The following is a 54,347-nucleotide window of genomic DNA, read 5'->3' as shown; positions in this document are numbered from 1 at the left end:
TGACCAGCGGGTCCCCTGTTGTCAATCACCAAGAGGTCCTCCAAGAGGTCCTCCAAGAGGTCCTCCAGGAGCCGGCAGGAGGCGCCTATGTGCCCTTCCGCCTGTTCCCGGGTGTGTCTGTCTGGTGATGACGTAAGTAAGTGACGTACTTGGTAACGGTTGTCCTGTGCTGGGGAGCTCGGACCCCTTCGTTCCTCCCCTGCCCCACCAGCCACAGCCTGGCTCAGTGCCACCTGGGCAAGGCCTTCCCGTGTTATCCGCGCCATCTCCGACCCTTGCTCAGCCGGTGTAGTCCGGTGAGTCCTGGACGCCTCTGTGTCCTTGGGCCCTAGTGTCAGTGCGGTGGTCTGGGCGGCGCCCCCCATGGTCCCTCCCCTGCGTCGGGCTGGGCGACGCTGCTCCAGAGCCTCAGTAGGCCCTGAAGACGCAGCTTGCGATGCCGAGCAGGCCGGGGAAGGCCACAGTGGGAGTAGGCCGCAGTGGGAGTCGGCTGCAGGGAGTGGTGGCCATGGCGCGCTCTTGGGAGGAAGCGGGTGGAGGTGGTGGCTGGGTGGCCCAGCGGTGCGAGGCAGCCGAAGCGGCCCTAGTGGACCGACAAGTGATCCAAAGTGGGGGCGAAAGGAGACGGGCAAAGGCCAAAGGTCCAGGCCTGCGACGAAGGCCGCAGCCGCGCCGCACACATTTTTCACTGTGTAAACATCGGCAGTGGTGGACTAACTCCCTGTGGGGGAAAAGATGCTGGAGTGTCTGTAAGCCTACCTTCTCCAGGAAACGACCAGGGATTGCAGGAGAGGGGGAGCACCATTCTGAAGGCGGCCTCTGGAGAGAAAGATTTCTCTCTGGTGGGTGAGGAGGATGTACAGCAAGAGAGTGGGAGGCCGCACGCGCAGTGAGCCGGCCCTGCCCTCTCTGCCTGTGCGCCTTCTTTGCTGGGCTGTCTTTCTCTGCACTTCAGCTTCATTTCCTGGTGCTGCCTAGTGGTGCCTGGTGCTGCCTGGTGCTGCCTAGTGCTGCTTGGTGCTGCCCGTTGCTGCCTGGCGCTTTCTCACATGGTTTGTCCCCTGGGTGGCTGCAGTGAGACCCCAGGAAATTCAATTTTTGCTCGAGTACACTCATATGAGCCCTTAAGTTGAGGCGGTGCCGATTTCAGCCAGTATTGCCCCCACTGTCTGAAAATGCAAACTCAAATTCGATGCGAAAAAACTGCTTCCTAGTGTGTCCAGTGGAAGACTAGTGTAAATTAGGACAATGAAAAGGTCTGGAGGTTATATTGTCATGTATCGGGAGAAAGTTTTTCACTTCTTGAATGAACGATGATTTATCTTTTTGTTTCCCTTTTATTTTTCCCTGTCGTTTTCCTGTCCCTTTTTCCTTTCAATATCCTTGGCATGACAGTGGGTTTGGAAGTTGGCTGTACGTTTTTTCCTCTGAAGAAATGCTAAGTGTTACTAGTGCATACTGGAGACCTTACATGCTTATGGGGGTGTTTGTCCTCTAGTGGTGGGGGTTGGGGGACGAGAGCAAAATAAAAACGTTCTTCTCTCAGAGGACTTTGGTCTTACTGGTTGCTGAGCAGTGAGAGAACCATAGTCGATGCACTGTGGAAGGTGTAAGGAGAGCTGACTAGGGTCTTCTGTGGGGCAGTATACGGCTCAGAAAGCTGGCCGCTGGGGATTTTAGCTTACATGCACAGCATTATGAAAAAGTAGGTATTTTAATGTGTTGAGGTGTTCTTTTTTTTTTTTTTTTTCTTATACTGGTGTGTGGAACTGTTTCTGCCTCTTTGCTGCAATAAAGAAAATGGAAAGTATTAGATCATCCAGATTTTTCCATTCTTGTAAGAAGTATGTAAATAAGTGCTAATCATGTCTAATGGGAAATGGTTTAGAACACAATTTGGAAAGTAGAAACTGGCAGTTCCTTCAAATGAAAGTAAAAAATAATCTTCTAATGAAATCATATATTGCTAAGTGTGATTTATCCTGCCATGGAAACCATACCTGATGTATCAATTGTCATTATTTAAATACATAGAAACATGCGGTGCTAATACGCTTCAAATGCCTGTTAAAGAAACATGGGAATTAACTTTTAGAGTTGTCAGATTACTGACCAAACAAAGTCAGAAATAATTGATCTGTTGAGCTCAGACTAACATATTGTGTAGATGCTGGCAGGTCCTTGGGGTCCCATTTTGGCTGGAGGAGGGGGTGAGCAGGGTCCACCATCCTCTGCTCTTCACCCCCAGCTTCCAGTGCTCATGGAGTTACACCTTGGCTTTTAGAGAGATTCCCAGGCATGAGCATAGCAGTGCCACAAGTCCGTGTTGGTAGAGCCAGCAGTTCCTCAGCAGCTGCACTCAGGGGCTGTGGGCATGAGACAGGGGGCACCGTGGCCAGGACACCACTGCTGCTCAGATGAGTTGGACACTTTAATTACTGCTAATCAGTGGGACAGCCTGGCTCTGGGAGATGAAATCGTGCTTGGATATCTTTTTAATTAATAGATAAGCCAAATAGCTATATGGCATGAAAAAAAATTATATGATAATACGCTTTGAGGTTTTCCACTCAGAAAATAATGAGAATTTTTGACCATAGGAAGCTGTGAGGGTACGTGTGAACTCTTGCTCTGTCACATACAGCTAATGACATGTGGCTTTCATACTTTTTTTCTTTTAGTGTCTCAGGTTATAGAATCCGAGATACCATAGTCACAAGTGACATTTTAGCTTGTAAAATTGTGTGATGATACCTTATCCGTTGGAAATATAGGAATAAGAATCTGGCCATGATTCATCAGACATGAATTTTGAGCGATTGCTCTCTTGAAGAGTTGGTGTTCTGATTGATGCCTCTGGTTGGTCCCTCCTGTCACTGCATCACTGGTGGACACTTGTAGGTGGCTCACACATCTCATATTGCTGTACTCGTTGGTATGTACCATTGATAAGTAGGAACTGGTTTGGTATATCACAGCAAATGACAAATGGTGTAGACCTGTCTTTGTACCCCTTCCGTGAGCTATAGTTGTGGGTTGTGTGCTTTGTAGCCTGGTCCATGGGAAGCAGCAGGGGGCACTGACGGTTGCCGAGTCACAGTGGGCGTGTGGTGTGGAAGTTTTCTTGAGGGATTTTGTTTTGGTTCTCCTTTTCATGAAGACTGGAATCAAGCATACATGTAAATTTTTGGTAATCCATCTGTAAGTTAAAAACTCGGAAAGTTGCAGATATTTACAGGATGGCTCCAGTTGAGACAATCTGAGATGCTTAGACTAGAAAGTTCATGAGGGTGCAGTTGTGAGCAGCATTGCTGAGGTATGTGTGACATTGGACTAGAAGCTCTTGTTCACTGCAGAAGTTTCAAGGCAGAGAAATATACCAGGGGAGTCAATGTGGGCTGCCACTACTAATCGTTATCAAGAAATGGTGCCTCTTCTCTCATGGTTGGTTGCTCTGATTTTTCCTATCTTGCTGAGTAGAACAATGCGCTTAATAGCAAGGGTGTTATGGTGGCTGACTAGAGAGAAGATTTAGGATGTCTGCCCTGTCCTTAGGTTAATTATGAAGACACAGGTATTTACAGAGTAGCTCCTAAACTTGTGTAGCCTACACTGTCCTCACAAAAACCCTGCCTGGTGAAAGAACTTACCAAATGGCAATAACCCTTTCATTATTCTTCAGTTATTGAAATCTTGAAGCACCTCCTGTGACTGTCCAGTTACTGGAGTTCCTGAACATGTAGAGCATGTGTTTCCAACAATCTTATGGTATAAAAGCCAAGTTTTCCACACCTTTTCGGGACTGCAACTGATCACAGCAGCAATGTTTCAGCAGTTCTCCATGTTTACTACATCAGGATGAGGTTTTGAAAGGAGTGAGTGAAAACAGAGAGGCGGCCATTTGTACAGGCTTTGTTGGCTGCCTTGTGAAATAAAATGCTTAGGCCATTGTTTTTGTGGATTATAGAAGTAGCTGATTTGTATTGGGAGAGCTGAAGTCCTACAGAGAAGATAGAATGATATCCTGCACATTACATCAACATGAGGTGTTTCAGGACATCGGTTAGTTGTGGCTGATGAAGAGTAAATTAGCCTCAAGCATAAGAAAGAATCAGGTGAGATTATCTTTAGCAGGAAATCATGTGATGAGTTTATATGTGTCCATGTTTATATGAGTAGTTCTTTTATTTTTTTTTACTGTTTTTATTTTGTGTGTTTAGAAGGGTAGTCGGTGATGAACTGGAAAACCAGAGGTATACATATTTTGGTAGTAGTCGCTTTTGGCCAAAGGATGTGTTATTTTATAACTTACACACAGTTTATTTTTTGCATAAACTAATTATTTATTTAAAGCTATAAAAGTGAGGCAGATAGTTGATAAAATAATTTGGAAAGGATAATTAGAATGATTCACAAGATTTAACATAGGAGGATGATACTTTACAAAACGCCATGAGGGGAATAAAAGTCAAACTCTAAGTAAAAATGCCACATTACAGAGTATTTTATAAAATACAAAGTCGAAGATATAAAAGAACTATATATATTCTAACTCTAAAAATGAGTAATCGCGACTAAATATTAGTTTTAAATTTACAGTTCCTGGGCATGAGAGCCACGAAACTGTACATATCTCCGGAAGTATGCACAGCCGTTTGCTCAGCCATACAATTTACACACATTTTAGAAAGACAGTCCCTGTCCTTGTTTAAAACTTAGTGTTTTGAGGGCTGAGTATGGTGGCTTATGCTTGTAATGATACCTGCATAACGGGATGACTTTGAAGCCTGGGAGGGCAAAAGGTTAGGCTAGCAAGATGACATGTAAACTGGGTCTGATGGCACAGGATTGTGATCCTAGTTACGTGAGGTAAGAGCATCTTGAACTGAGGATACGTTAGATTACCCTGAAAAGTAATACAAGCCGAAGAAGCTGGATGTTTTCCTGAATTTCTTGTCTAGGGTTGGTAAGAGCCTAGATAAAGTCATAGTTGAGCCCCAAAATTGTTCGTATATGACTGACTGATTGACTTGCGTCCTTTCTTTTTTTCTTCCTTTCTTTTTTATGTATGTATGTATGCATATATATACATATATATATATATATATACTTTCTACATTAATGTATATCTTTATATATATATTCACAGCTTGTGTTCTGGGAATGGGACTTGTCAATTTGTCAATTTTGTCAATTTCCTTTTATCTTCAAGGTGGTGTACAGAGGATTTAGAGTTACAAATGAAAGGCAACCACTCCCTTTCTTGTCGTACCCATTACCCCATACCTCATTAGTCTCCCACTTTCCATCCTTCCCAACTCAGTTAAGTTTTACAGTGCGTTTCCAACATAGTGTCTTGTGAGTATCACTGGGCATTGGTTTAGCTTTTTTCCTTTGTCTCCTTTGTTTTTCCTTTGTTTCCTTTGTTGATCCCTTTCCATTCAGATAATTCAGGTAAACATATTGTATTTGACTTTTTGGGAATTTGAGAAGTAGCTATCAATGTGCTAGAGAGGAGGGGACAAAGAACTGGAAGGCAAAGTAGGTAAGAATTAAGGTTCCCAGTGCTCTTCATTATTGGTGTTACTTTTGTTAACTTTTGTTACTTTTGTTACTTTTGTATTAGAAGTTTGAGATGCTGAGTATAATAAATAAGTTGTAAAGAAGCTGGGTATTTCCTTTTTTTCTTCTCTCTCTCTCTCTCTCTCTCTCTCTCTCTCTCTCTCTCTCTCTCTCTCTCTCTCTCTCTCTCTCTCTCTCTCTCTCTCTCTCTCTCTCTCTCTCTCTCTTGTATTGTGGTCGGGGGTTTGGGAGAGCAGTCCTGGGGCTTGAAGTAGGACTTGGGTTGAGTCCTTGAGCTGTTTTTCCCAAGGCTAGCACTCTACCACTTAGAGCCACAGCACCACTTCTAGCTTTCTGAGTGATTAATTTGTGATAAGAATGTCAGGAACTTTCCTGGTCATGCTGGCTCTCAGCTTCCTGAGTAGCTAGAACTATAGATGTGCTATTTGTCAGGAATCGATTGGTGAGGGGTTTCTGTCTTAGTGTTTCTTTCCACTTATCCTCACCTCTCCTGTAAGGAGGTTTGCACAGTGTTCTCAGGTGTTTTAGGAAATGCGCTGGATGCCTGGGAACTCAGTTGATCCAGCTGCTTGGGAAGTTGAAGCCAAAGGATCACAAGAGCCTAACAGTGGGGAAGGGTCTATGTTAACTGACTAGCTAGCCAGCTATCTAATTACATAACTAAATAACACATCAATAAATAAATGTATTATCAAAGTGGAAATGATGTCATCTGTTGTGAGTACAGTTTCAAAGTTTGAACTTTGCCGACAGTTGTAGACCTCTTTCAACAACGGTTCGAATGAGTAGTGTTTCTCTGATATTGCATGGTCAAAAATGTCTTTTCAGCAAGATAACTGCATCTCTGTGTGCCCCTCATAGGTTCATATCCACTGGCTTGCATAAAACTGGTTTATAGGGCTGGCTCTGGTGGCAACTCCCACTTTCAGCTTTTTTGGTGATGATTCATTGGAGTTAAGAGTCCCAAAGGCTCTCCTGCTCAGTGTGGTTTAAAATGTGCTGGTCACATCTCAGCCTCCTCAATAGCTAGGATTACAGGCCCTTGAACTGCTTTAGTTATTTTTGAAACAGAGCCTTCCCTTTTTGACTGGGCTAGGCTCTGACTCTAGTTCTCCTCCTGGTGACTTGCTTTACAGGCATGTCTCAGTGTGTCCCCTGGTCTCTGTGGAGACCAGGAGTTGCCAGACTGGCTTTGAACCATAATCTCGCCTCTCTCTCACTCTCCAAAGTACCATACCTTAACTAGCAGCTCTCCTAGGCCAACACATGTATAGATGTTTTAAAAACAAACCAGGTATAGACTCAGATATAACAAGGTAAGCATTATTCTGAATTAATACCTAAATAAAAATTTGAATTGTGCTAGATTATGATTTGACATGATTTTTATACTGCAGTAGTACAAAATCTCAGTATAGTACTTTTGCAAAATAATTGAGCAGCATTGAGTAGAAGCCAGGTGCCGGAGACTCACGCCTGTAATCCTAGTTACTCAGGAGGCTGAGATCTAAGGATCATGGTTCAAAGCCAGCCTGGGCAAGAAACTCCATGAAACTCTTATCTCCAATAAACCATCAGAAAACCAGAAGTGGCTCTGTAGGTCAAGTGGTAGAGTGCTAGCCTTGAGCTGAAAAACGGAGGGACAGTGCTCAAGCCCAGAGTTCAAGTTCCCCGACTGAAAGAAAAAAAAGTATCTTTTAAAATTGCTTTTTTTGTATGCATGTATCCATATAGTAAGAGTAACCAAAGCTTGCTTTAGAAATACTGTACTGCGTGAGGAATATACTTTTTTGTTTTGTTCTGTTTTTCTTATTTTTTTTCAAACTTTCTATCCCTACCCTTGTTTTTTGCCTATGGAATATGCTTTTGAAGTTTGGTCACACTGGCTGTGGGACATGAGCCTTCTTACTATTGGTTCTCTCGCTAGTGTCTCCAGAGGAACTGAGATTATATGATGGTTGCCACAGACTCAATTGTACTTGTCTAGTTGATATTCATACAATTTTCTTTTGTGAAATATGATCTCATTTTTGTCATTTTGTAAAATAGTTCTCTAATGATGAGTAGACCAGGGGAGAGCCCTAGATGAAATTCAGTGATCATAAGTGTGCTAAGCATTTCCACTTGTTTTGGTTTTTCGTTTATTTTTGTTGTTGTTTACATTTTCATTAGTTTGGGTGGAGTAGATGGAGTGCTGGCACTGGTGCTGTTTCTATTCTGTTTGGGACGCTTGAATTCTGGGATTTGGGAGCTGGAACTCAGGACCTGAGCACTGTCCTTCCTTTACATTTTTCTCTCCAGACTAGCACTCTACTACTTGAACCACAGCTCCACTTCCTGCTTTGGTTATTTACTTGGAGCCAAGAATGTACTGTAGATTTTCATACATGGACAGCCAGGCTTTGAACTGTGATCCTTAGTATCTAGACATAGGAAATTTTAAGTCAAGGTATCTGAGTATCAAGATATAGGAGATTTTAAAACAGGGTACACAAAGAAAAGCTCTGAGTTGTCTTTTTACATCCCTGACTGAGTAAATGTGTCACTTTGAAAGGTAGTGCCTTGTTGAAGGTGCTCTTAAGCCTTTGGCTTTCCTTTGCAGCCTTATTTTAAGCTGTGGAAATGTGGAGAACATGAGACAAGATAAGGTAGGCTGGGAAAGTAGTATGTGTAGTAAAAAAGGTAGTACATGGGCTATTTAACAGTTTTTCTCAAAGTCTAATTAACATTCATGTTTTTCCCCATGTATTTCCTAGATTCTGTTCCTTAATTAAAACTTCCAAATGAGCTCTTCACAGGCGGTTTATGGTCTTAATTTTGCAAGTCTTAGTCAAGCTCAAGGTGCAGTGAAGGCTGAGAGGTAGACTGATATGGAGAGACAGAGAGAAACAGACTGAGGGTCAAATAGATAGTATGTTCAGGGCAACCATCTGGTGACCCGTGTGATCACTTGGTCTTCTTCTACATTTGCATATAGACTTGGACTCCTTGTATCATCTGTCTTGAGACGCTTGTGCTGGCTGTATTGTTGTGGGTATTTCAGTCCAATGTTACCAGCATATTCTTTCTCCCTTCTTGTAGATACATCTGCCATATGTTTCACTGATAAGAGTGGTGTCATTGAATAATTAGAGGAAGTTAGCAGTAGTGGGCCCCTGCTAAAACATTACCAGAAGAGGTTTAAGGTGCTCTGAAATACAAAATGAAAACACTTCCAGTTCCTCCACCACGGTTCTTGAGCTGGGAATTTTATCCAGGGCCCTCATACATGGAGAACATATGTTCTGCTGATAGGTTGCATCCCTATTTCTTTTGTTCTGACGATAATGGGGGAAGGGGAAAGTAGGGCATCAAATGCACTGTTGCTTCCTGTGAAAAGAGGAGATGGGGTTGCTCATATTAGTAACTGCTCATATGAGAGGTATGTTCACCTCTCCTGTGCCCCAGTATGTGTTAGGAAAGGAAAGCATTCAGTGACTCTTCACAGACCCAGACTTCAGGCTTTAAAAATAGTTGCTGTCTTTGCCAGATCGTCTACAGCATGTAGCATTGGCCGATTTCTTTCCTATGTGCTGGAGCTCTTTCATCTTTTTCATTGGTTGGTCACAAATGATTAAAGTACAAGTGAATCTCAGAAGGCTGAGTACCAAAGAACCTTTCCAAAGTGGAAAGGAAGCAAACACACCTCTTGTTGGAGTAGTGATGTACTTAGCACCCTCTTACCAGGCAAAATTAGTATTTATAGCAGGTAAGCCGGTGATAGGCTTAGCCTAATAGTGCAGGGTCTTTGGAATATTAACATCTGTGTAAAATTTTCTGAGCAGCAAACCTCTATGGATGATCAAAGGAATTCTGCCTACAGATTGTTGGGATACCCTCTGCTCAACACAATTGTAGGATTTCTACATAAAAATCAACTTTTGTTTATAGGGTTTCCAGTCAGATGTGGTTGTGTCTTGAAGGAATAAATCCACTTGAAGGACTGTATTGATTTCAGACATCAGGAAATTATGAACTGTAATGTTAAAAAAGAAGTAAAAGGAAGAGAAATTGTTCATGAGGAATTGGCAAGGGATGATACCGAGTCTGGCAGGGAGTGAAGAAAACTGTAATGTGTTATACATTAGGACTCTCCCTTAGTTTGTGGGTTTGGACATGTTCTTCCTGTTGGAAAAAAACAAAAGCAACAATATGGGAGGAAATCAGAAAGGTGAAAGGTCAGGGATAAGGTAGCCCTGAGATACATGGGAGGAAAACTAGGATGTCACTTAAGGAAAGGGAAGGAATTGTGTGCCAAATCCTGAGCAGCCTAAAGGATAAGTAGTTAAAAAAGAAAAGCTGGTATGTCAAAGGAACTTGTGTGCCAAATCCTGAACAGCCACAGGATAAGTAGTTAAAAAGAAAATCTTGTTATATCAATGGAATTTTTTTTTTTTTGTCTGTCATGGGGCTTGAACTCTGTGCCTGGGTGCTGTAACTGAGCTCTTCAGCTGAAGGTTAGAACACTACCACTTGAGCCACAGCTTCACTTCTGTTTTTTTGTGTTTTTTTTTGGAGATAAGTGTCTCGGGGACTAGTTTGAACCACAGTCCTCCAATCTCATCCTCCTGAGTAGCTAGAGATTACAGACGTGACCATCAGCTATGGATATCAATGGCACTTTTGTTTCCATGTGTGCCTTTGTGTTGGTCTTTAGAGAGAGTCTACTTCCATATGTAGCAAGCTTTTGCTTTGGCCTTAAACTTTCTATTGACCTGCATGGCAGAGCACACGCTTCATCCAAAGCACTAGCATTTCTATTACATTAATTGGATTGGCTTTTGTAGATAAACCAAAAATGCCCTTAATTCAGTTTCATCTAGTTGGTTAGAGAAGATTAATTTGGATTTAATTGTGTGGGTGCCAGTCCTGGAGATTGAGCTCAGGGCCTGGTGTCCATGAGACTGAAAAAGGATTACTTTTAGGCTCCCTACTAGCTAGGATAACAGGACCCTGGCACTTTATCAGGCTCTTCATTGAGAAAGCATCCTTGCAAACAGTTTCTACGCCGACTGGCTTCAAAGTATAATGCCAGTTAGTAATCTCAACTTTTCAATGAATTATGTTTGAGCCAGGAGCTCGTACCTTACTTGCATTTACATTTTTAAGAGAAGAAATAGAAATATGTAGTGAGACCTAGTTTTGAAAATCAGGAATAACAATAATGGATTTGCAGCCAGTATTGGTTCTCTGTTTCATTCGGGTTGATGACTGTGGTCTTGTTATTTGAAGCAACGTGATTGTCTTAAACTATGTTTCTTACCAGTGAATAGAGAAAAACTGAGATGTTGAAAAGCCATTGTTTATATATAAATTACAGTTGAGTGTGTTATTTACTTGTATGTGTTTATCAGGACCACATAACCTTTTTTGAAAAAAATAAACTCTTTTCATATACTAGGTCTGATCTCTGTCCCTGAGCCTGTTGTACTCAAAGATAAGACCTTATCTCTTGAGCCACAGCAACAGCTTTTTCTGAATAGCTTATTGGAGGTAAGATGTCAAAGATTTTCTCCTTTATATTGTCTGTGAAGCAGGATGTTCAGATCTGAGCCTCCTGAGTAGCTAGGATAACTTGTGTGCCACTGTTGGGCAGGTAGCATGTCTTCTGAATAGAAATGCATATTAATAGCCGGGCACTAGTGGCTCACACCTGTAATCCTATCTACTCAGGAGGCTGAGATCTGAGGATCACAGTTCAAAGCCAGCTTGGGCAGGAAAGGCTGTGAGACTCTTATCTCCAATAAGCCACTCAAAAACAGGAAGTGGTGCAGTGGCTCAAGCAGTGGAGTTCTCCCCTTGAGCTGAAGAGCCCAGGAACAGCACTCAACCATGGACAAAAAAAAAGAAAGAAAGAAAGAAAGAAAGAAATGCACATCAATGTAGGTATCTATGTATCTACCTATCTATGTATTGATGTGTCTATGTACATATCTATCTATACCTGAGACTTAATTTTTCTACTGGAAACTAAATATAAAGTGAATAACTTTACTCTTTTTCTATACCTCTGTTAGCATTTTAGCTACAATGAGAGAAAGAGAGGGATTAGGGTTTCACACAGGTTATGAAAGTGGGTTTTTATTCTGCTCATATGAACTTGTCTTCTTTAATGGCGGAGAAGAGTTCCCTTTTAGACCAGAGAGCAAATGAAAGAGACTGACATACAGTTACATGTTCCTCCCTATTTCTGTAATCACAAGGTCATTATAAAGGGAGGCGGCCAGTGACTACCCAAAAATGCAACAAGTGTTTACACTTCTTAGATATTTTGAATTGTTACCATTTTGTGAATTGGTGATAGCAAGATTAAGGTACCTTAAACTTAAGGTATAAGGAACTCTCACAGAAATCCCTTTATTAAATGGGCTCAGGTTGAGCCAAATCATGATACTTTTAACGTTTCATTGTTGGTTGTACTTTATGCCTTGTCATAGGTGCTGTGACGACTCAACATTAAAGGTCATGGATGGAGATGGATTTGAGATGCAGCCACAAGAACCAAACTCATTCTGTCCTGCAATAGGTATAAGTGTGTCTTACATGATCCTACTTTTAATGTATCAAACTTGGAGTTTTTTATTGAGAGAAGAAATGTCCCAATTTAAGATTCATTGATGGCCTTGTAATTCTGCCAGATTCTCATAGCTAATTCATTGGTCTTTTACTCTGGTCACCTGGCTTCTCTAATTTTCCCAGTTATACACTTCCATCCTAGTAGCTATCACAATCAAAGTGTTCGTAGTTGGATGTGTTATTTGTGTCTATTAGTGTATTATCACAGTTCCTACCAGCAAGACTGGTAGTACTTGACCTCGGGATTCTGAGATACATAACTGGATTCCCTTTGGAATTTCTTCCATAAGGGCAAACTCAGGGTTTCTGTGTGGCTTCCTTTAGATTCTCCTGACTATAAAGATTTTTTCAGTCCTTCTTTGCTTTCCACTTATCCACCATATTGATTTTCCCTTTCAGATTTTTGCTCCTGGTACTTTGCACAGGATTCCCTCAGGCAACAGTGAAAGGAGTTTTCTCATGTATTGTATTTTCCATACCATGTCCTCCATCACTTCTGGACTCCAGCCAGAAAACTATTCCCCCTAAGAATGTGTACGGTTATCTTTAGAAATCCAAGCCATTGCTCCAACCTTAGAATTTATCCTATTATGTGTATTTCCAGTTGTTTTGGTATACACACACTGACACAGGTGGGCACACACATTTACAAACATGCACTCACATGCACACACAGAATAACCTCTTATATACAGACACATGGCATTTTTACAATATTAGGAAGTAGGAGTTTGTTGTTATCTCTCTCACAAATGTGAAATATAAAAGGCCATTCTCAGTGTTCCCAGTCCATGAATGTCACTGAAGTTGTACTGAAGTTTAGCCCTTTTTAGTTGTAAAAGAACATTTAAATCTGATACTAATGATCCTGTGGGCATAGGTTAGGAAGTGCAGCAACCTTCTGGAATACAGTTTCTCTTGTAAATTGACAAAAGTTATAAACACAAATTGCCTGTTACTAAGTTCAAGATAGCCTGACACCTGATAAACATGGAGAAACACCTGAGTTCACAGGTGTCTCCTGACTGCAAAGCAAGCTACTCAGGATGTTGAGATCTCAGGATTCTGATTCCAAGCCATTCTGGGCAGGAAAGATAGAGAGTTAGGCTGGAGCCAAAATCCTCTCCAAGACATTTTCAGGTCTTTTAGTCTATCCCCAGGAGAGACACAACAACACAGGAAAAAGAAAAAGAAAGTAAGCACAAAAGACAGTTTTAGGAAGTATTAGCATTGGTAGAGGTACAGGAAGACTTTCTGGGGAAAGCCATCTTAGCTAGCTCTAGTGCTACACACATGTAATTGGGGTCCTCAGAAGACTGAAGTGGGAGTATCTTACGTTTGAAAGCACCCCGGCTATATAGTGAGACCTTGTCTTAAGCATGATTAAGGAATCTAGGCCCTGTTGGCTCCTGCCTAATCTAAGCTACTCAGGAGGCTGAGATCTAAGGATTGTGTTTCAAAGGCAGCCGGGGCAAGAATGCTGGTGAGACTCTTTTCTCCACTGACTTGCTGAAAAGAGCCTAGAGTGGAGCTGTGGGTCAAATGGCAGTAGCCCTGAGCAAAAACTCTCAGGGATAGTATCCAGGTTCTGAGCCCCATTCTCAGGACAGGTACCCTAAAAAACAAGAAATTAAAATACACAAAATTCAACTCATCCTTTCATGAAGGTCTTACTCTTTGACCTACATAATTTTTGGAACTCTTGTTATAAGAAAAAGTCAGCTTGCCACACAAGATTAACTTTGTTTTGTGTTCTCATCTCTATTCAACTTGTCTGAAGTATGTTTATCCTGAAATTCTGTTGCATTTCTGATGTATGTCTATCTTGAATTTCTGCTGTCTTAACTCTTAATTTGACCTACCTTTTCTTTTTAGTCTCTAGCTCCTTACTGTTGCCTTCAGCCCAGTGCGGGAGTTGGAGGAGGAAGGCACCAGGGGACTGGACAGGTGTTTGTGTGTGTGCGTGTGTGCGTGTGTGCGTGTGTGCGTGTGTGCGTGTGTGTGTGTGTGTGTGTGTGTGTGTGTGTTTGTGTGTGTGTGTGTGTGTGCTGAAGGTTGATCGCTCAGAATAGGTGCTATCCCAGAGTGTTTCCCTTTGCTGTCTTTGTGTTATTTTGCTTAAGGCTAACTCTCTTGGGGTTGAGCCACAGATCCACTTCTGGCTCTTTTGGATAATGTATTGGAATTCAGAGTCTCACAGACTTTCTTTCCAGGGGCTGGTTTAAACCCCATCCCCAGATCTCAGATCTCCTACTAAGGAGGATTATAGGCATGCACTACTGCCTGGGATTTGCTAGCTGTCGAACATTTTTGTAAGAAAATATTTACCTTTCATACGTTAGGTTGTGAAATATATCAGTTTCCTTTCATTAAAAGATGTTTTCATTCTGAGACCAATTGTGTTTAAAAATGTAGCTTGCAAGCCAAGTAGGCTCTGGTGGATCATGCCTCTGATCCTTATTGCTCAAGAAGCTGAGATCTGAGGATGTTGGTTTGAAGCCAACTGTGGCCAGCAAATTCAAGGGACTCTTATCTCCAATTAAGCACCACAGAGCAGGAAGTGGGGATGTGGCTTAAGGTCTTGGTCCAAACTGTTACGTTTTCTCTCAGATGTGAACGAAGCCTCCTAAACAACAGTGGTACATGAAAACTTCTGCAGGGCCTTCTGTGTTTACTCATGAATAGACACAGCAGACACACCCGAAGAGGATACTGTTCCTTGAGGAATCCAAAAGTGTACATCTTAAATACTGTTCATGAAAACGATTGCCACAAATGGAATTCATTTCGTTGGTGTTGTTTCTTATTCTTTTTTCCTGGTGGATTAGTTGTACTGTTAGGGTGGACAAATGTAGATGTGATATTCAATATACCTTATAGAAACAATGTACTATGTGCAACTTGTGGGCAAGGACGGCAGGACAAATCTGGGAGGAAAAACGGATGGTGACACATTATCTAGAGAGTATTTTACTCATAACCTGACTTATGGAACTGTGACCCACCCCTTCATCTTCCCGTACAACTCTTTAATATTAAAAAAGAAATTGTATTTTTAAAAAGTTACACAAGAGGGCTGGGAAGGTGGCTCAGTGGTAGAGCGCTTGCCTTGCATGCCTGAGGCCCTGGGTTTGATTCCTTAGCACCACATCAGCAAAAAGAAAAAAGCCGGAAGTGGCGCTGTGGCTCAAGCGGTAGAGCGCTAGCCTTGAGCTGAAGAGCTGAGGGACAGTGCCTAGGCCCACAGTTCAGGCCCCACGACCGGACCCCAAAAAAGAAAAAAGTTACACAAGAGAATGAAACCTCAGTTCCAGGAACACAACTAAGGAAGGGAGCGTGTGAAGGGACGAGGTAGGAAGGGAAGGAGGCATTGAATAGGAGAGCAGGAAGGAGAGGACAAAACTGAGAGGGTAAGAGAGGAAGTAACAAATGGAGGAAGGGATAATAAGTGAAGTAAGCCAGGCCTAAAGAAACTTAGGTCCCATGCTTTCCCTTATTTGCAATAACTAGTGTATGTATGAGTCAACCAGAAAAGGTCAGATAAGTTGATGTTAGGGAAATGAACCCTAAGATATGTATTCTAATGTTTTTTTCTTTCATGTGATTGTTTCTAACACAGTATTAAGATTATTTCTTTGTTGCTTTGTTTGTCCCTCCCCCATGGTATAACCCCTTCATTTACTGTATTTGAGATTTGGTATAATTTGTGAAGGGAAAGGGAAAAAACAAATCATTTAAATAGGGATACTGGTGGATACATTGCAATAATGAGATGTACAAGTCCTTAAGTGGAAAACAAGCTTTAGACCTTTTGTGGGGGCGGAGGGGGGAAGGAGGATTGGAAGAAATGGGAAGGGGAAACAAAGGAGGAGGCTACAATGCTTGATAAGAAATGTACTCATTATCTTGCCCATGTAATTGTCACCCCTCTGTACAGTATTTTCACAATAAAAAAAAAATGGAGGGAGGGAAGGAGAAAAAGCATAAGGATAATAGGACTTGGAATTATATTCCTGAGTGTAAAGAGTTTTAGCACATATATGGTACATGTGTGCACATCTGATGGATACTAGATGGAGAAAACAAAAACAGAGCGAAATGGAAAAAAATCCATCAGAAGGACCCATCAGCTTCACAGGTCATTGATCAAAACAAACTAAGCAACTCATGGCATCAATGGGAGGGAAGGGAATGAGCAGGAAAGTGGAAACTGCTGATACTAAGCACAAGGAAAGAAATGTTACATATCACCTGATGTGGAAGATATAACTGTATTGTCAAAGCTCATAGAACTCATAAACTCTATAGAACATGATAAAGACAATTTGCCTGATGAAAGTTAGAATGTGGTTGTGACTTTTAACTAAGTATCACTATCTCACAATACTGTGGAATTCATGTAATCACTTAGTCACAATAAAAAATTTGCTAAAACAACTACAACAACTAAATCACCAGTTATAGGGCCTAAGGCTTTGGAATTATTGCATGTCTGATTGCTACATTTTACACCTCATGTTTGTAGGAAGGAAGATTTCAGTATATTCCTACCTATCAGTTTTGGTTCTTCGTAGGGAAAGAGAGTCAAGAGGATTCACTTTCACTGCTGATTTGCTTATAATGTTGGCTTTACAATTGCTACAAACAATGAACCAATTTTAATTAGAAGATTGTAAAATAGTTCCAAGATTCCACAACATAGCTCACCTGTTTACAAGCAGTTATTTAAAACTAGGATTAAGAATTGGGGATACGGAATTCTATGCCTCCATCAGAAAGAATGACATTGCCCAATTTGTTAGGAAATGGAAAGGCTTGGAAAAAATTCTATTAAGTGAAGTAAGAGAAGCCCAAAGAAACATAGGTCCCATGGTTTCCCTTATTTGCAATATCTAATATATGTATGAGTCAAACAGAAAAGGTCAGATAATGAGATGTTAGGAAAATGAACCCTTAGATATGTATTTAAATGTTTTTTTCTTTCATGCATTTGTTTCTAACCCATTTATAAGATTATTTCCTTGTTGCTTAGTGTGTCCCTCCCCCACAATATAACCCCTGCTTTCACTGTATTTGATTTCGGTATAATTTGTGGAGGAGACGAGGAAAAACAAGTCGTTTAAATAAGGATACAGGTGGACCCGTTGCAACAATGAGAAGTACAAGTTGTCATGTCCAAAACGAACTTTACTACTTTGGTGGGGGGGGGGGGGTGGGGAGGATTGGGTGAGGGGGTGGAGGGACACAGGGAAGGGATGTGAAGGGTAAACAAAGGAGGAGGCTGCAATGCTTGATAAGAAATGTACTCATTATCTTGCCCATGTAATTGTAACCCCTCTGTACAGTATGTTCACAAAAAAAGAAAAATACATTTAAATACATTTTAAAAAAAAGAAATGTACTCATTATCTTGCCCATGTAATTGTAACCCCTCTGTACAGTATCTTCACAATTAAAAAGTAATAATAATAAAAATTTAGAAAAAGAATTGGGGATACCCAGCCTAACACCGTTGGATCAGGCCTATAATACTAGGTATTCAGGAGGTTCAGATTGGAGGATCAGCCTGGGCACCTTTGGGTAAAGGAAAGAAAGTATATGTCTTGTTTTTTGTTTACTGTAACCTAATTTAGCAATACCAGAAATTTGACTTATGTGGTATGCTGGGACAATTTTTTCTCAAACATCTCTTAAATTATTTTCTTTTCTGTGAGTCAGATTAGAGATTGTATTGGACAAAAAGACTAAGAAAATAGCACTACTTCATGTATATCAGCTGGTTGATTCTGATATATTTCCCACCTCTGTAGTGAATGATGCATGCAACTTGGATCATGGTGGTCCCATTAGACCGAATATGGACATGGAACCAGAAGTCAGTTCTTGTAAAGTAGATGACACTTGCCCTGAAGTCATGAAGATGTCCACTTTAAAATCTGACAGTGGAATGGATGACTTAGGTAAAGAGGAAACCTTCAGCATGTTTATATGCTGTTCCAAATTACTCATCTTGATTCCTTAAATGGTCGACCCTTAGCTTTCCTAGACCAGAATAATTGACATCTTCTTTGGAGACATCTTTTAAGATGTACTTGAAATGTATGGTAAAAGTATTACAGAGGACTGTGTTGAAATGAAGGTTCTAATGAATTCTTGTCTTGTTTCCTGACCGGTGGCCATGCAGACATGGTAGAAAGTGCCACCTGAGAGTAATTTTGGAGAGGAACTAGTGTGTCAGAGCAAAAGAATTTTTACTTCCAGGGAATAGAAACATGTATGCCTGTCAGTGACTGCAGGCAAAAGAAGAAGTCTTAAGTAAGCAGAAGGCATGTGGTGGGAAACATGTCCATAAGTTGTGGGGATTAAGAGCTACTCAGGATTTTGTATTTGGGACAGTAAGTTTACTATGAAGGTACTCTGCTAACTGAATGTGTCTATGCCTCCATTTTATTATTATATTTCAGGCAGAACTAACATTTTTGTCCAAGGACAGCCTCAGCTTATATTGCTGCTAACTGTAGACTGTTGCGAAGCTGGAATCCCACATCCAGATTGTTGTTGTCTCAGATTGTATTACTCCTAAATATAGTCTACTGAGTAAGTAGCTGGGGCTCACACACAGGATGTCTGTTGAGATGCTGTCTCTGCGTTTTTTCCAAGCAGCTCTCCTTTAGTGGCTGGATTATACACGTAAGATGCTCTACCCAGCCTACACTGGGTATTCAATGCAAGCAGTATTTGAATGAAGTAAGGGACACTGTTTTAGTCATTATTATGGTCTCTTTTTTCAAAGAAGGCATCCTTGTCTTTTAAGTCAGCAAGAAATCCTTAGGTTGTTGATTCTTTCCTTCTTGCCTTTCATGAACTCGGTCTTTCTGTCCTCTTTTTGCCTTTATTCTTTCCTTCTCAGCCTTTGTTACTTCCTTTCTTCCTTTCTGTGTTCATTCCTTGTTTTCTTGCACCTTTCCTTCTATCCTCCCCGCTTTCCTTCCTTTCTTTCTGTCTTCTTTCCCTCCCTTCATCCTTTGTTCCATTTTTCCTTCTCTCTGTCTCATTTTCTTTCTGTCTTTCCCTTTCTTCCCCTTGGGGTTTACATTCAGTGGTGGAATTCTGTGCTTTACCTTTGTGTTTTCAGGACTGGAGGTCTATCACTTGAACAACAGTGTCTCTTTCAGCTTGAGGTTTTGGTGTTTAACTGCAGAAAAGAGTGACACATGCTTTTCTTCCCAGTCTGGCTTTGAACCTCAGATCTTCACATCTCAGCCTCCTGAGCTGTTAGGGTTACACATATGAGCCTACCGGTGCCCAGCGACATTGGTGCTTTGAAAGTTTATGGAAGGGGTCGATGGTATACACCTTCATTCATAGCACTTTGGGAAGCTGAGTCAGGAGGATTTCAGCCAGCATGGGCTAGCAAGATTCTGTATGAAAAATCAAAGTATGAATTACAGCAGAGTCTCAGAAATTAATATCTCTAACTTTTTGTGCATCTACTTAATTTTGTACTTAGGTTTTGTTGAAATTACTGATGAAGGATATATGGATGTGATTAAAGGAGAGGAATATGCTACCGCTCTAGCATCTTCTGCTATACATGAACAGCAAGTGGGTGACAATGAAATGAAAGCTCTGATGCCAGTCTCATGGACAGTTGCTTACGGTAAGTCACATAGTAGTTGAAGAATTCAGTCTTTGAATAATGAAAAAACTGGCATCTGTGTTATTCAGAGTTTAGCACTGAGAAATGAATTTGTGGTGGTTTAAGGAGAGGTGAGGAATTCTCAGATGGGTTTTCTTTTTCCCTATGCATTTTGCTCTGAGTTTCCAGGTACGTTAGAAAGGGACAGACTTTCAATGTGTTAGCTTATAATTTTGCTTGTACATGGCTCATGACTTGACCACCTCTTTAGGAGATTGCTGGGTTTGGAAGCAAGGTGTTTCCTGGTCTCGATATGAATGTGTCCATAAACAGTCCCTAAGCGGTATGGAGGTTCCTCAAAACACATAGAGCTCCCCTGTGACCCAGCAATCTGACTTCTGATGCCCCTCAGTAGAAGAGTAGATCAAGAAGATATTATACATATATACAATGGAATTCTGGCTTCCATCAGAAAGAACCATACTGTCCCTTTTGTTAGGAAATGGAAAGACTTGGAAAAGATCGTATTAAGTGAAGTTGACCAGTCCCAAGGACATTTAGGTCTCATGGTTTCCCTTATTTGCAATAATTAGTATCCATAGAGGATAATCTTATCAGAGAGCTGAAAAGCTCAGAAACCTTGTACAAATGACCATATAAGCTGGTGCCAAGTGAAAGGAACCCCAAGATATGGACACAAGAGGTCTGTCTTAATTGTTACTGTTTTAAAAGTACCATGTGATTTTATTACTTTCTGTTGTTTTTGTTGTTTCTTTGTATGTTCTTTCCCCTATGGCATATCCCCTGTTGCTACTGTACACATTAAAAATAAAGTAAGAATTTTAAAAAGACACAGTGACTGAAATAAGGAGTTTCTATATCTCATGAGTGTCAGCACTTGTTTTCATGTTTGGGGCTAAGAGTCCCTACTGTTTTATGCCTCATAATACTTTGTAAAAATGTTTTTAATACTCACTTACTAGGTGATATCTCTGATGGACCTGAAAACCAGACTTCTGGAGCAGGTACCCTCTTGCATGCAGATGAGTGTGGTGGCCAAGATCGACTCGCTAAACAAAACCCAGGGAAAAGGAAGAGAGATGATTCCCAGCAACAGCAAATGGGTGAGGGAAGGGTAGTTTTCACTCCACACGTTGGTGAGGTTTTAGAAGAAATTGATGAGCTACAAGTAGCTTTTGTTTTTGAAAATAGAGTTTCTAGAATTCAGGGAGAGTCATGAATGAGTTCCTTGGAAAAATCTGATTGTGGTTCAGAATGAAGGAAAGGAATCAAAACTGTAAGCTGATTTTAGTGGAGATGAAACAAAATTCCCAACCCACCTTATGGGTCTGGTCATTGTTTTTAGGGTCCTGTGAGTTTCAACTCACAGGATTTTTCTTGTTTGTTTGTTTTATTCTAGGTCATCGACCCCTGAGCTAAGGTACATGGCTAGGGTGCTAGCTCTCCTTTCTTTTTCCCCTTGCATTTTTTTCTTATTTGGGTCTAGCACTGAATGAAGTGAGCTGGCACATCCCTTACAGCTCTCTCATATGTATAATTGGAGATAAGAGTCTCAGGAACTTCTCTGCCCTGTCTGGATTGGAACCTCAATCCTCAGATCCTCAGGCTCATGAGTATCTGGGATTACTAGCATGAGCCACATGCACTCAAATTTCACTCATTATTGTCAAGATAAGCCAGCCTGGGCAGGAAAATACATGAGACCATTATCTCCAATAGACAAAGAACCAAATCGTCAAGTACAGCTGTGGTCCCTCTGCAGGCATATAGGATGATACTTTTCTCATTCTCAGACTTTTGTTTTATCATAAAGTGATATGTAAAGAAAAGGTGCCACCAAAAGGTACTTAGGTGTAAATTCTGTGAATGCGAGACAGCTGTTTTACAAGGGATATTGAGTCATCACCTTTTAGCAAGAACTCTCCCCACAATTGTGTAGGGTGCAGAAAATGTTTTGGCCCGTATTAGAGCACAGAATCCACATGAGAATCCATTGGAGAGGTTATGGGTTGTGGAGGTGGGGGGGGGGGAGTAGGGAGATGGGGCGGAGGGAGCTCTATTAGCACTTGTCCTGGGAATATGAGTCTGCGGACTCTTCTAACTTGAAAACACATCCAAAGTCTAAGCCCAGCAAAGAGATGCCATTTAAGGGTGACATTTATCTTCTGACTTCCCCAGATACCAGAGAAGCAAGGCAACATGGCTTTATCAACCCAGGAAGCAAAAGACACCAGTGTTGGTATTGTGACCACAGGAGCTCAAGCTCAGGTGATTTGAAACGACATATAATTTCAGTTCACACCAAGGAGTACCCCCATAAGTGTGACATGTGTGGTAAAGGTTTTCACAGGCCTTCCGAACTCAAGAAACATGCCGCTGTCCACACGGATGAAAAAATGCATCAGTGTAGACATTGTGATTTCAAGATTTCAGATCCATTTCTGCTAAGTAGCCACATTCTGTCAGTTCACGCCAAGGATCCTCCCTTTAGATGTAAGAGGTGCCGAAAGGGATTTCAACAACAGGATGAGCTTGAAAAGCACATGAACACACACAGTGGTCGGAAAGTGTTTCAGTGTGAGCACTGTGAGTACAGCACCACAGATGCCTCAGGCTTTAAACGGCATGTTATCTCCATTCATACAAAAGACTACCCTCACCGCTGTGAGTACTGCAAGAAGGGATTTCGAAGACCCTCTGAAAAGAACCAGCACATACAGCGACACCATACAGATGAGAGCTTGTCCTCTCAGTGTGTCCACGGATCTTTATAAACCTGTGCTGTGAAGCAAGAGACTTTCTTAAAGGCAGTCATCCTTGGTCATAGGCAGCTGTTGATGTACAAATACAGCTGAGTTCTCTGTAGGCTTTATTCAGTAGAGCGTTCTGGATCTTACTCTCTTTCTTTAACAGATGAGCAAAAAGAAAAAAGATTAAAAATCATCAACAAGTTGCTTTGTAGAAAGTAGCCAATCCTTCTCTTTACTGAAGTTTTAGTCTTTGAAGCTTTAATGCATGCTTACTTACCTAACTTTCCTCATCTCAACAAGATGAGTCACTCTAAAAAGTAATCATCTTAACCAGGTTGGGGCAGACATTTTCACATTCCTTGGAGATGAGATGATTTTGGTAATATAAATAGTGTCAGATCTTAACTGAACTTTACAAGGAATCATTTCCTGGTCTTAGTTTCTTCAGCCTTTTAGACTGTGAGACTTTCCGTGTGAGCACACTAGTGAAGCTGAATACACATTGACCGTATTTGCCCAAAGTTTTCATTTTGTCCAGTGGGAAAAGAATGCTACTACTGAGCATAAGATTTCCTTTGTACTGTCTCTCTATTTTTCAGCAGAGCTACCTTTCCAAGTAATTTTGATTTTTGCTCTGTGTGTTCAGATTGTGTTTTATAAATGAGACCTCATGTAGTCAGGCTTTATAAGACTCTCAGAAGTGCATGGTACCTGGTGACACTTTTGGCCACTTAGCTGTTTTTCTTGGGTATTCCTCAAATCTTATGTCTAGGGTGAAAACTATTCGACAATATAGAGCTTGAATATCTAGAAATGTCTGCGATCTTTCTGTAAACTTGATATAAAAGAGTAGAGTTCATGTGAAGTAGAGAGATAAAACGAGTGAACTGTGTAGAAAGTTTTCCCTAATAACTTTTATTCCTGCCTTGAATTGTTCTGGGAAATTAACTCAGACATGGTCCTTCTGTTCTGAGAAGCTGGTAAAGATACTTTCTGTTTTGCAATGAAAGGGACATGAGGAGGAATTATAACTCCATTTAATAAATGAATGAGAAGTAATTCCTAGAGTGGCAGATTAAGCCTTCTTTTTGTTTGTTAGAAAACAATGCTTGAAGAGTTCCTATGCAGGCTGGCTTTTATTAAAGCTTAAGATGGAAGCAGTGGAGGGGCTCAGATTTGCCTTGAGCAAAAGAAGCTCAGAGGCAGCACCTAAGGCCTGAGTTTGGGCAGGCAGGCAGACAGACAGACAGACGATAAGCCCAACACACACACATCTTCACACACACACAAACACACACACACACACTCATACACACACACAGAGTTCAGATGTGAAGTTTGGCTTTCAAATATCAGCCAGTCTTTCCATTTTGTCTAAGAGTTCACTCCATGTTAAGTCACTAACTTGACTATAAATGAAATATGAAATTAATTCACTTTGCTCGTCTTGAGGCATTAAGCTTTTTAGAAAAGAGGAAATTTTTTACATCTCTTAAAATAGAAAGGGACACTGCCAAATGGGGCAACTAATAGAACTGATTTTAAGAAGCACATTCTGAAGAATCTTCTGGTTCATGATACTCCAGTCTACGTGTGCTAATAGGCTTTTATTTTGTAGTGTTACACACACACACACACACACACACACACACACAACTTCTTCACACTCATTTTCAAGTTTGACATCCCACCATAAATACAGATTGAGTTTTGAAGCCTCTTATAGCTTCTTACTACCTCTACATGTTCCCATGGTGTTTAGTCCGATGGTAAGGTATTGTGGAGAATAAATTTTTGTATGTGTAACAATTTTCAAAGTCTTCTTTGAATTTCATTTTTAATACAAATATTCAAATGAAAATTTAACATAAGATATTTAAAAAGTACAAAAACATTAATTTGGTGACATTTGTTAAATAAACAGAAAGATAAGAGAACACTTTACATGCTTCATATTTCTCAGCCTCCCTGGAGTCAAGTGTGTTGATTTTAACTTGTGGCATTGCAGAGTGAAAAGCCAGAAAATTTTGGACAAAAAAAATCACCTCAAAGTAAAGCAGAAAAGGTCAGACAAGGTGATGTTAGGGAAATGAACACTAAGATATGTATTCAAATGTTTTTTTTTCTTTCATGCGATTGTTTCTAACACATTTATAAGATTATTTCTTTGTTGCTTTGTATGCCACCCACCCACAGTATAACCCCTGCTTTCACTGTACCTGATGTTGGTATAATTTGTGGAGGGGAAGGGGAAAAACAAATCATTTAAATAGGGATACAGGTAGACCCATTGCAACATTGAGATGTACAAGTTGTTATGTCCAAAACCAACTGGTGAGTGGAGGAGGGTGAAGGAGTGGGGAGGAATGCATGTGGAGGCAGGGGGAGGATGGGAAGGGATGGGAAGGGGAAACAAAAGAGGAGACTACAATGCTTGATAAGAAATGTACTCATTATCTTGCTCATGTAATTGTAACACCTCTGTACACTATTTTCACAATTAAAAAATCACTTCAAAGAAAAATGAAATTGTTGTAGATTACTAAACTGTTGGGATAATAGTCTGCTTTTTGTTTTATATTCAGTTGGCTAAGTTAAAGAAGTTGTTTCTGTTAAACTTTTCCAAGAGTAGAAAGATCTTAGCATGGCTAGTTATGATTTCACTGAAATTCACTTTTGGATATTTTATGTCCTTTTGTACTCGTTGTGAAAAATATCAATTATTTAAGAAATGCTAGTGTATACATGGTTGGAAATATGTGTTTGATTGCAAAAATTAGATGAGAATATTTTTGTTTTATAAAAGGTTAATATGACTCTCAGGGATTTGGGCTTCATAGGTGATGAGCCACCAGTTGAGCCACAAACAGCCCTGTTTAGCTTCCATTCTGTTTGAGATAGTATCTCAAATTGATGGTAGACAACACTGTTATTCTCATGCTATAAAGAGCTAAATACAAAGCCCGGTGACTTTTTAAGTACTTAATCAGTTGAGGTTTATCTTCTTCATGTTCATCACATTGTTTCTTTTATATATTTTTTTTTTTATTTTGGGGGGGAGGGTCCGGTTATGGGGCCTGAACTCTGGGCCTGGGTGATGTACCTCAGCTTTGCAGGTCAAGGCTAGTGCTCTGCCACTTGAGCCACAGCACCACTTCCTGCTTATTTCTTATTGCTTATGTGGTGCTGAGGATCGAACCCAGGGCCTCATGAATGCAAAGGAAGCACTCTACCACTGAACCACCTTCCCTGCGCTGTCTTTTATATTTTAACTTGGCATATTTTATATGAATGTTGATCTTAGTAAGCCAAACCCCTAGAGTGTTTCTTTCTTTCTTTTTTTTTTTGTCGGTCGTGGGGCTTGAACTCTGGGCCTGGGTGCTGTCCCTCAGGTCTTCAGCTTAAGGCGAGCGCTCTACCACTTGAGCTACAGCGCCACTTCCGGTTTTCTGGTGCTTTATTGGAGATAGGAGTCTCATGGTCTTTCCTATCCGGGCTGGCTTTGAACCGCGATCCTCAGATCTCAGCCTCCTGAGTAGCTAGGATTACAGGCGTGAGCAACCAGGGCCCGGCTCTAGAGTGTTTCTTTAGGAGCTGGCATCCTACTATTAATGAGGAATGATAGTTGATCACTGTTCCATTACATGAAAAGTAAAATCTCTTTTAAAAATAAATTTCGGGGGGTTCAGCGTGGGGCCAGAACTCTGGGCCTGGGCGCTGTCCCTCAGCTCTTCAGCTCAAGGCTAGCACTCTACCACTTGAGCCACAGTGCCACTTCCGGCTTTTTTCTTTTTGCTTATGTGGTGCTGAGGAATCGAACCCAGGGCCTCAGCCATGCAAGGCAAGCGCTCTACCACTGAGAAACCTTCCTAGCCCGAAAAGAGACAATTCACTTTGGCTCATGGTGTCCAAGGATTCTGTCCACTGCCACCTGGCTGCCTTATTTGTGATCTAGGTTAAGAAGAACATGGTGGAAACTGGGTATCTCAGGTGATGAGGTGAGGCCACCTGCTCACCTCATGTCAGTTCTAAATGGAGAGAGACAGAAGAGAATGGAGATAGAGGCCTTTAAGAAGTCTACCTTTGCTGGGTACCAGTGGCTGAGGCCTGTAATCCTAGTGACCCAGGAGGTTTAGATCCAAAGTTCTGTGTACAAGTACAGCCCAGGAAGACGAGACCGCGAGACTCTTAGCTCCAGTTAACCAGAAAAATTGGGAAGCAGTGCTGTGGATAAAGTAGCTTCGTGCACCAAAAGTCAGGGACAGCACCGGCCATGAGGTCAACTGCCAGATGTAGTGGGAAAAAATGATAAACCAGAATCTTTTCACAGAAATACCATAGTTACTTACCAGTGAATTAATCCATTCATGAAGATATCCATTATGATTCAACCAATCATAACTCAGTGTTTTGCTCTACTACAGAGGCCAGGCTTTCAAGAGGAGAACTTTAGGGATGCTTGGCGCTGAGACCAATTCATTTTGTGTTCTTTTAATCTTTGCCTGGCTGTGATACTCTCATACTGTTAGCATTACATAGTAAGTATACCAAAAACATCTTTTCCTAACCACTTTGAGGTAGCATGCTCAGCCAAGATTAGCAAAAACATACTGTTTCCATAAAGCAAGGCAAACAGTAACAATAAATTCTCCTGCCATAAAGGTACATGTTATCTTTAATTTAAATGATAATAGGAAATTAGATTTAATGAAAGGCAGTATGCCTTTTGAAGGTACTAGCTAGAGTATGGCCCACCTTGTACAGATGGGGAGGACAATTGACTCTGACTCCCGGTTGCACAAGATCCAGGCAGTGATTGCTTAGCAGGGCAAGTTTTAGGCTGGGTGGTGTGTGTTGGGTGCCTCTTGGTTGAGTAGTCCAGAGAGCAGCCACCAGGAGCAGGATCTTTCCCCAATTCCAGACAGCCTTATCAGGCATCTCCTAATGAAAACCCGAAAGGCCATGCTCACTTGATCTTGTGGGGTTTGAGGGCCATGGTTGGTCCTTATTGTATAGAGTGAAATTTAAAAACAATGATGCTTTCCTTTGACTCTGGGTCCAACTAAGTATAGTGCTGAAGCACCACCTTGAGGCAATTCAGAAATTCAAATGGATAGTCACTGGGTCTCTGGGCAATCTTTGGGCTCCCTGGTGACTTGTCAGCGATGGGCTGCTACCCATGTGCCAGGAGCATAGGGAAAGCTGGACAGGATGGGCAGAGGGAAGAACAAGCATGGAGAGCAAGGAAAGCCTGAACTTGTATAGAACTACTAGCCAATTACCACGGTTGTAGCAATAATTGTCCAAGTCTCCGAGAATATTTTAACCACAAGTCTGGTTTAGGGGCCATTAAGCCTGGTTGTGTGGTATGTATACTGGCTAAGCCTTATTTCAATAAAACATAAGGTGTATTGTCTTTATAGACTCCTTGAGTGAAAAGACATCCAGGGAGCCGAGGAGACACCCTAAAGGAGTGTCTTAGGTGGGAAGGAACTGGTATCTCCCAGTGGAGTATGGTGAGTGAAAAGAGGCTAGAGTGGATGGCTGTATTTATTTGTACAATGTGCACCCAGAGATTATCTTATACTGAGCTTCACATTGTCCCAAACGGGAAGGACCGGCCAAGGAGGCATAAGGATGCTTCTGGAGTGCCACATCAAGAGAGAAACAGAGAGAGTCAGAGGGCCCACAGGTAGTTATCACTACAAAAAGGGGTAGGGAGAGAGTGGTGTGATGTGGATGTAGGGCCAGCAATGCCAAAGCCGAGAAATCCAGCATGGAGCTCCTCCAGCATTTAGGGCCCATGGAAGGGTGGTCAGAATGCAGGTTCGCCCTCAGAAAGAGAAGAGAAGGGAAGGCGGTGGCTCCAGACACTATTAGTGGGCATGATTGAACATCTTTAACTGGTGTGAAAGAATTTGGAGTTGAGTAAAGTAGAGAACAACATTATGGAGTGAATTACATGTCCTAGTAAACTAGGGAGACCAGAGCTCTTCAGCACCTACATAAGTGATAGGATAGTCACAGCAATCATTCCATAAAATCCACAAAAAGTACTAAGCATAGGGCCTAGGCTTACATAACTAATGGCTATATTTGGTGTTAGGACTCAGAAACATACAGAAGGAAGAGCTTGTGAAGAGGTAACAGTGAGAATGCTGCTTTGTCTCTAGGAGGAAATCAAGCACTTTAAAAATTCTGAGACTTGGGCTGGGAAGTTGGCTCAGTGGTAGAGCGCTTGCCTTGCATGCCTGAGGCCCTGTATTCGATTCCTCAGCACCACATAAGCAAAAAGAAAAAAGTCGGAAATGGCGCTGTGACTCAAGTGGTAGAGTGCTAGCCTTCAGCTGAATTTCTGAGGGACAGTGCCCAGGCCGAGAGTTCAGGCCCAATGACCGGGCCCCCCAACCCCCCCAAAAATTCTGAGACTTAAAAAGTGTGAGAGAACAAGTTTGTGTTATTTGAGCCACCAGTTGGAGCATATTATGGCAACCTTTCTATATTAATGCACTTAATTCAGTAAACCTTCAACAACCTTTGCACTGGATGTTACATGTTTGTAAACTTCCAAATAAAAAAGAAAGGAGTTATTGTTATATTGAAATGTCTCAGCCTACTCAAATCTATTCTCTATCTTATGTACAAGCCAGTGGTGTGATGTAAAATGTAAAGCCACTGGATTTTGTTGTTGTTTTGCTTTGCTATGCTTTGCTTTTTACCTCATTTTCTTTGGGAAAAACAATGTCACCAACTTTGCTCTGTGGAAGTGTATTTACCAATATAATGAATGAAGGCTTGCGTTCAGTTTCTAGAAATAAGCACATGAACAAATCCATGTGTCTCTCTACTTCCCATGCTATCTTTGTTGTCTTTAAGCCCAATCAAATGTGTTTAAGTTTGATATGGGATAGGTTTGTGACCATGAGCAGTTCTGAGCAACAGATGAATTCTCTGGTGTAGCCAGCTGCCTGATCCTCAGGAGAGGACAGTTGGTTGAGATCTCTGAGAAGCTGGAGGATCAAGTTCAAAACCAGCCTGGAGGGAAAAGTCGGTTACAACCCTTTTCCACAATTACCAACACAAAGCCCGTCAGAAGGCCTGTCTCATGTCCTAGAGAGCCAGGCATGCAAGCAAGCACACAGGCAGAGCAAGCTCAAGGCCCAGAGGTCCTACCCATGTACCTATTACAGTTAAACAAACAAACAAACAAACAAATCAAAACCAAAATCCTTGCCTCCTTCACAGCTACCTGTTTTGTATTCACAGCATGTGCTTCTGGAATGTTCTTGTCTCCACCAATAGATAGCCTTTCCTTGGTGCTTATTTGTAAAAGTACAATGGAAACCATGTAGAATCTTTTTCCTCTTGTCTATTGTGGATTTTGTGGGTTTGTCTGTTTGTTTGAAGCTGTTGTTTTTGCTGTTGTTGTTGCTGTTCCTGATAGCAGAGCTTGCTGCTGATTGCTTTGTGATGATCAGAGTATCTCAGATTTGTTTGCCTAGGCTATTTCTGAAGCCTAATTCTCAGACATCAGCCTCTGAGTAGTTGGGCTACTAGGCATTTTGCTGTTGTTGTAAGCTGTACTGGTGGTTGAACTCAGGGTCTTGGGCAGTCACCCTACAGCTTATGCTGCACTTGCCACCCCCCAAAAAATTCGTTGTAAAAAGTGTTTCAAAGGCAGTTACTCAGCAAATATGTGGTGACCTCCGTTTCTGAATTTTTGTCATAAGGCAGTGAACAACAAAAACACAATATAGAATGTAGTGGGCCCTTCAAATAAGATCTTGAAAATACCACATAACATGCATAATGACCGTTTCTGGTAAGTTCATAGATTGAATCAAGGGCCTACTAGATTATTTCTGCATTATTGTTTGTATTTTCCTATCACATCAACTTCTCATCTTCAGTATCTTTATTTTTTCTCTCGCTCACAGGACTTTGTTTTAGGTTAATGTACAATGAGATTGCCAAGTAGCTATTTGTTAGTGCCATGAAAGAGTGGAGCTGAGCCATTTGCAAGTGCCACGTGAGGCCTATAGTCCTAGCTACTCAGAAAGCTAAGATATGAGGATTGAAGTTTTATGCCAGATGGAGCAGGAAAGGCTGTGAGACTCTTATCTTCAATTCAACACCAGAAGACACGGAGTGGAGTGTGTCTCCAGTGGAAGAGTGCGTAGCCTTGATCAGAACACCCAAGCCCTGAGTTCAATCATTCCCCACCCCCAAATGCACACACATGCACACCCAGTAGCATAGACATTCTAACCACTTTCAACCAGGAAGCAAAACAATTTACCAGTAGTTAAACTTACTCCTGTAGTCAACTACAGAATAACGTCTTGGGCCTTTAAAAAAAAAAAAAAGTTATTTGTTGAGTGTGTTTGGAGGTGATATAGCCGTTTCTATTTCACTGAAGAGTTTGAAGAGATTAGGAAAGAGTTCTCCTTGGAAGGTCTTATAGACTCAGGCTGTGAATCCATCTGGTCCCAGGCTTTTCTTGGATGGGTGGTCCTTTACTGCCATTTCAATTTCATTACTCGTTACTGATCTAAATTAAAGTTAAATCTTCACTTTGGGGGCCAGTTGGGGCTGTCAATGTTCTCTAGGAATGCCACCATCCTCCTAGATTCTCAAAGTTATTGGCATAAAGATTTGTGAAGTATAATGCTTGGAATCTTGCATATTTCTGTTGGGATGTGTCCCACTTTCATCTCTAAATTCTTTTATTTGGGTGTGCTTCCTTGATAGGGTGTCCATTTTGTTATGTCTTCAGAGAGCCAGCATTTTGTTTTGTTGATTATATGATCTTTTATGCTCTAATTAGCTATTTCTGATTTGATTTGGATTATTTGTTTCCATCTATTGATAGGCGATTTGGCTTATTCCTGTTTTTCCAGGAGATTGAGCTGCATCACTAAAATGCTGACTTGAATTTTCGCCAACTTCTTGAAGTAAGTCAGCACTCAGAGCTCTACATTTTCCTCTGAGTACTGCCTTTGTTGTGCCCCAGACAAACTGGTATTGTGTGTTAAGTCTTATTATTTTCCATACAAGTTTGAATATTCCAACTAATATAACACATTGAGCAAGCTTCGGAGTGGTGCATAAAGAATCGCGAGCTATGTACAGATGACCATACAGAATAATATTCTATGACACGGTACTTCAAGAAAGGGAAACAAGACATTGTTGCTGTTTCACTTTCATTTTCTTTTGGTCTGGCTTCTTGGATTATTTGTATTTGGGAAGGTAAGAAAGGGCACTGCAAAGGTGGAACAAGGATGAACATATGCAATAGGGATACTCACTAGGCCCTTTGTGGAAAATGGACTGTGTATCCTGTGGGTAGGATTCATGTAACTGTAAATCTTCTGTGTTTAAACTTTGCCGTGACAATTCCCAAAAGCGTTACTTGTTCATATGATAAAGGAGATGTACACAGTGGTTACAGTTACACAGTACATATAATCAGTATATATGTCTTTGAACAGTGTCACCTCATCCCCACTCTGCTTTCTTGGGCTTTTAATAAAGGATTTCTTAACATACTACCAGCCATACAATTTCTTCTTTTAATTTTTTTTTTTACTGGGAAATACAGTCTAGAGGGTTATAATTACATGAGCAAGTCCTTGAGTACATTTTGTATCCAATATTGTTGTTTCTTCCTTTGTTTCCCCTTACCATCCCTTCTCATCTCACTCCCCTTCCCCCCTCTTTTTTAACATTCTGTTCTTTTTATTGTAAGTTGCTTTTTCTACTTTATCTTTTGGGGGCTGTCCTCTGTTTTGAACTTGGCCTGGTCTCGTTGGCTAGGCAAGCAGTGTTTTGCGTCACACACCAAATCCCAATGCCCCCATGCCCGCTTCTCTTTTTTTCAGTATGCTTAGTTTTAGACAATGTTTGATGTGTTGTTCTGTGTGTGGCAATGTGTTTGTGTGTGCTGCACCAGGTCTGGGGTTTAAACTTGCAGCCAAAGCTCATGGCTTTTTGTCCCTTGAGCCACATCTCTACTATTACTTTGAGTTCTTTGCTGGGAAAAAATGAGAAGGGTCTCTTGGATTGCTGGCTTCTAACATTGGCCTGTTTGAGTCCCTAGGCCTGTAGGGTTTAGCCATAGACACAGGGATAGGGTCTGCATGTTTTTCTCTTTATTTATTATAGACCTGTGTCTAACTGCACTTTCCCTGCTTGTGTCCTCTGGAGACTCAAGGATTACAGACATGCACCACTTGCACAGCTTGTTTAGATGAGGCCCCAACATTTTGTATGCCTACGGAAACTGAAATACTCTAGTTTTCTTTACCTGAGCAGCTATGAGTTAGTTACAGGCACACGTCACCCAGTTGAGCGTGAATGTATTTTCCATGGATGTATGAAAAGTAGTTACTACAGATTGTCTAAAATGTGTACATATTAAGAGGGTGCCAAGTGACATTTTGTGCAATGTGTAAATCTGGGTAACATCCTTTCATTAAAGCTGAGTTTACCAATGGAAAGTAATATCCATGAACATTTAGAAAGTGGCTTTATGGGTTTGATTTTATCATGTTTTGGTTTTGCTTTTGCTTTTGCACCCTGAATTGTTGTTGAACTTGTTTGTGGGTGTTTTGTTTGTTTGTTTGATAGAGTGACTTGTGCCAGGCCTGGGGCTTGACCTCAAGGCCTCAGGGCCCTCATTTGGCTTCTCCAGGTGGCCCTTTCACTCCTGCTCACAACTAGGGCTTCACTGTCCTTGCCAAGCCTGCACAACCAAGTTGCTCTTGGAATATCTACCGAAACAAAACAAGTAATCTACCATTACTTGCCTTGTCTCCGATTTTTCTTTTCTGTTTTCTTTGAGCAGTGTTCTCTCACTCAATTACTGGTGCTGCCTCCCAACTCACTTTCTCCCCTCACCTGCCCAGTTTCTGGAATCACGGAAGTGTACTACCATGCCTGGCTTGCTCTTTGGTTTGTAGTGAAGCATTACAGGGGTTAGGGGGGAAGCATTTCAGTGCTGCGTACTGAATGTATACAATGTATGCCTCCACAATATAGCAGGCAAGGTGGAGTATGTCTTTAATACAGGTAAAGGAGTTGTAGTTTTTACTTGGAAAAGGGTGCTAATCTCCCATGAAGGATACTGGTTAGGTGATATGCTAGTGAGGTCTTAGTATAAACACAAACATATTATCACTTCACATTAAAAACAAAACAAAAGCAAAGAACAGAACAGATCAGAACAGAACAACAAAATACCAACTTCACTCAGTTGTCAGAAAACACTGAAGCTTTGAAAGGTAAGTAACCATGTAGAACATTTCCAATGACTTCTGCAGAGCTTCGGGTTTCGTCTGTAAGATGTTTTACTCTCTTAAGTGGTGTTTATGTTTTGTTGGTTCTTTTTGCCTTTTTTCTTTTTTTTTTCTTTTGTGGGTTCCTGGGGCTTGAACTCTGGGCCTGGACACTGTCCCTCAGCTCTTCACCTCATGGCTAGTACTCTACCACTTGAGCCACAAAGCCAATTCCGATATTTTGCGTGGTTTATTGAAGATAGGAGTCTCACCAACTTTTCTGCCCAGGGTGGCTTTCAACCTCAATCCTCAGATCTCAGCCTCCTGAGTAGCTTGGATGACAAGCATGTGCCTCCTATGTGTTGGTTGGTTTTTGTACTTAGATGAGAGTACAAGCGATACACTAGTGAAGTATGATAGAAAATTTAAAAAGCAAAACTAAACATGGGCCATTTAAAGATTTCACATCTACTTACTGGGTGTTTTCCTTTAGGTACCTTTTGTCTCCACATGTGTGCCAGCACTGGGGCCTGAAACTTCGGGTGACAGCTGTGCCTGGTCTCTTGCTGATGCTAAGACCTCTGCCACAGGAGTCACACCTGCAGATCTCCATTTCAAAGGGCAAGCGAACTCTCTCCTTCTGCGTGTATTTCTGTCTGTCTGTCTGTCTGTCTGTGTCTCTCTCTCTTTCTCTCTCACTCTGTCTGTCCAATTTTAAGGGAATGAAGGCCTGTGAGCCCATCTCTGAGAAGACCTCGAGAGGAAGGATGGAAGATCCTAAGTTTGGTGTAGTAAAGCTTCCTAGGCAGATCATGTGTTGAAACGAATGAAGCAGTAAACGAGTAAGTAAGCGCATTGTGGCAAATAACTAAATACATCAATGAACAGAATGCAATGCAAACCAGAACTATAGGATTTGAGAGCTGGTCGATCCTGTGGAATCCAGCGTAGGTATGAGTATGTGTAGTTGGTTTGTAATCATCCAGGATTCATATCCCATGATGCTGACGGAGGTTCACATGTAATCCTGTTCCTTTTCGTGTATCGACGAATATGGAAAATGTGCGGATGCCATCGTTAGAATGCACTGTCTTTCCACATTTCAAGTCAGAATCTCAGATTGCCGACTGCCTTAATAAGGTTGTGAGCAAACGGTTTAGTGTTGCACTGGGACCTCCTCTCCGGCTTCCCTTTCCATTCAAAGGTTTCGTTGAGGTGGTCTGCAGGCCTGCCAGGTAGGACTGGAGGTGAAGATTAGGTCAGGCCATGGCCTGGACTGCTAACTTCTCCAAGGGGGCTTGCTTGAAGGAGGGCCTTGCTGCAGCTTTGGGGCAGGGCAGGCGTCTGGGCGCAGGTCAGTGGTGGCTGTGGAGGCAAAGAGAACCTTGTGACCCGCCCCTAGGAGACCCCGCCTCACGTGACCAGCGGGTCCCCTGTTGTCAATCACCAAGAGGTCCTCCAAGAGGTCCTCCAAGAGGTCCTCCAGGAGCCGGCAGGAGGCGCCTATGTGCCCTTCCGCCTGTTCCCGGGTGTGTCTGTCTGGTGATGACGTAAGTAAGTGACGTACTTGGTAACGGTTGTCCTGTGCTGGGGAGCTCGGACCCCTTCGTTCCTCCCCTGCCCCACCAGCCACAGCCTGGCTCAGTGCCACCTGGGCAAGGCCTTCCCGTGTTATCCGCGCCATCTCCGACCCTTGCTCAGCCGGTGTAGTCCGGTGAGTCCTGGACGCCTCTGTGTCCTTGGGCCCTAGTGTCAGTGCGGTGGTCTGGGCGGCGCCCCCCATGGTCCCTCCCCTGCGTCGGGCTGGGCGACGCTGCTCCAGAGCCTCAGTAGGCCCTGAAGACGCAGCTTGCGATGCCGAGCAGGCCGGGGAAGGCCACAGTGGGAGTAGGCCGCAGTGGGAGTCGGCTGCAGGGAGTGGTGGCCATGGCGCGCTCTTGGGAGGAAGCGGGTGGAGGTGGTGGCTGGGTGGCCCAGCGGTGCGAGGCAGCCGAAGCGGCCCTAGTGGACCGACAAGTGATCCAAAGTGGGGGCGAAAGGAGACGGGCAAAGGCCAAAGGTCCAGGCCTGCGACGAAGGCCGCAGCCGCGCCGCACACATTTTTCACTGTGTAAACATCGGCAGTGGTGGACTAACTCCCTGTGGGGGAAAAGATGCTGGAGTGTCTGTAAGCCTACCTTCTCCAGGAAACGACCAGGGATTGCAGGAGAGGGGGAGCACCATTCTGAAGGCGGCCTCTGGAGAGAAAGATTTCTCTCTGGTGGGTGAGGAGGATGTACAGCAAGAGAGTGGGAGGCCGCACGCGCAGTGAGCCGGCCCTGCCCTCTCTGCCTGTGCGCCTTCTTTGCTGGGCTGTCTTTCTCTGCACTTCAGCTTCATTTCCTGGTGCTGCCTAGTGGTGCCTGGTGCTGCCTGGTGCTGCCTAGTGCTGCTTGGTGCTGCCCGTTGCTGCCTGGCGCTTTCTCACATGGTTTGTCCCCTGGGTGGCTGCAGTGAGACCCCAGGAAATTCAATTTTTGCTCGAGTACACTCATATGAGCCCTTAAGTTGAGGCGGTGCCGATTTCAGCCAGTATTGCCCCCACTGTCTGAAAATGCAAACTCAAATTCGATGCGAAAAAACTGCTTCCTAGTGTGTCCAGTGGAAGACTAGTGTAAATTAGGACAATGAAAAGGTCTGGAGGTTATATTGTCATGTATCGGGAGAAAGTTTTTCACTTCTTGAATGAACGATGATTTATCTTTTTGTTTCCCTTTTATTTTTCCCTGTCGTTTTCCTGTCCCTTTTTCCTTTCAATATCCTTGGCATGACAGTGGGTTTGGAAGTTGGCTGTACGTTTTTTCCTCTGAAGAAATGCTAAGTGTTACTAGTGCATACTGGAGACCTTACATGCTTATGGGGGTGTTTGTCCTCTAGTGGTGGGGGTTGGGGGACGAGAGCAAAATAAAAACGTTCTTCTCTCAGAGGACTTTGGTCTTACTGGTTGCTGAGCAGTGAGAGAACCATAGTCGATGCACTGTGGAAGGTGTAAGGAGAGCTGACTAGGGTCTTCTGTGGGGCAGTATACGGCTCAGAAAGCTGGCCGCTGGGGATTTTAGCTTACATGCACAGCATTATGAAAAAGTAGGTATTTTAATGTGTTGAGGTGTTCTTTTTTTTTTATTTTTCTTATACTGGTGTGTGGAACTGTTTCTGCCTCTTTGCTGCAATAAAGAAAATGGAAAGTATTAGATCATCCAGATTTTTCCATTCTTGTAAGAAGTATGTAAATAAGTGCTAATCATGTCTAATGGGAAATGGTTTAGAACACAATTTGGAAAGTAGAAACTGGCAGTTCCTTCAAATGAAAGTAAAAAATAATCTTCTAATGAAATCATATATTGCTAAGTGTGATTTATCCTGCCATGGAAACCATACCTGATGTATCAATTGTCATTATTTAAATACATAGAAACATGCGGTGCTAATACGCTTCAAATGCCTGTTAAAGAAACATGGGAATTAACTTTTAGAGTTGTCAGATTACTGACCAAACAAAGTCAGAAATAATTGATCTGTTGAGCTCAGACTAACATATTGTGTAGATGCTGGCAGGTCCTTGGGGTCCCATTTTGGCTGGAGGAGGGGGTGAGCAGGGTCCACCATCCTCTGCTCTTCACCCCCAGCTTCCAGTGCTCATGGAGTTACACCTTGGCTTTTAGAGAGATTCCCAGGCATGAGCATAGCAGTGCCACAAGTCCGTGTTGGTAGAGCCAGCAGTTCCTCAGCAGCTGCACTCAGGGGCTGTGGGCATGAGACAGGGGGCACCGTGGCCAGGACACCACTGCTGCTCAGATGAGTTGGACACTTTAATTACTGCTAATCAGTGGGACAGCCTGGCTCTGGGAGATGAAATCGTGCTTGGATATCTTTTTAATTAATAGATAAGCCAAATAGCTATATGGCATGAAAAAAAATTATATGATAATACGCTTTGAGGTTTTCCACTCAGAAAATAATGAGAATTTTTGACCATAGGAAGCTGTGAGGGTGCGTGTGAACTCTTGCTCTGTCACATACAGCTAATGACATGTGGCTTTCATACTTTTTTTCTTTTAGTGTCTCAGGTTATAGAATCCGAGATACCATAGTCACAAGTGACATTTTAGCTTGTAAAATTGTGTGATGATACCTTATCCGTTGGAAATATAGGAATAAGAATCTGGCCATGATTCATCAGACATGAATTTTGAGCGATTGCTCTCTTGAAGAGTTGGTGTTCTGATTGATGCCTCTGGTTGGTCCCTCCTGTCACTGCATTACTGGTGGACACTTGTAGGTGGCTCACACATCTCATATTGCTGTACTCGTTGGTATGTACCATTGATAAGTAGGAACTGGTTTGGTATATCACAGCAAATGACAAATGGTGTAGACCTGTCTTTGTACCCCTTCCGTGAGCTATAGTTGTGGGTTGTGTGCTTTGTAGCCTGGTCCATGGGAAGCAGCAGGGGGCACTGACGGTTGCCGAGTCACAGTGGGCGTGTGGTGTGGAAGTTTTCTTGAGGGATTTTGTTTTGGTTCTCCTTTTCATGAAGACTGGAATCAAGCATACATGTAAATTTTTGGTAATCCATCTGTAAGTTAAAAACTCGGAAAGTTGCAGATATTTACAGGATGGCTCCAGTTGAGACAATCTGAGATGCTTAGACTAGAAAGTTCATGAGGGTGCAGTTGTGAGCAGCATTGCTGAGGTATGTGTGACATTGGACTAGAAGCTCTTGTTCACTGCAGAAGTTTCAAGGCAGAGAAATATACCAGGGGAGTCAATGTGGGCTGCCACTACTAATCGTTATCAAGAAATGGTGCCTCTTCTCTCATGGTTGGTTGCTCTGATTTTTCCTATCTTGCTGAGTAGAACAATGCGCTTAATAGCAAGGGTGTTATGGTGGCTGACTAGAGAGAAGATTTAGGATGTCTGCCCTGTCCTTAGGTTAATTATGAAGACACAGGTATTTACAGAGTAGCTCCTAAACTTGTGTAGCCTACACTGTCCTCACAAAAACCCTGCCTGGTGAAAGAACTTACCAAATGGCAATAACCCTTTCATTATTCTTCAGTTATTGAAATCTTGAAGCACCTCCTGTGACTGTCCAGTTACTGGAGTTCCTGAACATGTAGAGCATGTGTTTCCAACAATCTTATGGTATAAAAGCCAAGTTTTCCACACCTTTTCGGGACTGCAACTGATCACAGCAGCAATGTTTCAGCAGTTCTCCATGTTTACTACATCAGGATGAGGTTTTGAAAGGAGTGAGTGAAAACAGAGAGGCGGCCATTTGTACAGGCTTTGTTGGCTGCCTTGTGAAATAAAATGCTTAGGCCATTGTTTTTGTGGATTATAGAAGTAGCTGATTTGTATTGGGAGAGCTGAAGTCCTACAGAGAAGATAGAATGATATCCTGCACATTACATCAACATGAGGTGTTTCAGGACATCGGTTAGTTGTGGCTGATGAAGAGTAAATTAGCCTCAAGCATAAGAAAGAATCAGGTGAGATTATCTTTAGCAGGAAATCATGTGATGAGTTTATATGTGTCCATGTTTATATGAGTAGTTCTTTTATTTTTTTTTACTGTTTTTATTTTGTGTGTTTAGAAGGGTAGTCGGTGATGAACTGGAAAACCAGAGGTATACATATTTTGGTAGTAGTCGCTTTTGGCCAAAGGATGTGTTATTTTATAACTTACACACAGTTTATTTTTTGCATAAACTAATTATTTATTTAAAGCTATAAAAGTGAGGCAGATAGTTGATAAAATAATTTGGAAAGGATAATTAGAATGATTCACAAGATTTAACATAGGAGGATGATACTTTACAAAACGCCATGAGGGGAATAAAAGTCAAACTCTAAGTAAAAATGCCACATTACAGAGTATTTTATAAAATACAAAGTCGAAGATATAAAAGAACTATATATATTCTAACTCTAAAAATGAGTAATCGCGACTAAATATTAGTTTTAAATTTACAGTTCCTGGGCATGAGAGCCACGAAACTGTACATATCTCCGGAAGTATGCACAGCCGTTTGCTCAGCCATACAATTTACACACATTTTAGAAAGACAGTCCCTGTCCTTGTTTAAAACTTAGTGTTTTGAGGGCTGAGTATGGTGGCTTATGCTTGTAATGATACCTGCATAACGGGATGACTTTGAAGCCTGGGAGGGCAAAAGGTTAGGCTAGCAAGATGACATGTAAACTGGGTCTGATGGCACAGGATTGTGATCCTAGTTACGTGAGGTAAGAGCATCTTGAACTGAGGATACGTTAGATTACCCTGAAAAGTAATACAAGCCGAAGAAGCTGGATGTTTTCCTGAATTTCTTGTCTAGGGTTGGTAAGAGCCTAGATAAAGTCATAGTTGAGCCCCAAAATTGTTCGTATATGACTGACTGATTGACTTGCGTCCTTTCTTTTTTTCTTCCTTTCTTTTTTATGTATGTATGTATGCATATATATACATATATATATATATATATATACTTTCTACATTAATGTATATCTTTATATATATATTCACAGCTTGTGTTCTGGGAATAGGACTTGTCAATTTGTCAATTTTGTCAATTTCCTTTTATCTTCAAGGTGGTGTACAGAGGATTTAGAGTTACAAATGAAAGGCAACCACTCCCTTTCTTGTCGTACCCATTACCCCATACCTCATTAGTCTCCCACTTTCCATCCTTCCCAACTCAGTTAAGTTTTACAGTGCGTTTCCAACATAGTGTCTTGTGAGTATCACTGGGCATTGGTTTAGCTTTTTTCCTTTGTCTCCTTTGTTTTTCCTTTGTTTCCTTTGTTGATCCCTTTCCATTCAGATAATTCAGGTAAACATATTGTATTTGACTTTTTGGGAATTTGAGAAGTAGCTATCAATGTGCTAGAGAGGAGGGGACAAAGAACTGGAAGGCAAAGTAGGTAAGAATTAAGGTTCCCAGTGCTCTTCATTATTGGTGTTACTTTTGTTAACTTTTGTTACTTTTGTTACTTTTGTATTAGAAGTTTGAGATGCTGAGTATAATAAATAAGTTGTAAAGAAGCTGGGTATTTCCTTTTTTCTTCTCTCTCTCTCTCTCTCTCTCTCTCTCTCTCTCTCTCTCTCTCTCTCTCTCTCTCTCTCTCTCTCTCTCTCTCTCTCTCTCTTGTATTGTGGTCGGGGGTTTGGGAGAGCAGTCCTGGGGCTTGAAGTAGGACTTGGGTTGAGTCCTTGAGCTGTTTTTCCCAAGGCTAGCACTCTACCACTTAGAGCCACAGCACCACTTCTAGCTTTCTGAGTGATTAATTTGTGATAAGAATGTCAGGAACTTTCCTGGTCATGCTGGCTCTCAGCTTCCTGAGTAGCTAGAACTATAGATGTGCTATTTGTCAGGAATCGATTGGTGAGGGGTTTCTGTCTTAGTGTTTCTTTCCACTTATCCTCACCTCTCCTGTAAGGAGGTTTGCACAGTGTTCTCTTAGGAAATGCGCTGGATGCCTGGGAACTCAGTTGATCCAGCTGCTTGGGAAGTTGAAGCCAAAGGATCACAAGAGCCTAACAGTGGGGAAGGGTCTATGTTAACTGACTAGCTAGCCAGCTATCTAATTACATAACTAAATAACACATCAATAAATAAATGTATTATCAAAGTGGAAATGATGTCATCTGTTGTGAGTACAGTTTCAAAGTTTGAACTTTGCCGACAATTGTAGACCTCTTTCAACAACGGTTCGAATGAGTAGTGTTTCTCTGATATTGCATGGTCAAAAATGTCTTTTCAGCAAGATAACTGCATCTCTGTGTGCCCCTCATAGGTTCATATCCACTGGCTTGCATAAAACTGGTTTATAGGGCTGGCTCTGGTGGCAACTCCCACTTTCAGCTTTTTTGGTGATGATTCATTGGAGTTAAGAGTCCCAAAGGCTCTCCTGCTCAGTGTGGTTTAAAATGTGCTGGTCACATCTCAGCCTCCTCAATAGCTAGGATTACAGGCCCTTGAACTGCTTTAGTTATTTTTGAAACAGAGCCTTCCCTTTTTGACTGGGCTAGGCTCTGACTCTAGTTCTCCTCCTGGTGACTTGCTTTACAGGCATGTCTCAGTGTGTCCCCTGGTCTCTGTGGAGACCAGGAGTTGCCAGACTGGCTTTGAACCATAATCTCGCCTCTCTCTCACTCTCCAAAGTACCATACCTTAACTAGCAGCTCTCCTAGGCCAACACATGTATAGATGTTTTAAAAACAAACCAGGTATAGACTCAGATATAACAAGGTAAGCATTATTCTGAATTAATACCTAAATAAAAATTTGAATTGTGCTAGATTATGATTTGACATGATTTTTATACTGCAGTAGTACAAAATCTCAGTATAGTACTTTTGCAAAATAATTGAGCAGCATTGAGTAGAAGCCAGGTGCCGGAGACTCACGCCTGTAATCCTAGTTACTCAGGAGGCTGAGATCTAAGGATCATGGTTCAAAGCCAGCCTGGGCAAGAAACTCCATGAAACTCTTATCTCCAATAAACCATCAGAAAACCAGAAGTGGCTCTGTAGGTCAAGTGGTAGAGTGCTAGCCTTGAGCTGAAAAACGGAGGGACAGTGCTCAAGCCCAGAGTTCAAGTTCCCCGACTGAAAGAAAAAAAAGTATCTTTTAAAATTGCTTTTTTTGTATGCATGTATCCATATAGTAAGAGTAACCAAAGCTTGCTTTAGAAATACTGTACTGCGTGAGGAATATACTTTTTTGTTTTGTTCTGTTTTTCTTATTTTTTTTCAAACTTTCTATCCCTACCCTTGTTTTTTGCCTATGGAATATGCTTTTGAAGTTTGGTCACACTGGCTGTGGGACATGAGCCTTCTTACTATTGGTTCTCTCGCTAGTGTCTCCAGAGGAACTGAGATTATATGATGGTTGCCACAGACTCAATTGTACTTGTCTAGTTGATATTCATACAATTTTCTTTTGTGAAATATGATCTCATTTTTGTCATTTTGTAAAATAGTTCTCTAATGATGAGTAGACCAGGGGAGAGCCCTAGATGAAATTCAGTGATCATAAGTGTGCTAAGCATTTCCACTTGTTTTGGTTTTTCGTTTATTTTTGTTGTTGTTTACATTTTCATTAGTTTGGGTGGAGTAGATGGAGTGCTGGCACTGGTGCTGTTTCTATTCTGTTTGGGACGCTTGAATTCTGGGATTTGGGAGCTGGAACTCAGGACCTGAGCACTGTCCTTCCTTTACATTTTTCTCTCCAGACTAGCACTCTACTACTTGAACCACAGCTCCACTTCCTGCTTTGGTTATTTACTTGGAGCCAAGAATGTACTGTAGATTTTCATACATGGACAGCCAGGCTTTGAACTGTGATCCTTAGTATCTAGACATAGGAAATTTTAAGTCAAGGTATCTGAGTATCAAGATATAGGAGATTTTAAAACAGGGTACACAAAGAAAAGCTCTGAGTTGTCTTTTTACATCCCTGACTGAGTAAATGTGTCACTTTGAAAGGTAGTGCCTTGTTGAAGGTGCTCTTAAGCCTTTGGCTTTCCTTTGCAGCCTTATTTTAAGCTGTGGAAATGTGGAGAACATGAGACAAGATAAGGTAGGCTGGGAAAGTAGTATGTGTAGTAAAAAAGGTAGTACATGGGCTATTTAACAGTTTTTCTCAAAGTCTAATTAACATTCATGTTTTTCCCCATGTATTTCCTAGATTCTGTTCCTTAATTAAAACTTCCAAATGAGCTCTTCACAGGCGGTTTATGGTCTTAATTTTGCAAGTCTTAGTCAAGCTCAAGGTGCAGTGAAGGCTGAGAGGTAGACTGATATGGAGAGACAGAGAGAAACAGACTGAGGGTCAAATAGATAGTGTGTTCAGGGCAACCATCTGGTGACCCGTGTGATCACTTGGTCTTCTTCTACATTTGCATATAGACTTGGACTCCTTGTATCATCTGTCTTGAGACGCTTGTGCTGGCTGTATTGTTGTGGGTATTTCAGTCCAATGTTACCAGCATATTCTTTCTCCCTTCTTGTAGATACATCTGCCATATGTTTCACTGATAAGAGTGGTGTCATTGAATAATTAGAGGAAGTTAGCAGTAGTGGGCCCCTGCTAAAACATTACCAGAAGAGGTTTAAGGTGCTCTGAAATACAAAATGAAAACACTTCCAGTTCCTCCACCACGGTTCTTGAGCTGGGAATTTTATCCAGGGCCCTCATACATGGAGAACATATGTTCTGCTGATAGGTTGCATCCCTATTTCTTTTGTTCTGACGATAATGGGGGAAGGGGAAAGTAGGGCATCAAATGCACTGTTGCTTCCTATGAAAAGAGGAGATGGGGTTGCTCATATTAGTAACTGCTCATATGAGAGGTATGTTCACCTCTCCTGTGCCCCAGCATGTGTTAGGAAAGGAAAGCATTCAGTGACTCTTCACAGACCCAGACTTCAGGCTTTAAAAATAGTTGCTGTCTTTGCCAGATCGTCTACAGCATGTAGCATTGGCCGATTTCTTTCCTATGTGCTGGAGCTCTTTCATCTTTTTCATTGGTTGGTCACAAATGATTAAAGTACAAGTGAATCTCAGAAGGCTGAGTACCAAAGAACCTTTCCAAAGTGGAAAGGAAGCAAACACACCTCTTGTTGGAGTAGTGATGTACTTAGCACCCTCTTACCAGGCAAAATTAGTATTTATAGCAGGTAAGCCGGTGATAGGCTTAGCCTAATAGTGCAGGGTCTTTGGAATATTAACATCTGTGTAAAATTTTCTGAGCAGCAAACCTCTATGGATGATCAAAGGAATTCTGCCTACAGATTGTTGGGATACCCTCTGCTCAACACAATTGTAGGATTTCTACATTAGAATCAACTTTTGTTTATAGGGTTTCCAGTCAGATGTGGTTGTGTCTTGAAGGAATAAATCCACTTGAAGGACTGTATTGATTTCAGACATCAGGAAATTATGAACTGTAATGTTAAAAAAGAAGTAAAAGGAAGAGAAATTGTTCATGAGGAATTGGCAAGGGATGATACCGAGTCTGGCAGGGAGTGAAGAAAACTGTAATGTGTTATACATTAGGACTCTCCCTTAGTTTGTGGGTTTGGACATGTTCTTCCTGTTGGAAAAAAACAAAAGCAACAATATGGGAGGAAATCAGAAAGGTGAAAGGTCAGGGATAAGGTAGCCCTGAGATACATGGGAGGAAAACTAGGATGTCACTTAAGGAAAGGGAAGGAATTGTGTGCCAAATCCTGAGCAGCCTAAAGGATAAGTAGTTAAAAAAGAAAAGCTGGTATGTCAAAGGAACTTGTGTGCCAAATCCTGAACAGCCACAGGATAAGTAGTTAAAAAGAAAATCTTGTTATATCAATGGAATTTTTTTTTTTTTTTGTCTGTCATGGGGCTTGAACTCTGTGCCTGGGCGCTGTAACTGAGCTCTTCAGCTGAAGGTTAGACCACTACCACTTGAGCCACAGCTTCACTTCTGTTTTTTTGTGTGTTTTTTTGGAGATAAGTGTCTCGGGGACTAGTTTGAACCACAGTCCTCCAATCTCATCCTCCTGAGTAGCTAGAGATTACAGACGTGACCATCAGCTATGGATATCAATGGCACTTTTGTTTCCATGTGTGCCTTTGTGTTGGTCTTTAGAGAGAGTCTACTTCCATATGTAGCAAGCTTTTGCTTTGGCCTTAAACTTTCTATTGACCTGCATGGCAGAGCACACGCTTCATCCAAAGCACTAGCATTTCTATTACATTAATTGGATTGGCTTTTGTAGATAAACCGAAAATGCCCTTAATTCAGTTTCATCTAGTTGGTTAGAGAAGATTAATTTGGATTTAATTGTGTGGGTGCCAGTCCTGGAGATTGAGCTCAGGGCCTGGTGTCCATGAGACTGAAAAAGGATTACTTTTAGGCTCCCTACTAGCTAGGATAACAGGACCCTGGCACTTTATCAGGCTCTTCATTGAGAAAGCATCCTTGCAAACAGTTTCTACGCCGACTGGCTTCAAAGTATAATGCCAGTTAGTAATCTCAACTTTTCAATGAATTATGTTTGAGCCAGGAGCTCGTACCTTACTTGCATTTACATTTTTAAGAGAAGAAATAGAAATATGTAGTGAGACCTAGTTTTGAAAATCAGGAATAACAATAATGGATTTGCAGCCAGTATTGGTTCTCTGTTTCATTCGGGTTGATGACTGTGGTCTTGTTATTTGAAGCAACGTGATTGTCTTAAACTATGTTTCTTACCAGTGAATAGAGAAAAACTGGGATGTTGAAAAGCCATTGTTTATATATAAATTACAGTTGAGTGTGTTATTTACTTGTATGTGTTTATCAGGACCACATAACCTTTTTTGAAAAAAATAAACTCTTTTCATATACTAGGTCTGATCTCTGTCCCTGAGCCTGTTGTACTCAAAGATAAGACCTTATCTCTTGAGCCACAGCAACAGCTTTTTCTGAATAGCTTATTGGAGGTAAGATGTCAAAGATTTTCTCCTTTATATTGTCTGTGAAGCAGGATGTTCAGATCTGAGCCTCCTGAGTAGCTAGGATAACTTGTGTGCCACTGTTGGGCAGGTAGCATGTCTTCTGAATAGAAATGCATATTAATAGCCGGGCACTAGTGGCTCACACCTGTAATCCTATCTACTCAGGAGGCTGAGATCTGAGGATCACAGTTCAAAGCCAGCTTGGGCAGGAAAGGCTGTGAGACTCTTATCTCCAATAAGCCACTCAAAAACAGGAAGTGGTGCAGTGGCTCAAGCAGTGGAGTTCTCCCCTTGAGCTGAAGAGCCCAGGAACAGCACTCAACCATGGACAAAAAAAAAGAAAGAAAGAAAGAAAGAAATGCACATCAATGTAGGTATCTATGTATCTACCTATCTATGTATTGATGTGTCTATGTACATATCTATCTATACCTGAGACTTAATTTTTCTACTGGAAACTAAATATAAAGTGAATAACTTTACTCTTTTTCTATACCTCTGTTAGCATTTTAGCTACAATGAGAGAAAGAGAGGGATTAGGGTTTCACACAGGTTATGAAAGTGGGTTTTTATTCTGCTCATATGAACTTGTCTTCTTTAATGGCGGAGAAGAGTTCCCTTTTAGACCAGAGAGCAAATGAAAGAGACTGACATACAGTTACATGTTCCTCCCTATTTCTGTAATCACAAGGTCATTATAAAGGGAGGTGGCCAGTGACTACCCAAAAATGCAACAAGTGTTTACACTTCTTAGATATTTTGAATTGTTACCATTTTGTGAATTGGTGATAGCAAGATTAAGGTACCTTAAACTTAAGGTATAAGGAACTCTCACAGAAATCCCTTTATTAAATGGGCTCAGGTTGAGCCAAATCATGATACTTTTAACGTTTCATTGTTGGTTGTACTTTATGCCTTGTCATAGGTGCTGTGACGACTCAACATTAAAGGTCATGGATGGAGATGGATTTGAGATGCAGCCACAAGAACCAAACTCATTCTGTCCTGCAATAGGTATAAGTGTGTCTTACATGATCCTACTTTTAATGTATCAAACTTGGAGTTTTTTATTGAGAGAAGAAATGTCCCAATTTAAGATTCATTGATGGCCTTGTAATTCTGCCAGATTCTCATAGCTAATTCATTGGTCTTTTACTCTGGTCACTTGGCTTCTCTAATTTTCCCAGTTATACACTTCCATCCTAGTAGCTATCACAATCAAAGTGTTCGTAGTTGGATGTGTTATTTGTGTCTATTAGTGTATTATCACAGTTCCTACCAGCAAGACTGGTAGTACTTGACCTCGGGATTCTGAGATACATAACTGGATTCCCTTTGGAATTTCTTCCATAAGGGCAAACTCAGGGTTTCTGTGTGGCTTCCTTTAGATTCTCCTGACTATAAAGATTTTTTCAGTCCTTCTTTGCTTTCCACTTATCCACCATATTGATTTTCCCTTTCAGATTTTTGCTCCTGGTACTTTGCACAGGATTCCCTCAGGCAACAGTGAAAGGAGTTTTCTCATGTATTGTATTTTCCATACCATGTCCTCCATCACTTCTGGACTCCAGCCAGAAAACTATTCCCCCTAAGAATGTGTACGGTTATCTTTAGAAATCCAAGCCATTGCTCCAACCTTAGAATTTATCCTATTATGTGTATTTCCAGTTGTTTTGGTATACACACACTGACACAGGTGGGCACACACATTTACAAACATGCACTCACATGCACACACAGAATAACCTCTTATATACAGACACATGGCATTTTTACAATATTAGGAAGTAGGAGTTTGTTGTTATCTCTCTCACAAATGTGAAATATAAAAGGCCATTCTCAGTGTTCCCAGTCCATGAATGTCACTGAAGTTGTACTGAAGTTTAGCCCTTTTTAGTTGTAAAAGAACATTTAAATCTGATACTAATGATCCTGTGGGCATAGGTTAGGAAGTGCAGCAACCTTCTGGAATACAGTTTCTCTTGTAAATTGACAAAAGTTATAAACACAAATTGCCTGTTACTAAGTTCAAGATAGCCTGACACCTGATAAACATGGAGAAACACCTGAGTTCACAGGTGTCTCCTGACTGCAAAGCAAGCTACTCAGGATGTTGAGATCTCAGGATTCTGATTCCAAGCCATTCTGGGCAGGAAAGATAGAGAGTTAGGCTGGAGCCAAAATCCTCTCCAAGACATTTTCAGGTCTTTTAGTCTATCCCCAGGAGAGACACAACAACACAGGAAAAAGAAAAAGAAAGTAAGCACAAAAGACAGTTTTAGGAAGTATTAGCATTGGTAGAGGTACAGGAAGACTTTCTGGGGAAAGCCATCTTAGCTAGCTCTAGTGCTACACACATGTAATTGGGGTCCTCAGAAGACTGAAGTGGGAGTATCTTACGTTTGAAAGCACCCCGGCTATATAGTGAGACCTTGTCTTAAGCATGATTAAGGAATCTAGGCCCTGTTGGCTCCTGCCTAATCTAAGCTACTCAGGAGGCTGAGATCTAAGGATTGTGTTTCAAAGGCAGCCGGGGCAAGAATGCTGGTGAGACTCTTTTCTCCACTGACTTGCTGAAAAGAGCCTAGAGTGGAGCTGTGGGTCAAATGGCAGTAGCCCTGAGCAAAAACTCTCAGGGATAGTATCCAGGTTCTGAGCCCCATTCTCAGGACAGGTACCCTAAAAAACAAGAAATTAAAATACACAAAATTCAACTCATCCTTTCATGAAGGTCTTACTCTTTGACCTACATAATTTTTGGAACTCTTGTTATAAGAAAAAGTCAGCTTGCCACACAAGATTAACTTTGTTTTGTGTTCTCATCTCTATTCAACTTGTCTGAAGTATGTTTATCCTGAAATTCTGTTGCATTTCTGATGTATGTCTATCTTGAATTTCTGCTGTCTTAACTCTTAATTTGACCTACCTTTTCTTTTTAGTCTCTAGCTCCTTACTGTTGCCTTCAGCCCAGTGCGGGAGTTGGAGGAGGAAGGCACCAGGGGACTGGACAGGTGTTTGTGTGTGTGCGTGTGTGCGTGTGTGCGTGTGTGCGTGTGTGCGTGTGTGTGCGTGTGTGTGTGTGTGTGTTTGTGTGTGTGTGTGTGTGTGCTGAAGGTTGATCGCTCAGAATAGGTGCTATCCCAGAGTGTTTCCCTTTGCTGTCTTTGTGTTATTTTGCTTAAGGCTAACTCTCTTGGGGTTGAGCCACAGATCCACTTCTGGCTCTTTTGGATAATGTATTGGAATTCAGAGTCTCACAGACTTTCTTTCCAGGGGCTGGTTTAAACCCCATCCCCAGATCTCAGATCTCCTACTAAGGAGGATTATAGGCATGCACTACTGCCTGGGATTTGCTAGCTGTCGAACATTTTTGTAAGAAAATATTTACCTTTCATACGTTAGGTTGTGAAATATATCAGTTTCCTTTCATTAAAAGATGTTTTCATTCTGAGACCAATTGTGTTTAAAAATGTAGCTTGCAAGCCAAGTAGGCTCTGGTGGATCATGCCTCTGATCCTTATTGCTCAAGAAGCTGAGATCTGAGGATGTTGGTTTGAAGCCAACTGTGGCCAGCAAATTCAAGGGACTCTTATCTCCAATTAAGCACCACAGAGCAGGAAGTGGGGATGTGGCTTAAGGTCTTGGTCCAAACTGTTAACGTTTTCTCTCAGATGTGAACGAAGCCTCCTAAACAACAGTGGTACATGAAAACTTCTGCAGGGCCTTCTGTGTTTACTCATGAATAGACACAGCAGACACACCCAAAGAGGATACTGTTCCTTGAGGAATCCAAAAGTGTACATCTTAAATACTGTTCATGAAAACGATTGCCACAAATGGAATTCATTTCGTTGGTGTTGTTTCTTATTCTTTTTTCCTGGTGGATTAGTTGTACTGTTAGGGTGGACAAATGTAGATGTGATATTCAATATACCTTATAGAAACAATGTACTATGTGCAACTTGTGGGCAAGGACGGCAGGACAAATCTGGGAGGAAAAACGGATGGTGACACATTATCTAGAGAGTATTTTACTCATAACCTGACTTATGGAACTGTGACCCACCCCTTCATCTTCCCGTACAACTCTTTAATATTAAAAAAGAAATTGTATTTTTAAAAAGTTACACAAGAGGGCTGGGAAGGTGGCTCAGTGGTAGAGCGCTTGCCTTGCATGCCTGAGGCCCTGGGTTTGATTCCTTAGCACCACATCAGCAAAAAGAAAAAAGCCAGAAGTGGCGCTGTGGCTCAAGCGGTAGAGCGCTAGCCTTGAGCTGAAGAGCTGAGGGACAGTGCCTAGGCCCACAGTTCAGGCCCCACGACCGGACCCCAAAAAAGAAAAAAGTTACACAAGAGAATGAAACCTCAGTTCCAGGAACACAACTAAGGAAGGGAGCGTGTGAAGGGACGAGGTAGGAAGGGAAGGAGGCATTGAATAGGAGAGCAGGAAGGAGAGGACAAAACTGAGAGGGTAAGAGAGGAAGTAACAAATGGAGGAAGGGATAATAAGTGAAGTAAGCCAGGCCTAAAGAAACTTAGGTCCCATGCTTTCCCTTATTTGCAATAACTAGTGTATGTATGAGTCAACCAGAAAAGGTCAGATAAGTTGATGTTAGGGAAATGAACCCTAAGATATGTATTCTAATGTTTTTTTCTTTCATGTGATTGTTTCTAACACAGTATTAAGATTATTTCTTTGTTGCTTTGTTTGTCCCTCCCCCATGGTATAACCCCTTCATTTACTGTATTTGAGATTTGGTATAATTTGTGAAGGGAAAGGGAAAAAACAAATCATTTAAATAGGGATACTGGTGGATACATTGCAATAATGAGATGTACAAGTCCTTAAGTGGAAAACAAGCTTTAGACCTTTTGTGGGGGCGGAGGGGGGAAGGAGGATTGGAAGAAATGGGAAGGGGAAACAAAGGAGGAGGCTACAATGCTTGATAAGAAATGTACTCATTATCTTGCCCATGTAATTGTCACCCCTCTGTACAGTATTTTCACAATAAAAAAAAAATGGAGGGAGGGAAGGAGAAAAAGCATAAGGATAATAGGACTTGGAATTATATTCCTGAGTGTAAAGAGTTTTAGCACATATATGGTACATGTGTGCACATCTGATGGATACTAGATGGAGAAAACAAAAACAGAGCGAAATGGAAAAAAATCCATCAGAAGGACCCATCAGCTTCACAGGTCATTGATCAAAACAAACTAAGCAACTCATGGCATCAATGGGAGGGAAGGGAATGAGCAGGAAAGTGGAAACTGCTGATACTAAGCACAAGGAAAGAAATGTTACATATCACCTGATGTGGAAGATATAACTGTATTGTCAAAGCTCATAGAACTCATACACTCTATAGAACATGATAAAGACAATTTGCCTGATGAAAGTTAGAATGTGGTTGTGACTTTTAACTAAGTATCACTATCTCACAATACTGTGGAATTCATGTAATCACTTAGTCACAATAAAAAATTTGCTAAAACAACTACAACAACTAAATCACCAGTTATAGGGCCTAAGGCTTTGGAATTATTGCATGTCTGATTGCTACATTTTACACCTCATGTTTGTAGGAAGGAAGATTTCAGTATATTCCTACCTATCAGTTTTGGTTCTTCGTAGGGAAAGAGAGTCAAGAGGATTCACTTTCACTGCTGATTTGCTTATAATGTTGGCTTTACAATTGCTACAAACAATGAACCAATTTTAATTAGAAGATTGTAAAATAGTTCCAAGATTCCACAACATAGCTCACCTGTTTACAAGCAGTTATTTAAAACTAGGATTAAGAATTGGGGATACGGAATTCTATGCCTCCATCAGAAAGAATGACATTGCCCAATTTGTTAGGAAATGGAAAGGCTTGGAAAAAATTCTATTAAGTGAAGTAAGAGAAGCCCAAAGAAACATAGGTCCCATGGTTTCCCTTATTTGCAATATCTAATATATGTATGAGTCAAACAGAAAAGGTCAGATAATGAGATGTTAGGAAAATGAACCCTTAGATATGTATTTAAATGTTTTTTTCTTTCATGCATTTGTTTCTAACCCATTTATAAGATTATTTCCTTGTTGCTTAGTGTGTCCCTCCCCCACAATATAACCCCTGCTTTCACTGTATTTGATTTCGGTATAATTTGTGGAGGAGACGAGGAAAAACAAGTCGTTTAAATAAGGATACAGGTGGACCCGTTGCAACAATGAGAAGTACAAGTTGTCATGTCCAAAACGAACTTTACTACTTTGGTGGGGGGGGGGGTGGGGAGGATTGGGTGAGGGGGTGGGGGGACACAGGGAAGGGATGTGAAGGGTAAACAAAGGAGGAGGCTGCAATGCTTGATAAGAAATGTACTCATTATCTTGCCCATGTAATTGTAACCCCTCTGTACAGTATGTTCACAAAAAAAGAAAAATACATTTAAATACATTTAAAAAAAAAGAAATGTACTCATTATCTTGCCCATGTAATTGTAACCCCTCTGTACAGTATCTTCACAATTAAAAAGTAATAATAATAAAAATTTAGAAAAAGAATTGGGGATACCCAGCCTAACACCGTTGGATCAGGCCTATAATACTAGGTATTCAGGAGGTTCAGATTGGAGGATCAGGCTGGGCACCTTTGGGTAAAGGAAAGAAAGTATATGTCTTGTTTTTTGTTTACTGTAACCTAATTTAGCAATACCAGAAATTTGACTTATGTGGTATGCTGGGACAATTTTTTCTCAAACATCTCTTAAATTATTTTCTTTTCTGTGAGTCAGATTAGAGATTGTATTGGACAAAAAGACTAAGAAAATAGCACTACTTCATGTATATCAGCTGGTTGATTCTGATATATTTCCCACCTCTGTAGTGAATGATGCATGCAACTTGGATCATGGTGGTCCCATTAGACCGAATATGGACATGGAACCAGAAGTCAGTTCTTGTAAAGTAGATGACACTTGCCCTGAAGTCATGAAGATGTCCACTTTAAAATCTGACAGTGGAATGGATGACTTAGGTAAAGAGGAAACCTTCAGCATGTTTATATGCTGTTCCAAATTACTCATCTTGATTCCTTAAATGGTCGACCCTTAGCTTTCCTAGACCAGAATAATTGACATCTTCTTTGGAGACATCTTTTAAGATGTACTTGAAATGTATGGTAAAAGTATTACAGAGGACTGTGTTGAAATGAAGGTTCTAATGAATTCTTGTCTTGTTTCCTGACCGGTGGCCATGCAGACATGGTAGAAAGTGCCACCTGAGAGTAATTTTGGAGAGGAACTAGTGTGTCAGAGCAAAAGAATTTTTACTTCCAGGGAATAGAAACATGTATGCCTGTCAGTGACTGCAGGCAAAAGAAGAAGTCTTAAGTAAGCAGAAGGCATGTGGTGGGAAACATGTCCATAAGTTGTGGGGATTAAGAGCTACTCAGGATTTTGTATTTGGGACAGTAAGTTTACTATGAAGGTACTCTGCTAACTGAATGTGTCTATGCCTCCATTTTATTATTATATTTCAGGCAGAACTAACATTTTTGTCCAAGGACAGCCTCAGCTTATATTGCTGCTAACTGTAGACTGTTGCGAAGCTGGAATCCCACATCCAGATTGTTGTTGTCTCAGATTGTATTACTCCTAAATATAGTCTACTGAGTAAGTAGCTGGGGCTCACACACAGGATGTCTGTTGAGATGCTGTCTCTGCGTTTTTTCCAAGCAGCTCTCCTTTAGTGGCTGGATTATACACGTAAGATGCTCTACCCAGCCTACACTGGGTATTCAATGCAAGCAGTATTTGAATGAAGTAAGGGACACTGTTTTAGTCATTACTATGGTCTCTTTTTTCAAAGAAGGCATCCTTGTCTTTTAAGTCAGCAAGAAATCCTTAGGTTGTTGATTCTTTCCTTCTTGCCTTTCATGAACTCGGTCTTTC

At 41.4% G+C, this 54,347-nt stretch overlaps 2 protein-coding genes across 2 annotated transcripts in view; both read left to right on the top strand.

Annotated features, from left to right (window-relative positions):
- The first annotated feature begins 237 nt into the window (after positions 1-237).
- On the top strand, positions 238-24,884 carry LOC138823810 (zinc finger X-chromosomal protein-like). Its single transcript, XM_070017370.1, has 6 exons — positions 238-296; positions 12,060-12,148; positions 18,009-18,158; positions 19,709-19,858; positions 20,821-20,961; positions 22,037-24,884. Exons 2-6 carry the CDS (start codon positions 12,088-12,090, stop codon positions 22,630-22,632), a joined length of 1,098 nt encoding a protein of 365 aa, XP_069873471.1. The 5' UTR covers positions 238-296; positions 12,060-12,087; the 3' UTR covers positions 22,633-24,884.
- Positions 24,885-35,542: 10,658 nt separating this feature from the next.
- LOC138823811 (zinc finger X-chromosomal protein-like) overlaps positions 35,543-54,347 on the top strand; it is a 24,716-nt gene continuing 5,911 nt past the window's right edge. Inside the window, exons 1-3 of the mRNA XM_070017371.1 lie at positions 35,543-35,601; positions 47,338-47,426; positions 53,282-53,431. Coding sequence (XP_069873472.1) covers positions 47,366-47,426; positions 53,282-53,431 — 211 coding nt within the window. The 5' untranslated portion in view covers positions 35,543-35,601; positions 47,338-47,365. The remainder of the gene's footprint in view (positions 35,602-47,337; positions 47,427-53,281; positions 53,432-54,347) is intronic.

This window comes from Dipodomys merriami, unplaced genomic scaffold (genome assembly GCF_024711535.1).
Source record: "Dipodomys merriami isolate MVZ:Mamm:240054 unplaced genomic scaffold, mDipMer1.0.p SCAF_123, whole genome shotgun sequence".
Lineage (NCBI taxonomy): Eukaryota > Metazoa > Chordata > Mammalia > Rodentia > Heteromyidae > Dipodomys > Dipodomys merriami.
Note: the sequence above shows the minus strand (reverse complement) of the source record. Positions and strands in the feature narration are given on the sequence as shown.

Excerpts from the sequence above, each read along its gene's own strand:
- LOC138823810 (XM_070017370.1), top strand. The coding sequence starts at position 12,088 with ATGGATGGAGATGGATTTGAGATGCAGCCACAAGAACCAAACTCATTC. Across the intron at positions 18,159-19,708 it reads CAGTGGAATGGATGACTTAG|GTTTTGTTGAAATTACTGAT; the intron begins GTAAAGAGGAAA and ends TTTTGTACTTAG. Across the intron at positions 20,962-22,036 it reads TTCCCAGCAACAGCAAATGG|ATACCAGAGAAGCAAGGCAA; the intron begins GTGAGGGAAGGG and ends TGACTTCCCCAG.